At 43.2% G+C, this 72089-nt stretch overlaps 2 protein-coding genes across 7 annotated transcripts; one reads left to right on the forward strand and one right to left on the reverse strand.

Annotated features, from left to right (window-relative positions):
• Positions 1 to 418: 418 nt before the first annotated feature.
• On the reverse strand, positions 419 to 38456 carry WASHC2C (WASH complex subunit 2C). 3 transcript variants are annotated; one of them, XM_069980499.1, is made up of 30 exons: positions 38177 to 38456; positions 31769 to 31933; positions 31552 to 31617; positions 31303 to 31476; positions 29555 to 29648; positions 28779 to 28849; positions 28334 to 28381; positions 27599 to 27691; positions 27393 to 27480; positions 27243 to 27314; positions 27009 to 27145; positions 26600 to 26669; positions 26453 to 26512; positions 25711 to 25863; positions 25148 to 25284; positions 23871 to 23954; positions 22348 to 22452; positions 21933 to 22052; positions 20670 to 20824; positions 19650 to 19740; positions 18250 to 18390; positions 15758 to 15931; positions 15351 to 15482; positions 12938 to 13039; positions 11347 to 11454; positions 8925 to 8987; positions 8441 to 8644; positions 6295 to 6891; positions 4717 to 4894; positions 419 to 1305 (listed from the first exon to the last, which is right to left on the reverse strand). In XM_069980499.1, the coding sequence occupies exons 1-30, from the start codon at positions 38270 to 38272 to the stop codon at positions 1166 to 1168; spliced, it is 3918 nt and encodes a 1305-aa protein (XP_069836600.1). In that variant the 5' UTR covers positions 38273 to 38456; the 3' UTR covers positions 419 to 1165. The 3 variants fall into 3 exon arrangements, with proteins under 3 accessions (XP_069836600.1, XP_069836602.1, XP_069836603.1); XM_069980501.1 differs by lacking the exon at positions 26453 to 26512; XM_069980502.1 differs by lacking the exon at positions 8925 to 8987.
• Positions 38457 to 49614: 11158 nt separating this feature from the next.
• LOC138798606 (izumo sperm-egg fusion protein 1-like) lies at positions 49615 to 62341 on the forward strand. Of its 4 annotated transcripts, none has more exons than XM_069979133.1 (12): positions 49615 to 49690; positions 53535 to 53609; positions 53720 to 53803; positions 55032 to 55052; positions 55981 to 55995; positions 56121 to 56204; positions 56402 to 56449; positions 59050 to 59124; positions 59254 to 59354; positions 61114 to 61255; positions 61545 to 61752; positions 62160 to 62341. In XM_069979133.1, exons 2-12 carry the CDS (start codon positions 53597 to 53599, stop codon positions 62221 to 62223), a joined length of 855 nt encoding a protein of 284 aa, XP_069835234.1. In that variant the 5' UTR covers positions 49615 to 49690; positions 53535 to 53596; the 3' UTR covers positions 62224 to 62341. The 4 variants fall into 4 exon arrangements, with proteins under 4 accessions (XP_069835234.1, XP_069835231.1, XP_069835233.1 ...); XM_069979130.1 differs by lacking the exon at positions 49615 to 49690 and adding an exon at positions 53129 to 53440; XM_069979132.1 differs by lacking the exons at positions 49615 to 49690; positions 59050 to 59124 and adding an exon at positions 53129 to 53440.
• The last annotated feature ends 9748 nt before the right edge of the window (positions 62342 to 72089 follow it).

The following is a 72089-nucleotide window of genomic DNA, read 5'->3' on the forward strand; positions in this document are numbered from 1 at the left end:
ATGAGCAGAATTCCTCACAGCTGTCTCAGTACAGTACTGTGAAGTTTTAAACAGTTTTGGAGCTCCCGTCATCATAATGATACATGTGGACCATGCAGGTAACATGTAAATACATGTATATACGGATCATACATGGAACGTGTAAATACATGTATATACGGACCATGCATGCAATGTTTAAATACGTGTATATACGGACTTTACATAGGCTGTGTAAATGAGGCCCTATTCTGCTACCAGAGGTGTGCACACATCGTGAGTGTGACCTAACATTTGCAATCTGGTTCCTTTTGCTTGCATAGCATCAGATATTATACATTAGATGATTGGTATTACAGCAATTCCATAATACCTTTTGTTATATTACACAATTTTTCATAAAGTAGATAGAAAAAAAAATTAACACATCTGTGACCCATTGGTATAGAATAGTATTTTATTTGTTAGACATCTGGATAGAATTATTGTATTCAGACAAAGATTTTACAGTATGTATTTAATAAAGTACTGCATTATGGATACAAGTTAGAACTGTGTACAATGTCAACACTGTGTGCACTCCATTTAATAAATATAATAAGACGGCTGGAACCTTGTGTTATTCTGGTGTACAAATGGTTTTAGACAATAGCATAGACAACTATGCCAATCATATGTAAGATAATGGAAATTGTGCATGGTATTTACTTGCTGGGATAATGGTCTGCTATTGACACTGTCCACTTTCCAGCTTGATCCACAATGGGTGTAAATAACCATATTTTTTACCTCCTATGCAATTTACAAACTAAGCTAGCTCAAGGATAGAGCCCCGATCTTCTGCTCGGAGAATACATTGGAAATATGTAAACGGCACCCGGCTCTGATACTTGTATAAGGAGAAACCAATGAAGAGCACAAGAGTAATGGAATGTCACCTGCAATGGGCAGGACAAGCCTATCCTGCTCAGCACACCCACCCTTGTTATATGTACACATACAACATCTGAGATGATTAGGTCCTTCCAGGTAAGAAAGTTTGGCACAGACATTTAAGTGCTTAAAAAAACTAAAACCCTTTCTTTTTTTGTCTACAATTTTTAAGTAAAATAATATGTCTAATAATATGCCTTGACATGAAACTGTGCAAATTGACTCTCTCTCTCTAAAGGCCGTCCGTTGCTTCTCATTTACCAAGAGCGTTTAAGGGATCATCAAATGCTGTGGAAACCTTGGGGTCGGGCTTGGTATCAGATCCCAGCTGAGCTGACTTGGATTTTGTTTTGGTCTTCTTTACACTGGACGCAGATGCTGAAAATATGTCATCTGTACAGAAAGAAAAAAAAAAGGGATTTCATATAAGCATGTTCACTATAAAAGCAGGAAGAAAAACAGACTTAAAGTTGTTATCCAGGCTTAGAAAAACATGGTCCTTTTCCTCAACAAACTGTACCTTTCTTCTCCTCCGTTTGAGTGTGTTTTTGCAACTCAGTTTTATTGTGAAGTGAATTGAGCTGAATTGTAATGCCACACACAACCAGAGGACAGGGGTGGTGCTGTTTCTGCAAGAAAGTAGCTGTGCTTTCTCTAATTCTGGATATCTTCTTTAAAGGAGAAGTCTGGTGAAAATTTTTATTAAAAGTAGTGTATTGCTCCCCTGTATCACCAATATACACTTATTACAGGAAATGCTTAGAAAGTGCTTTATTCCCTGCACTTACTACTGCATCAAGGCTTCACTTCCTGGATAACATGGTGATGTCACAACCCGACTCCCAGAGCTGTGCGGGCTGTGGCTGCTGGAGAGGATGATGGCATTCATTATAAATAATGAGGACTTTATTTTTAAAGTAATAAAATTAGAGGAGCATAAAATGGTTAGTACGGACCTGACAGGCAGGTGGGGCGACGGGGGGCATTTCTATTCTTGTGTTTTTTTTTTTTATAAATATAATTTAACTATCAAATTGGTATCGAGCATTGGAAAAAAAAAAAGTTGGTATTGGTATCGAACTCAAAATTCTGGTATCGTGAGATCACTAGCCTTGATGCAGTAGTAAGTACAGGGAAAAAAGCACTTTGTATAACTTTTGGGGGGCAATACAATACTTTGATAAAAATTTCCACCAGACCTCCTTTAAATGAAAGAATTATAAGTTAGGGATTAGACCCATAGTCTCTCCTACACTTCACACGACATTGACTGCAACTTAGCTGGCCTCTACTCTCTACTTTTCATCCTACATGCACCCCAAGACCAGCTTACAACATTACCAAAATTCTAACACACTTTCTCCATCATTAACCTCCACCTTTTTTGTTTCCCAACATACAATCTAAATTTACTCTCCCTTCCTCTGCCTTCTTCCCTTTTCTACAAGCCACCAGTTTTGCGAGGAAAATAATACAGATTGTTAACACGAAAAACAGGATCTCACAGTCAACTTCCTGGTAAAAACTAAAACCCTCCCCTCCCACCTTATCACTCACTACTACACATTTCTGCGTTCCAACCTTGGATACTCCATTTCTCAGCATGGCCTCTCTAAGTGGCTCCAACATATGCCACATCTCACTCACTCTGATCTGATCAATGCACTATACCCTGCCATGTCTTATTGGGATATGGCGATCAGAATCACGCATAGGGTGTATAATTCCATACAGCGTAATTATATAATGGGATGCATCTTGTCGCCCATGTGACACCACAAGCGTCGATTTATACCATCGCTTCTGGGACTGTTCTGAGATCCATGTCTTAAAGACTTGGATTGCACCCATCTACTCAATTACATACCTTTAACCCCTGAATGGACCCATCTTTGGCCCTATTGACTACATTGCCCACTCCTCCTCAAAAGAGGCCAAAAAGCTTCTCTTCGGGTACAAACACACACACCGTATACGCAGCAGATCTGCAGCAGATTTGATGCTGTGTTCAGTTATTTAGATCTAATCTGCTGCGTATTTGCTGCGTATCGCAGCAGTAAATACACTGCGTATACAGTGTGTGTGTTTATACCCTTAATCATATCTGAAGCAGCCAGGAAATCTATATTGCAGAAGTTGCTCTCCACAATGCCTGTCTCTCTCCTAACACTGTTTAAGGATTGTTCATTTGAAACTTGAATTGATACCATTTGCTGATGCACCTATGACTTGTCGGTGTTCACCATGCCCATCTGTCCGCTCTTCCCCTCCCCCCCATCCCTTTTCCATCCCCTCTCCCTACCCATTCCATCCCCCTTTGACTACTGTCTTGTTGTTTTGTTGTTGGAAAAAATCTAATCAAAAACATGAAAAAAATGAGAGTATCATACAGGCAGTACCTAGAGGCCGCAGCTCGCCTTAACTAATAATGTTTGATGATCATATTGTGCCACTGAAATTAGTAGCAAGCGTGTATGGGCACCTTAACTGATTCTGCCTCCCAAACCCTTTCCATCAGAAAAGGAGGATCATATAAAGCCCTTAAAAGGGTATTCCCCCCTAAATCTTTTTGACACTATGTAAAAGCCCACCACAGCTTCACATATTGGCTAATACAAGTTATTTTGTGTTCTGTGTCCTTTTGCTGCTTTTCCTGTTTCCTCACCCCACGTGTATGCAGAGAATGAGCTCAGTCCAGTCCACCCCGACATGCTCCCTCTCCTGGCCCCCACCCTCGGAGTCGGCTGTCACATGTCCTCCCTCCCGTCAATAGGCTGAAGTGAGGACACCTGACAGCCCCTGCTGCCGAACTCTAGCTCCACCTCCCTCAGCCTCCTCACTGTGTGTCTCTATCTGTCAGCATACACAGCCCGTGCTGATCAGTTTCCTTCTCCCTCCTCCTCAGCAGCTCTCCCCCCTCCCCCCCCCCCTGCTGATAACTTTCTCCCTCAGGGTGTGTGTAGCCTGGTCTGGGCAGCTCTCCCCCCTCCCCCCATGCTTTTATCGCTCTCATTCTCTCTGTGTGAAGCCCCGGACTCTGTCATTTGCATATAGCTGTGAGTGTTAGCTGTCAGGGTCCGGACTGCAGGAGACCAGAATGACACAGTGAGAAGCATGGGTCAGGGGAGGAGGTGGCTGCTGTCATGGACGGGGCTACACAGCCCAAACAGTGATGCTGCAGCAGGGCTGGGAAGGGTGTCAGCTGTCAGAGAGACCTGACCAGGAGCTGCTGCACATCAGTCTCCCTCTTCGACTGCTCTATGGCAATGACACCTAGCCCCACTTCACTCATCCAATGTAGTAATGAGGAGCAGTTGGCAGGAAAGAAAGCTAAGGGAGAAGAACTGCATGATGGGAAATGTAGTTTCCTGGCCGGCGCCATCTTGGGCATAAACAGGCCTTTTAGAAAAACTTTTGAACCAGGAACGTCAGCAGCTAGAAAGATGGGAGACGGCTCAAAATACTCAGGGAGACTTGGTAAGTGAGACCAGCTAGGTTTGGGAGCATTTCATTTTTTAGCGCTTGGGGGGAATACCCCTTTAAGACCCACCCAAGTGCCATTAAAAGTTTAATTTCATCTACCCGCTGTATAACATACTGGGGTGACACACATGTGCTGACAGGTTCTCTTGACCTGCTATCGGTCAGAAAATATAGTTTTATTATTTAATTTTGAAACCTTGAATGTCCTGATCCCAATGGTGGCCTTCCTTTCTTGCTACACCCCCCTGACATAGGGATTTCACTGAATTGTCAGATAAGCTAAAAGGGTGTCATTACAGGTTAGATTTTATCCATACATACCCATGTCATCATCAAATATGGATTTAGGCTCTGTCTTCTTTTTGGACTTCTCTTTAGATTTTTGTGTGAAATCAGCAAAAATATCATTATTATCATCAAAAAGATTATCTTCTGATGTCCCTTTTTTCTCTTTTGGTTTCTTTACTGGTTTAATAGCTTCTGCTGCAAATATATCATCCTTAAAAGAGAAAAGGCCACATATTAGCAATACTGCCATTAGGACAATTCAATGTAAATGTCACTACATCAATGCTGAAAGTGTTTGGTTAGATTTAAAGGAGTTGATCGCTCTTGATAATTCTTTTATTGTTACGTGATCATAAGGTTATCTGCAGCTGAAACCCCCAGTGATCAGCTTAGGTACAGCTAGGTACACCCTCTGTTTAACATACACGTTTTATAGGGGAAAAAAACAACATGCCATTGTGTGCAATCCGTTTGGGTCCGTTTTTCTATGGACTTCCATTATTAAAAAAACAAACACACACAGATCAAAACTTTTTTCAGCGATGCCAACCCTGAGTCCCTTCTTATTAGCAGCAGAGCACTGAACCCTGATTGGCTGCTACACGCTAGCCAGCCAATCAGGGTTTAGTGCTCTGCATCCCCACCACGCTCCATAGTAGGGGTCCGCTGGGCCTTCTGTAAATTACTAGGGGTTGTGGGGGCTCAGTGTGGAGTTACATGGGCAGGGCCCCTCCCGGGGTGTCAGCGATGCCGACCCTGAGTCCAGTGAGGGGCGGGTGCCATTACTTCATTCATAGCCACCCCACACCCGGAGCAATGTCGCCCGCCGCATCTCTTTCCCTCCCAGGACTCGGGGTCAGCATCGCTGACACCCGGGGAGGGAGTCCTGCAGAGTGATGTCGGATGCCACACAACAGCACAAAATGGCCGGCGTCAGAACCCGGCTAACTGCAGTGGGTCACTGTGAGGGGTCCCAGCGGGGTGCTGTTGTGTGGCATCTGACATCACTCTGCAGGACTCTCCCCCCTCCGGGTGTGTGGTGGCTATGAATGAAGTAATGCCGCCCGCCCCTCATGGGAATGGGACTCAGGGTCGGCATCGTTGACACTCCGGGGGGGGGGCCCTGCCCATATAACTCCACACAGAGCCCCCACAACCCCTGGTAATTTACAGAAGGCCCAGGGGAACCCCACTATGGAGCGTGGTGGGGATGCAGAGCACTAAACCCTGATTGGCTGCTACACGGAAGTAGAGGGAGTCCAGGACGTCGCAGGAAACAAGATGTTTGACGGCTGGACGATCATGTGACCGGACCGGAGATCTCCTTGGGGGGCCAATATAGGACAGGACCTTGTCTAACCCTTTCCATTGCTAATTTATTGATTTTCCCTGAAATACCCCTTTAAGTAATACGCAGTTAATATTGAAATCACAGGGCTGTCCATATAATGTACTGATGTGCTGCAAGAAGCTGTCAATACAGAAATCCAAGAAAACCCTTTTTACCTTACATTTCTCTAAGATGGTCTATGTCATCAATAACTTTGACATGTCTGATGTCAGAAGTTATTTCAAATGACAGTAATGCCTTAAAATGCATAAGCAACTTACATCAAACATGTCGCTGGCTGTGGAGCTTTCCTTTGGAACAACAGGTTGAGCGTCTACTTTCTTCTGAGGTTTCTGAAACCCAAAAAGATCATCTTCAGGCTCCTTATCTATTAGAGAACTTGATTGGGGCGTCTTTTTGGGTTTGTCTTTTAAGGACTTAAATAAGTCATCATCACTGCCGTCACCATCGAACAACACAGCCGGGGATTTCTTCCCCTGATCCAATGAAGGCTTTTTGGAGAAATCACCCCCTGAAGCCTCTTCTTTCTGTTGTCGGGATGCAACTGGGCTAGGCAGTAAGTTATCTGCAAAGAGGTCCGACCCAAATAAGTCATTGACATCAGGAGTCAGAGGATTTGCAGCTACTTTTGGATGTGTTATGGGCTGTATATCATTTTCAGAAAAGGATAACTTCATAGTAGATATTTCTTCTCGATCTGTTCTCCAGCTTGACTCAGGATGTCCAGATTCAGACTTTGCAGCTGATGTAGATGATATTGGTGATGACAGATCTTCATTCTCTCCTGAATCCTGGGATGCGAGCTTCCTGCCCATTCGTGTAGGAGGTCTTCTTTTACCACCAACTTTCGCACGGGTCTGATGAACACAAGGCAAGTCACACAGCATAAAGTACTTAAATTGTTCCAAAAAAGAAAACAGAGGAGCGGCAGCTCTCCCCACCTATGTGATGTGAGCAGTACACAGGGCAAATATTAAGTTTTTGCACAACACGAGTGGTGTAAATATTTGCCCGTTGCACTGCTTAAACCCCATGATAAATCCCCCCCCCCCCCCCCCCCACGTGAGGTTTTGGAGGCCAATAAAGGTGATACACTGACTAAAATTTAATATGCCTCCAATCTGATAAGACTATCCCCTTCCCCCCAAAAAGACACAGCAGAGACACCAACGCGTCTCTCTACGTCAGTGTATTCTAGGACATTGGCCCCTGGGTAAACAATTATGCAAAAAACACTGCAGACACCATCATCCTAAAATCCTACTCCACACTGATGAGGAGCAAATACCCTGAAACAGCTGTCTGTGGATGGATACCATGCTGGGGTGGTTTCCTTGACTGGAGACATTCCTTGGCTTGGTTGTTCCTTCCAGGAGGAAGGTCTGGCTAGCTCACTGACATTGAGACACGTGATGGTATCTCTGCAGTGTTTTTTGCATATTCGATATCCCCTTCCCCCAACCATATATTCTGGGCCTTAATGCCCATGTAATTTTTTTTTCCTTGGTCACCTTGTGTCCCCCTTTTTTTTTTCTATTGACAGCCATATGAGGCCTAATTTTCGGAAGGAGAAGTGGTACACCTATTTGTTCATTATTATTAATTTTTTTGCTGGGTAACTGAAAATAATGCAATTTTGTATTTGTTCGCAGACAGGATGAATCTGGTTTGTTATGGACTTAGCAATACCAAATATGTGTATTTTTATGTTTCATGTAGAAAAAGGGAATGTAAAAGGGAAAAGGAGTGATTTTTTTTACATTTTATTTTTACAACTGTTTACTTATCTCACAAGGAGCCTGACAGCAAGATAGTAGATGGCTACTATAATACAATGCACTAGTACTCTAGTGCCGTGTGCTCTGCCTTTTAGTAGAACACTGACAGGCAATGTATTCGCCCATGCTGCAGCCATGGACAGGTGCTTAGAAACCCATTGCAGACCTAAGGACTTTCACATGGTCCCCAGGGCCATGGAACCCCATTGGCAAAAGCGATCGTGTCTCCGCAAGGAGATGGGTAGAATGCTGCCCACATGTTGTGGTCACTATCTGACCGTGGCACAGAGGGGGTTAAATCTACCAGGAAGTGAGGTGTCTCTTTTGCTGGTAGTTACAGCAGGAGGCCAGGTGTTAAGGTGATCCCTGCATGAGAGACCCACGCTGTCTTATTCTAGCTCTGCCGTGGAAATGTGTGTGTGTGTGTGTGTGTGTGTGGGGGGGGGGGGGGGGTAGAATAGGTATCCTTATTCACTGCTGTAAAAAAGCGTATTGGCAGTCATTAAGACGTTAAAGGTGCATACACTTCAAAGTATTTCTAACATATAATTTAGATAGTGGTCTATTTTACAAGTCTACCTACACAATAGTGCCAGAGTCTATGGTTAAAAAACGGATTCTGAAATACCTTATTGGCATTGTGAAGAGTATCAACTTGTGCTGGGCTTTCAAAGCTGGCACCCTCCAAGTTTTTGCTGGCAGATTTTGCAGCTAAATGATGCTCTGTGACCGGTGATGTCTCAGCTTCTGCCTCCGAGACGACAACTCTTGGTCCGGACAGTTTGGGAGCAGCACCCGGTAACAATGCAGCAGGGTTAATGAGCAAATTTGCCTACAAAGAAATTGTTAACAGAGATGTTAGGTGGTTCTTACCAGGTCTTAGTCATGTTGTGTCTAGGCGGTAAGCTCCTGTGGTAGCAGCAGTAATAGAAAGAAGAAAGAGGGCTGGTAAGAGAGAAAGCTGCATGCACTATGCAAAGTAAAGGCCAGCCCAGTTCCAAGCACTGCTGGTGGGAAAGAAGACAAGCATCATCTTAGTTTTTAAAGACAGAATCAAATGATTGGAAAAATCTGAAAGGAAGAACAGGAGAATGGTAATGTTCAATAGTTACTTGGAGTTTTCCAATCCGTGAGGAAGGACTTTTTGTTTTAAGTGCTGCGGGCTCAGTGGGTTTCTGTACAAAATCAATTTAAAATCAAAAGGGAAAAAAACAACAATCAATAATAAGTTACTACAAACTGGGGGAAAACACGAATGCATGTTTGTTCATACAGAGGTCTTTTTAAAAGGTACAGATTCATCTTGCATCAATCCGGTGAAAGCTAGGGGAGTTTGTAAGGCAATGCTCCCTGGGAAAATTAGGTAAAATAACTTTTCTACAAGGAAGACAATCCACTTTACAGCGCAAGCTACAGGTAAAAGGATGGACTCCTCCAGTGCCCAAAAGACGACTTACAATGGGGTCCTTGGTTTCCATCATGGTAGGAGTCATTTGGTAAAATCATTTTTTTGCTTTCCTCTGGATCTGGTGCTGCAGGGTAATAGTCTAAACTCCCAAAGCTTTGTTACTTAGATGTTTACTATAACTATATATTCTTGCAGGTGTGAAGAGTAACTGTGTTTAGTTTTTACATTTCCAGTTTTCTGAAATTTATATTAGAGTTAGACTGAAAGAATATCACTGTTTACAATAATATTATCAATAAACCTAATAAGGTCAAAGCCAATTCATCTCATCTTGGGGAGAAGAATCCCTCCAAATCTGACAACCAGAATAAAACCCTGGATCAATGACCCTTTTCCAGAATATAGCAATTATGACCAGTAATACTATTACACTCCAGGCCTTTTAGTAAGTTCACCATGACCACTTCCTTTGGCAGAGTGTTCCATTATCTCACTGCATTTACAGTAAAGAACCCTTCCTTTCTGTAAGCATAGATGATTTCTTGCAAAGAGATCATGGAGAGACACACATCTGCAACATAATGCACTGAAGATGTTTTCGACTGTATGAGAATGGAGTTTAAGTAAATCTATCTGTCACATTCTAAACCACTGACACTGTTAGATAACTGTTTGGTCAAGGAGACACATGGTATCTTTAACATATCGGCCTGTGCTTTCAGAACATAGTAACAGGGCCGTGGAGTAGGTAAGCCGCAGCTTCGACTCCTGAATTTTATCAGGACCGACTCAGACTCCTGACTCAGACTACTGCTCCTTCATAAATGGCCAGTCATATACCAGGGGAGTTATTTATCACACTGGCTCAGCAGCTTCTCCCTAATGTATTACATGATCCTGGGGCGATTTCTGAAACATACAAAGGAAGCTTCTCCTGTGTGTGCAGTGGATGCAGCCAGTCTCCATGTCCTGAACAACTCAGAACTAGACTAGATGGAGCAGGTAGTCTTTTCCCGCTGACAGTCTTCTATGTTTCTAACTAAATATTCACCATACTTAAAAAAAACAAAAAAAACACTGCTAACAATGCCAGATACCTGTAATATAGAGGTCAGCCATAGTGATATAGAGGGGGGGGGGGTCACACATAGTGATATAGAGAGGGGTCACACATAGTGATATAGAAGGTCACTGTGGGGGCACGCAATAGCACGCGCACACACACACACAGCCTGCTGCAGCCATAGCATAAACACAAAGCTTGCTGCAGCCATAGCGCACACCAAACACACACAGCCTGCTGTGGCCATAGCACACATACACACAGCTTGCTGCAGCCATAGTGTGCGCACACACACACACACACACAGCTTGCTGCAGCCATAGCACACACACACAGCCTGCTGTAGTCATAGCACACACACACACAGCCTGCTGCAGCCATAGAACACTGAAGAAAAACACACAATCTTCTCCCAGAGAGAAAACACCACACTGAGGACAGAAGTTACACCTACACTACTTATGTCTTCTCCTCCTCCTCTATATTACACAGGATATCTTCATTTTACACTGCTGCTCATATAGTCATCCAGCATTCAGGAAGAGAACAGCACAAATCTCCCCACACACACACAATGGACTCTTCCAGCTCAGAAACAAACTGCCAAATAGTGACCGACAACTTTTCCATGACCACCGTTATGTAATAGGGCCAGTGTCCTATTATAATGTTGCTCATAATATATATTCATGAGCAAAACTTGTAAAATTCATATCAAAATTCAATTCTACATTTTTTAAATATTTTTTTAAAGCTGGAGTCGGAACATTTTTTTCCGACTTCAACTCCGACTCCAGCCAATGCTAGCTCCGACTCCAGCCAAAACTAGCTCCAACTCCTACTCCACAGCGCTGCATAGTGAAGTGTTTATTTTTACACTGCATCAGAGAATAGATGCATTTTTCCATGCTCTGGAAGGACAGCTGGATATAAGAAAGGTAACATGTCCCCTGGACCTACCTTAGGATTTAAAATCTTATTCCCTTACATTGTTTTATATTTTGTAGTGGAAATCCATTAAGGATAATATATATACAAATTATTTCCATATAGTGATACAAACCTGTGCCTCTTCAGTTTTTGATAGAGTTGCCTCGTTGGCTTCCAGCCTGTTGGATTCTTTAGAACTCTCCAAGCCCTTGCTTTTGATAATGGTTTTCTTCTCTGCAACCTTATATAGTAGAAAAATAAATGTCAAGCCCATCAATGACATATCCTATATCCAATGACAAATGTAGCCACACAGATACCCTATCTGGATCAGGAGAATAAATTGTCCTTGAGTGAATTAATTGGTAATGCACATGCTCAGCCACCCCTCCATTTACTGTCTATAAGACTTCTGAACAGCACTTGGCAATGTTCAGAAGACTAATAAAAAAAGGAATGAATCTGTGCTGTTGCTCTATTTACCCAGGGACAACTGAGTGTCAGTCTCTAACCCATCTCAATCAGTATGTTATCCCCTATCCTGGCCATAGCCATAATCTTGGGCAATGCAAGTACTTACTAAAGGGCTAGTCAGGAGCGCTGCCAAGTTTAATTTTGTTACTTTCTATCAATCGGAGTGTGAAAGATTGGTTTATGGCAGCAGCTGACAACTGTGGGATTCAGTAAGATTAATACAAGTGTATTACTGTGTGTGTACATCACATCTCTCTCAGTTTTTTATACTTTGCTGATCCTTTTTTACTACTGTCCAACATAAACCTTGCAGTTAGAAATCTAATCATATATGGTTTTATGTCACTGGTAAAAAGAAGCCCACAAAGGTAAGACAACTGGCATTCTACATACAGATCGCGCTGATTCTGCTATTAATATGCCTCTTTAGCTGCGTGTGTGTGGCGGCCCACTGTACTGTAGATAAGAGGGGTGGCATCAGTTATGCTGGGAGAGAATACAGGGCTGAAATGTCAGAAACGTTAGCCGCTACTTTAGCCATACATTAACATAGGATGCCCTGCACAGCATGTGATTTTCATGTCAAGGACACCAATATATTATGTGGCATTATTAACACAGCTGTGATTCAGATATCTTTATAATAACAAGGTTGTGGCAGCTCGTAATAGCATTAAAACATTAGTTAGTTGTCCCTTGCTTCATATACATTTAAGAAGAGTTGCTCATAGTGAATTCCCACTTACACATACTGTATATTAGTATTCGATCTAAACATGTTTGTATAAAGTGTCAATCATATGACGTCACAGTTGTGTTATACTTGTTTTTAATTTTGTAACGCCCACTCACACAGGCTAGCCAGAGAGTATTTAGTCTGGAACCTGTGAGAGAGGCAAACGTCAGTCGAAGCACGTGATCTACGTGCGAAACAGCTGTCACGTGTCATCGGGGGAGGGGTTGGCGTCCTCACTACAGCGGGCAGACCATGTCTTTGTCTGCATGCACGATATGAATTGAAATAAAAGAAGTCAAGCATACGGGTGAGCCCTCATTTTTTCCTACTTTCTTTGTATGGATTGGTTTCTATTTGGACGACACTGTCCTTCATCTTGAGTGAGCACCACCCGTATTGACATAACACTAGTCCTTTCATTAAACGCCGGTATTATACCTCCTATAGACATAATAGCCTACAGCAGTGCCGACCACTCTATCTTCCAGAGAAAGTTAGTTTTATACATACTTACTGGGGGCTTTTTTGGCTTAGCTGAACTGAAGAGGTCATCATTGTCATCATCACAGAATAATCCTGCTCCTGTTGAGAGTTTAGCGTTTTTGGGTTTCTCAGACTGAAAAAAAAAAATTCTTCTTCAGTATACAAACATGTCAAAAGTTTTCATTAGGCGAGTGTTTAGACCCCAACCAGTCATAAGATACAGCTGAAAGAAGCAAATAGCTGAGCTCTTTACTCCCTGGGTCGCTGCTTTTTGCATCTCAGTATATGAGATGGGCTCCATTTTTATGTATAATATGTTTATTTTTCTACATATATAAAAAAAAACTAACAATTATTCTGAGGATATGTTACAGTATTAATATACAGTGCAAAGAATAAAGGCAACAAAAGTATGAAGGAGCACCTCTCATCAGAGAGATGGGCTCCATTTTTAATTTCATGAAGCCCATCTCCTGTAGTGAGACAGGGAAGGCCATGCTGAGGCATGCTCTTCTCCCAGTTCTATCAAACAATTGGTGTAGGGTCTGAACACCCAGAGATCGACTGATCAAAATAATGACATGACAGTTTGACATATCAAAAGTTTTTGTGAAGCAACAGGGACACTTTAAGCATATAACGCTGCTTCCTTCTTCCTGTGTTATATTGGCCACACAGGAACTGCTGAGCTCAGTCAGTCTGTCAATCACTGGTCAAGGTGAGACACACACACTTTTTTGTTTTATTGGCGACAAATTTATTTTTTCAGTGTGGTTTGGGAGTACATACAAATTTACTGCAATATAATATATATTATATTATATATATATACACTCACCGGCCACTTTATTAGGTACACCATGCTAGTAACGGGTTGGACCCCCTTCTGCCTTCAGAACTGCCTCAATTCTTTGTGGCATAGATACAACAAGGTGCTGGAAGCATTCCTCAGAGATTTTGGTCCATATTGACATGATGGCATCACACAGTTGCCCGCAGATTTGTCGGCTGCACATCCATGATGCGAATCTCCCGTTCCACCACATCCCAAAGATGCTCTATTGGATTGAGATCTGATGACTGTGGAGGCCATTTGAGTACAGTGAACTCATTGTCATGTTCAAGAAACCAGTCTGAGATGATTCTAGCTTTATGACATGGCGCATTATCCTGCTGAAAGTAGCCATCAGATGTTGGGTACATTGTGGTCATAAAGGGATGGACATGGTCAGCAACAATACTCAGGTAGGCTGTGGCGTTGCAACGATGCTCAATTGGTACCAAGGGGCCCAAAGAGTGCCAAGAAAATATTCCCCACACCATGACACCACCACCACCAGCCTGAACCGTTGATACAAGGCAGGATGGATCCATGCTTCCATGTTGTTGACGCCAAATTCTGACCCTACCATCCGAATGTCGCAGCAGAAATCGAGACTCATCAGACCAGGCAACGTTTTTCCAATCTTCTACTGTCCAATTTCGATGAGCTTGTGCAAATTGTAGCCTCAGTTTCCTGTTCTTAGCTGAAAGGAGTGGCACCCGGTGTGGTCTTCTGCTGCTGTAGCCCATCTGCCTCAAAGTTTGACATACTGTGCGTTCAGAGATGCTCTTCTGCCTACCTTGGTTGTAACGGTTGGCTATTTGAGTCACTGTTGCCTTTCTATCAGCTGGAACCAGTCTGCCCATTCTCCTCTGACCTCTGGCATCAACAAGGCATTTCCGCCCACAGAACTGCCGCTCACTGGATGTTTTTTCTTTTTCGGACCATTCTCTGTAAAACCCTAGAGATGGTTGTGCGTGAAAATCCCAGTAGATCAGCAGTTTCTGAAATACTCAGACCAGCCCTTCTGGCACCAACAACCATGCCATGTTCAAAGGCACTCAAATCACCTTTCTTCCCCATACTGATGCTCGGTTTGAACTGCAGGAGATTGTCTTGACCATGTCTACACGCCTAAATGCACTGAGTTGCCGCCATGTGATTGGCTGATTAGAAATTAAGTGGTAACGTGCAGTTGGACAGGTGTACCTAATAAAGTGGCCGGTGAGTGTGTGTATGTATGTATGTATAATAGATAGATAGATAGATAAAGTGATTTTTAGCACCATTTTGTTATACAGGATTCACAAGAAAGAACAACTTAAGGTTCAAGGTTTATTCTATGATACCATAAAGACATGGCGCTGTACAATAAAACCCCTGCCTCTTTTTCCCTTGTGAGTAGAGGATCAGGTAAGTTGAAGGCCAATAAGTCTGATCCTCTTTAGCCCAACATGTGCCCTCAGGGGAATTGCAGGGGAGGCTACCATCAGTGGGTTCAGCTGACTTCCTTCTAATGTGTACAGGCACCCCAACACCTCGTGTTTTTTCACTTAATGTGCCCACATAGCGTCAGAACCTGAATGACGATTTCCTTACTGTTCTTTAAGCAACTACTTACAGGTTTTTTATTGGTGCTGGCAAAGAGATCTACATCTGGATCATTATCTTTCTGGAGCTCTTGACTGAAGAGAAGTTCCTCATCCTGAAACACTCTAGTGCTCTTCCCCTGAGCGCTTTTCTCCACAGAGTCCTAAAAGGGTTAAGAATCAAGGTAGTAGTTGTGAGTTTCCAGTCTACACTGTACAGCCTATTCTACATACAGCACATTATCAGAATCTGGTATAACGCTAACAATTTTAGTGCAAACCACTCAATGAAGTTTGTATAGTCTCCTTATGTATTAGTACTATGCAACTTCACTGTAACATATAGAACGGTTATGTTTCTACAAGACATCACGCATTCATCAAAGTAGCTTTCCAAAAGAGTCACGCTCACATACAGTAACACAATACCCGTGCTTACCTTCCCAGGACCCTGCGGTATAATATTGGTTGCAAACTGGTCTTCCATATCATCCTCTTCATCCCCAAAGAGACTTAGTAGATTCTTACTTTTCACATCGCTTGTTTGCTTGGCAGGTTGTGGTGACGCAAACAGATCTTCACCATCTGAGTCTTCAAGAGAAACTGGTTTTACCTGATAAAAGTGAACAAAAAGACCATAAAAACAAAAGTTTAAAATAAGCCATAAATAGAAACTTATAATAACACATATTTTACAAAGAAGATGTTAAATGGTGAAATGTGATAAAAGAAATGCTTACAATGTAACTACTGTTGGTTTTTTTTTATATTTATTACAGGCTATTTTACAAGGTCAAAGCTCCAATACTGTCACCACAAAGCTAGAAAGTTAGATTATATAATGCTGGCTGCCACTAGGGGAGATGAGCAGCTTACTGATGGTGGATTTATGATAATTTATGTGGAAGCTGCTTTGGGCTATGTAATTAGTGAGCCCTAGTGTACACATTTATCAAAAATGCACCCTTGGCGTACACCACATAAAGGCACAGATTTGTCTATAGGCCCTACCTGATGGGCGGACAGGGGGTGTGGCAAGGCAGGAGGAGGTGTGGCCTTCTACCATCCTTAATTTATCGTGGTTTATGTCTGTCTTGGTCAATCTGGCTGGGGCCGGGCTTTAGTTAAGGGTCTTAATAAATGTCCCCCTCCCTCCCCCCCCCCCAGGGTATTTCGACCTTTAGCTGTCAGCTAAACATATGCTCAACTGAAAGCCAGCATGAATGCTTGACTCAGCCTAGTGTTAGTGTGTTCTAAATAGGAGTGGAAAAGGTGGGTGGATGCTACCAGACTCTTTTGTGGGTGCCTTATCTCCCAGAGAACAAAAGGAATAGGCAGCATATATATATATATATATATATAACACACCCAACTCTTCATTCCCCCAATTTGATCTTTCGAGTTGAAAAGTCCCTATACACAAACATCTGGCCGGAATAGCCTAAATACAGCCTATGGCTACGTTCACACACACACACACACTATTTTGCAACCAAAACCAGGAGTGGATTGAAAACACAGAAAGGCTATGTTCCCACACTGTTGAAATTTAGTGGATGGCTGTCATTTAACAGCAAATAATGGCCCTTGTTTTAACATAACGACAATTATTTGCCATTAAATGGCGGCCATCCACTAAATGTGAACATAGCCTTTCTGTGTTTTTAATCCACTCCTGGTTTTGGTTGCAAAATACTGAGCAAAAATACTGTGTGGGAACATAGCCTTAAGCTGTATCCATGTTTTTCAGGCAGCCTTAGGAGTGTATCCAACTTCAGCCACCGGTCATCAAATGGTTGAGTTAGTCTGAAACCAAGCGTGTGGCATTTGATTACTAGTGGCTGAAATTGGATGCAGCTCTAAGGCTGCCAGAAAAACATGGATACAGCCATAGGCTATGTTCACACGACGTAAGTTGTGTATTAATCACGGCCGCTGTGGCCAATTTGCTACAACGGCCGTGATTAATACAAAAGTTACGTTGCATAGTAGTCTGCTGGGATCCCTAGTGGCCGCACGAAAAACGGACATGTCAGTTTTCTACGTCCGCTATTCATTGAATAGTGGCCGCACAAGCCTGACAGGTCATACAAAGGAGAGTGTGGCTACGGCCACATTCTCCATTGTTGGCTATGGTGAATTGGGATGCAGGTGCACACAGGTGGGCCTTCATCTAAATTCAGAACAGATGAAGATTATCTGGCTGGTACTGCAGTATGGGCCAGGATGATCTTTACTGACACCAGCCGTTCTATGACCCGGCCGAGTCACAGAACGGCCGGTGTTTCACATAGTGTATACCCAGCCACAGGCTATATCCATGTTTTTCAGGGCTGCATGCAACATCTTCAGCCAGCGGTAATAAAAGGCTGCATGGTCAGTTTTGGACGAACTTAACCATCTGGTTACCAGTATGTTTGAGCATGTGCAGTTTCTCTGCACTGTTGCCTCTCTGAACTCACAGTTTAGAGAGAAAACCAGGAAGAAATCATATACATAGGGAAGAAAAATGGTACAGGGATGTAAGCCACTTTAATAAAAACAGTACACAGGCCGATTATACCTTCTTTGCTTTGTGACAACACCCTTTTAATTTTAGTTTTGCACCAGTAATCATATATATACCCCCTTTGTGCACAGCCACATAGGAGCTGCCTGGCATCTATGTTCCCTGACTTCTGCACGAAGATTCATGTTCATCTATACTCAACTTCTATTTTCTCTACAGACATTGTGAAATAAGCAGATGATAAACTTTTAACATTGTTTGCATTCTGGGGAAACAATTGGACAGTGACATCTAACACGTTTCCTCAGATTTCAGTCCCTGGGTAAGACTGACTGACACCACATTACATCCTTTCACCCACTTACACTTTATTATGTTAGATTATAAAGAATAGGGTAGCCATATGTTTGTTGGGAACTTACCTTATTATTTTCTGGTAATGGAGGCAATTTTTCCTCCACAGCTTGAACTTTTACTTTGGGTTCAGCTTTCTTAGCTGTATCATCATCTAAAGATACCTTATCAAGTTCTTCTCTTACAGGAACAGATGCCTTTGGCTGTTCCTGTCATAAGAAATGCTTTGAGTGCAAAATACCCAACATGCTTTCATTCACTGGCGACATTTATCAAAAAAAGAATACCGCAGACACAATTTCTTGAGATCTCTTGCAAGACTTCTAGATCTGTTGTGGTTATCAGCTATTTATTCACAATTCTCACAATTTTTCTATCTTTCCCCATTTTTCTATATGTATCTGTATGTCTGTTTTCTGCTCTCTCTCTATTTTGTGTATATCTGTTTCTACACGCTGGTGAGAATATTTTGCCTGTCAAACAGGGTTCACACCATGATTCTGCCATCCAAGGATGCAAGGATACATCGGCATCTTGTCAGAACCGGTTGCCGACTAGCATGGACTAGCGAAGACCCCATTTACTCCAATGGCTGAACCTAGTCAGCTAGTAACTATGTTAAAGTAATTTCCTGCACTTACATGGCTTTTCACTGAGATTCAAAAGTGTGGTCTACAGCACTTTTGAGTCCCAGTGAAAACTTGTATATGTGCTGGAAATTACCCAAACATTGTCATTAGCTGACTATGTTCAGCCATCGCAGTACATGACGTCTGTGCACAGATAAGCGTGACAGGGTGACCACATGTCCAAGCAGGAGATGACAGAATCATGCTGTGAATACACCCTTAGATGTGCCGCAGGGGAACCTTTTGTATCACACAGAGGCAGCACATCTAGGTAAAAAAATTATAAGTACACGTTTAAAATCTATTCAAAAGAGATATAAACATGCATAATATGTATATACGTTTTCTACACAATTTTACACATACGTTTCACATATACCATGTAATCTCTGTGTAGTATAAATGTGAACTCACCCTTAGAATATGTTCACACTACAGGAACGGGCCATCATTTAATGGCAAAAGGTGTCCGCCTATTGATAATGACGGCTGTCATTTCGTGCTAAAATCATGTTGTGGGAACATAGCCTTAGAGTGATTACAGGATAACAGATCTGGATAAACCCCACTCATAGCAACTTGAACACGGTCCTTGCCCTCTATATTTCTTACAGGACAAGATGAAGCCTCGCACAATATTTTACTCCTCCTTACTGGCCCCTTTGCCAACATTGTGGCCTATTATCCAATTCTCTGTGGTACATCTGTGTTTATTTGCTATGCAGCATATGCCATATTCCTCCATGTTACACATACTCTACAATATCTGAGCTATAGCAGCTTTTACCGAGTGGTAAGTGGCGGTATTTCATCATATCATGTCATCTTACACAACTTACCACAGATTTGGTAACTCCAGATGAAAACAAAGGCTCTTCACTGCTGACATCATCTTCAAACAACAGGGAAACACGGTGAGATTTCTTCTGACTATAAATAGAGAAAATGGCACTAAATTATGTGGTTCTTTAACTTCCATATACATTAGCGTGCATCTATTCTCCATTAGATTTCCTTTATTAGCATTTATTTGAGAAAAGTGAATCTGCCAGCCAGCATCATTTTACATGTCTAGTCTAGTCTAGTCTAGTCTAGTCTAGTCTAGTATGAGCAAAGCATTTGGACAATGTGCCCATAAGTCTCCAGTGGTGTGGCATTTTCAAAATAATCAACTTTAATCCCTGCACCCAATGCACAGTAAGTGGTCATGGGGGCGGAGCTGGAGCGGCATGTAGTCACACTGCCTGTGTCGTCCTCCCTGCCATTCAGGCTTGACTGACACCCGGTGTGCTGGGCTTTGCATGAAGTTGCTGGGAGAAGGACGCAGGCAGCAGGACTACATGTGCTCCAGCTCGGCCCCAGTGTCCACTTACTGTGCATTGGGTGCAGCGATTGAAGTTGATTATTTTGAAAACGCCACATCACTGGAGACTTATAGGCACATTGTCCAAATTGTGTATCGGCCCTTTCATTTTTGTTTGCTTGAATTCAAATCTAGATGTGCAATTTTCTCAAATACTACTCTGATTCAAATGTCGGAGGAAAATTACTGAAACCATCTATGTTTTCACCAGCTTTGTAAAGTTGGCTCAAACACTTAGCCACGCACTTTTTCTAAAGTTAAAATGGCAAGTGTCAAGTGTGGCCCATTTAACTGGTCTTTCTTGGACATAGAGATGATGTGTGTTGGCCCGTCACTGTGCCACAATTTTGGCACGCATGAAGCCATAATTTGAGAGAAGCAGGCACAGTGAATGTGGGCCATTTTGTCTAAAATTCCAAAAGCTAAACAAGGTCAACAGATTCCCAAGACAGGTCTGTGGGACAGACTTTTTATTAACTATATTGGACAAACAAACCTCTCTTTTGTAATTGCAAAAAGATCCTCATCATCCTCCCCATCATCAAACAGGCTAGATTTCTTCTCCTTCTTCTCTTCCTTCTTTAGCTTTGGTGAAATGTCAGGTATGGTTTTCTGGATAGTTTTTATGTTGGCTGACTGAGTGACTGGATCCTATATGAAACAAAGGTGGAATGAAAGTCTGAAACATATTGACATAGCTCAGGGTGCAGTACTCAAACTTTGTTAAATTACAGTACTTTTTTAATAAGTTTTATTTTTTTTTAATACGTAAAATTATATTACTTTGCAATTTAACTTTATTGAAGTAGATGTATAATTTTTAATGTATACTGTACATAATTTTACATTGGAGTGATAGCAGTAAGGGGTGACACAGGCCTCTCTGATGACACCAACGTTTGTGTCCCCCACTCTGATGCAGCCCTGCTGCACATGTGTTATTGATACAGATCTTGTAGATTGGTTAAAACAGCCTATAAGGCAAAATACACCGAACGATTTGCGAACGATTAACACCAATTTTATAGTCGGCTGAAAGGATGGGATTAAAGATAAATAAACAAATTTTTGCTTGTTGTTTAATCATTGCCTGCATACACACGGAAAGATTATCATGTGAAGAGGGCCATGTGAATGAGCATTTGACTATTTGGGTGGCCCTTTGCTTCACTTGTGAGTGACACATTGCCTATTACATGAGAGATGGGTGGTTTTTGAAAAAGGATTTTTTTTTTTTTGGCAAGTTGAAACAAAACGAGTGATCAGCTAAGAAATAAATGTTTGCTTATTCCTCAACTGATTGCTGGCACTATCACACAGGGCGATGGCAGCATATTCCTATCACACAGGGCGATGGAAGCATATTCCTATCACACAGGACAATGCCAGCCTATTCCTATCACACAGGGCGATGGCAGCATATTCCTATCACACAGGGCGATGGCAGCATATTCCTATCACACAGGGCGATAGCAGCATTTTCAGTGATAATTGCTTCATTTAATAGGGCAGTTAGCCCCTTGGTTACGAAACAAAGACTAATCTATGGGTTCGAGCTTTCACAATGCAGACAGGGGTCTACCACACAAATATATAAAAGGTATGTAAACAGGTTAGAAAAATAATATAAATAAATAAATATAATATAAATAAAACTGGACACCTATTTAATTCTTCATATTGTGGTCATGTAATTAATGTGCATATCTCCATAGATTAATGCTAGAGAAGCTGAACACACAAAATTAAGTAGTTTTACCTCTTCATCACTACTGAACAGGCCTAACTTCTGAGTCTTCACTTCTGCAAGTACGGCAGATTTTGGCGCTGGCTTTGGGGCAGCAGTTACCTTTTTTTCTGGTACTGAGCCAAAAAAATCCTGGAAAAAAAAACTGAACTAAATACAGAAGGAAGGTTGCGGTCAACAAAAGCAAATTTAAGATATTTTATGTTAAGAAAACCTTAGAATGACAGTACTGACAGAGCATTATGGACTTCCATTACATAAACAGGAGCCACATATGACCAGGCCTCCTAAACATACTGGATGGACAAAACTAAGCAGTAATAATATTTTTTGTAAAAACAAAAAAATAAAAAAAATAAATAGTATTTGTTCTTCTTAATTAGATATAAATATAGTTCTTATTAAAAAAAACAAAAACAAAACTTACATCATCTTCATCATCAAACAGCGATAAAGATTTACTAGTCTTGGTCGGTGGTACACTCGCTGTTTTAGGCTTGCCAGCAGCTTGGCTTGGGGAAAACAAATCTGACTATAAAAAGGAGAAAAGTGTTATAATCTTATCACAACTTACACTCAGAGATGCAAGCATACAAAAAATAATACATTAAGGCCCCTTCTACATATCTGTTTATTCTGTCCACATGCTGACCTGCAAATGTGGACCCATTGACTTCTATGGCCCCATACACATATCCGTAGTTGTTATGAATCAGTGTTGGGTCCTTGATTCATGCCACAAAACGGAAAAACAAAAACAGGCGAGCCATTGTGCAGTCCATAGTTGCGACACAGATCACCCATTTCAATGTATGGGTCATTGCAAATGCGGATGATTATGAATATATATGTGGAAATACAGAGAGCATTACAGATGGGTTAATTGGCCTTAGGGTATAGTCACACAATGTCTGCAAAAAATCTGCCATATGTGAATTTAACCAACGGATGAAGTCAAAATACCATTTGTTTGACTTCTGCAGTTCTGTAGATAGCATTGCTTCTTTTTGACACGAAATGTAGGATGGAGTTGCCTACAGTCAAAAGTCTTTACAGTGAGAGAAACAAGAGGGCTCTAAGGGTCTTTTTACAGCAAGATTGGCCCTCACTTGCAGTGCCTTTGAGAGGCATGATTATTCACACAGCCTCACCAACTATGGCTGCATCATTCGTCTGGCCATTAAAATACACTGTTATTGGCCGTACATCCTTTGTTTAGATAGAGAGATGTGCGGCCGATAACAATGCTTTTTACAGGGGCACAAAAGATTGAATCAGTCCATGAGCATGCTTTTGCTCAGTCATCGGCTGATTGCTGACCCTTTTACACTGGCAGATTATAGAAATGCCAATTAACGTAAATTGACCTGTGTAAAAGGCCTTTAATGCCTGCCAGGCGGGAGTGAAGAGAAACAGCATTTTTCATTTTTTGACAGAATGACTGGCAGACAGACCAAGACCAACCCAGGTTCACACCACTTTGAGCAGCAAAAAATTATTTTTACTGCTGCAAAGCAAAAGTGTCAGGAAATGAACATAACTGCAGTACCCCATGGTATATGCCAGCATATATTTTAGCCGAATATAACTAAAAATAAAAACTAATGAAAAGGTTGAAGGGGATTTTCCTAGCATAAGAAATGTTTCATAATTCAGTGGGGGCACTTTAAAAAGAAAAAAAAAAGAAATATTTCAATGTTTTCCGATCCCCTCTGCTGACTGCTTCATCCTGCTTTCGATTAGGTTTCGTTCTGCTCACTTAGCTCAGTGACTTGCTGAGCGGGGATGATTTCTCATAAACAGGAAAAAGTGGACAGCAGTGGGGACCGGCAGAGGTCTCAATGGAAGCAGCAGAGCAGACATCCACATCTTTTCTACTCCCTTGGTTAAACTAGATGGGCATGTGTCCTATTTCAAACATACCAACATGTAGCTATGTAGTAAGCATACCTCAGAATCTTCCTCATCAGAAAAGAGACCCTTGGTTGGCTTTTTGATGGACGGTTCAGATGGCGGAGGTTTTTCTGTAGGTACCTGTATGTTGTGGATGCAAATCATAAAAATTATATATGACATGATGTCAGAGACCCACTTAACCATTCAGTGACTGAGGAGGGACACTGCTGCAGCTGCTGCTTGGCAGGCCTGGGATTTCACTTCCTCAAAATTATATATATACATATATATATATATATTATATACACACACACACACACACACACACACACACACACAGTGGTGCCTTGGATTACGAGCACAATTAGTTCTGGGACCATGCTTGTAATCCAAATCCACTCTTAAACCAAAGGGAATTTTCCCATAAGGAATAACTGAAATGCAGACAATTGGTTCCACACCCCCAAAATGATATTTTTTTTATTCTGAAAAACATGCAGAACTAATGAAACAAACATTTAGAAGCAGCTGAATATGTGATATTATAAGTTACTGTACAGTATAGCAATCAGCATGTGGAGTATAATGTATAGTAAGTTCGTCAACCTGAAAAACAGCAGCAGTTTGTAGATACAGAATGGAGTTGCAGATCCCCGGAAAACAGTAGTGTAATACAACAGGCTATAATAGACCTTGGGCTGCTTGAGCTGTGTGGACAGCGTGACGGGTACAGCAGTGTGAATGGCTGATTGTGAGTGCAGACACATTATAGCAGCCGTGTGTATAGCTGAGCGTAAGTGTAGACACATTATAGCAGTGTGTATAGCTGAGTGTGCAGCTAAAGTGCAGGCACATTATAGCAGGAATTGAGTATGGGAAACACAAGGGCTGACAGACTGCAGGGAGCATGAAGTAGGAAGGAAATGGATCTGCCATGATATGGAAGGTGAGGGAGACTTCATGGGTCAGAGTACAGAGCTGTATGCAGTCCATGCCCCTCCCCCGCCCCCCCTCCCACCCAGTACAGGGAGCTCTTAAACCAAAACAATGCTCTTAAACCAAGTTACAATTTTGAAAAACTGTGAGCTCTTAAACCAAAATGCTCTTAAACCAAGTTACTCTTAAACCGAGGTACCACTGTATGTAAACACACACACACACACACACACACACACGACAACCCTTTTAACAGCAAAACTTACAAAACTATGTAGCAATCTGATTGATAAGATGCTGCCTATTCAACAAAGTAGCTTTAAACAAAGGGGACTTAACACCTATATAAAAGAGCATTTACTGTCAATGTTTGCACATCATAATCATATAAACACCTTTTTCTCCAGTGGTTTTTGTGCCGCTGCCTCAGTTTGTTTCAATTTACTAGTTGTAGAAGTGATAGAACTGTGCTCATTGAATAAGTCGTCTTCATCAGCAAACAGATCTGAGGCTGGCTTGGCTTTTCCAGTAACTAAGAAATTAAAGGTCACAGTTTAATATTTTTTTAATTCTAATAGATAGATTTTAAAAAAAATTGCATGAATTGCATCAGAAGAAATAGAAGACATAGTTGAAATCAGTTCACAACTCACGTTAACGTATTATACTTTACAGGCAAAAAGAAACAACTAAGCCAACTATACCTGCTCAACATATGCCAAAGACACTCTTTCAACATATGCTGGAAAGATCAACAGCAAATACTTATATATTCATATACCTAACATGTGTACAAAAGTAAGATTGGAACAAAGCCCAAATCTGATAAGAAACACATGAATTGGAAGTAAAAAATATTACTGTGCATATTAAAGTGCTGCATATAGTCCTGAAAAAAACATCTTTATCTGTCCATATATCCTAGATTAAACCAGCAATACATTGAAATGCTGCATACCTGAAGGTTGCGTTGAAGCTGCTCCAAAAATAGCGTCATCATCGTCAAACAGACCCGCGCTGGCTGAAGGTTTCGGGGTAATATTTGTTGGTGTGGGTTGTTTTCTTTTATCCTTCTCTGTCAACACTGATGGGTTGATCACATTCTCCCCACCTAAAGCACAGGCAATAGTCACATCAGGTAACATTGCATATTATTTTTATATATGATCAGGTAGCAACAAGAAGCCTGCAAATCAAGATGCTGAAAATGTCAAGTGCCAAGATTTTGTTGCCTTGCAGAAGTATTCCAAATGGTAATCTAAATGTAACTTTCAGGGTATTCTGGAAGTAATGGCAAACATAAAATGTGTCCTTAATATATAATGTGTGAAAAAAAAAATGTCTGTCTCATTGGGTGTCACTCTACCCTGACAAAAGCTTCTCTCGTTCAAGCAATGCATTATGACAAGATATACTATAAATATCTGGGCCCCATCACTAGGATTTGCATCTAACCCAAGATCTACGGTTCCTCTATCCCTGTCGGACTTACTTGCAGATGCCTGGGGTGAAAGTTAGCTGAATAAGCTATTTTACATAACTTCCTTAGTGAGTAAAGGAAGTTACATAAACAGCAAAGTACTACTAGTTGTTTGAACAGTTTAGCTGCAATGTCTATGGGAGTTACCCAAATTGTGTGGCCTCTGAGTGAACTATAAGCATAGCTCTAGTTACACTACAGTCTTCTACATGACTTATACCTGGGAAGAGGGAAACGCCTCCATAGGGTGGCTTCTTTTTCACATCTGATGGTAAGGTCTCTGCAATGTAGACAGATTTATTACCTACCGTATATATTTTGAAACTTACAATGAGTCTATAAATACATTCACACATTAACCTTGTACCTGGCTTTGCGGCAGGTGTTGGTTCTTTTATTCTGTGTTCCTTTTTCTGGACATCAGAGAATAGGTCGCCCTGCAGCCAAAAAGGAATAAAAAAAATGTTTTACACATCAGTCAGAAGACTACAGCATACCAAACCAATCCAATGGACAACACAAAAACAAGAAAATAGCAGTAGCAGTATAGACCAGTCTACCACCCGTCACATTCATCTATGTTTGGCCAATTATTAATAGATTCAATAAAATCACCAGGAATACCCAGGTGACACAAGTGATTTATTTCACTCCCACATTGAGCACAATGGTCCTTCTAGATGTCTATACACATATCATAGGATTACTCAGCTGAATGCAAATCTATAAGTATATCTTAAGCAGCTTTACAATAAGTGTCAGTGCAATTCACCAACCTCTCCTCCATCCTCATCGTAATCATCTTCATCATCATCATCAAAAATCCCCTTTCCTCCGCTGAACAGCCCTCCTTTATTGCCAAAGAAATCTTCATCTGTGAGCTTGGGAGGTTTAAAAATGTCGTCCTCTTCATCTTAAATAGGTAAAATAGGCACAATTAATTGGAAATGAAAGACTACATAATAAGATATACTGTATAATGAATATGTTGTACTCGGAGACCATCCTACCATCAGAGGGAAGTTTTCGGGTTTCTTTTTTTGTCTTGTCCTTTGTGTTTCTTACTTCCACAGATCTTATAGCTGAAGTTTAAAACCACACGTTAGAAAACAACCTCTACACCGGGTAACTAGTATAAAGAAGACTTTTTTTAAACATACATGACTGATCTGATTCCTGCCGTTTGGGGACTTCAGACTGTATTCGTGCTGCCAATTCATCAGCAAAGGATTTTGTTCTCGTCTTCATCTGAAAGCAAACATTAAAAGCATTCATTCATCTGACTAGTCTGTTATATGTGTAAAAAAAACACACATATACATATATACAAACACACTTTTACAGTGCTAGACATGACGGATCTTACAGATTTATCATTGTCTTCATCCTCCTCCTTGTCTGAATCACCAAAGAGGTCTGAACCGTTATCCTCATCCTCATCACTCAGAGCTGGATGATGCTGTACAGGGTAGAAATAGAAGCTTTTACAGATTTACACTGGCTTCAATCTATGGGACGACATATTGCTGCTATACATGAAATTAAAATGAAATCACAAATAGCCGTGTGTTGCTGGATCCTGTTCACACATTATTCTATATGGTATTCAGTTCTGCTGTACTTACAGAACATAGACATGTTACTACTGGGGATTTATCTAAAAGGGGGATTCCCATCTCAACTAATAGTTATATGTATAGAGATCGTCAAGTTATATAGCTTTGTTATTACATTCATTATGCAAGCGTATTTCCAACAGGGATAGAAAGTTCAGCATATCAGGAAGAGGAGGAAAGTTTGCTGGTTTGCTTGGTATTATATTAAATTTAACTATGTTGCTTCAGATAAGAATAAACCTTTAATGGGATGGCATCAGTTATCCTTGGTTCCATGAAGAAACTATACCGGTAAGGTAACTAAACTATACTGGTAAGCAGGCACGAAACATTTTCTCATTTTCAACAATCAAGTTAAAGATGATTAGAATGACTATAAAAGCTCATGTTTCAATCTGCTAAAATGGAAGCATAATGCTAATGTGAATAAAGCCCTGCATTGCCTTCATGTTCAAACAGTACAGTACAGAAATCGGGTTTCTTACTGGTTTCTTTTCTTCCTCGGAGAGGTTACCAAAATCCTCCTCTGACTCCTGTTGTTGGGAAGAATGAATAAACGTTTGGTCCATACTATTGCAAGGAACAACATAACGTATAATGCATACAAGTAACCAAATGTGATGACAGAAAACACTACAAAAGAAAAGTGAAGAAACCACCTAAACAGAACACTCCTCCCTCATTGCCTAAAACAGAAAAATCTGTTGAGGAAATACCAGCGAATTATTAGTGAAGAGCACAACAGTCTAGGTTGCAGCACGGTAAGATTGCATTACACGTGTATAGTCAGGTACAGTGCAGTGAAAAATATATATTACATTTATGACTCTATGCAGTCAATAAACATGTGAATGAAGCCTAACAATTGTAAGTTTCCTGCAAATATCAGTAAAGGAGACAGCAATGTAAGATCTAAATAAAAATCCCTACCTCATCGTTATCTTTGTCATCTTCCTCCTCGCTGTCAATCACACTCCCCCGATCATTATCCACAGACCCTTCTGTAGAAACATACCGAAAAGCTGAGCACTCAATTACTGTGCCATGACACATATGCAGAATAAATGAGACATATCCATCAAAGGAATATAGTATATGCTAAAAAGAAGTGAAGTTTAGACCAATTCTTACTTTAAAAAAAAGCTCTCCAAGTCAAAATTTTTGAACTTTAGATCTAAATTTTAACACATATCATTAATGCAACATTCTGCTACTGGAAATTGCACTAGTAAGCAGCTACACAGTGACCAGCACCCCCTACCCAAGGAGGCCAAGTGACCCTTATACTAGCGCCCAAGTATCAAATACAGATCTTTTACAGAATAAGGCTATGTTCACACTACGTATATTTGAGGCTGTATGTTTGAGGCTGTATAGCAACCAAAACAAGGAGTGGATTGAAAACACAGAAAGGCTCTGTTCACATAATGTTGTAATTGAGTGGATGGCCGTCATATAACAGTAAATAACGGCCATTATTTCAATACAACGGCCGTTGTTTTAAGATAACAGCAAATATTTGCCATTAAAAGACGGCCATCCACTCAATTACAACATTATGTGAACAGAGCCTTTCTGTGCTTTCAATCCACTCCTGGTTTTGGTTGCTATGAGGATCTGACATGAGGACCAAATACTGCCTGAAATATACTGTGTGTGAACTCAGCCTAAACCTGCATCTTTATAGACACACACACAAATATTACCTTCACTCGATAGGTCTCCAAGCCCCACATCCTCCTGCTGCATGAAGAGCTGGGAGCCTATTAAATAGGGTAATGGCCGATCTATATAGAGATCCTTAAAAAAAAAAAAAAAAAGACATTATTTTGATACATTAGTTTCAATAGTCAAAGAAACCCCAAATTTCAATCTGTATCAAACTCAATAGTAATCAAGTAAATGGCACAAGGCTGCAATACCCTGTACAGCTACTAGGAAATGTGCAGCATGCAGGTACAGGCAACCAGAAACAAACCACTTAAACTCCACTGACCATTGTTTTAAAATCAATTGGGGGGGTGTCTCAACACCCAGACCGCAGGTTCCCTTTGAAGAGTCACTGTCGTGGGAAAAACACACACATACAGACAAGTCAAACATTTTAATTGTTCCGTGTCTAAAGTGTTAAACCTGTACTGATCGCGAGAAGACCTCGCTAAATGAGATCCTCTCCCGACTCTGTGTCACGTTATCAGTTGGGCACCAACTGATTTTCTATGTAAAACTATGCAACCCGACTGATATCACTGACAAAGAGCAGGAAGTGGCCCACGCTGCAGCGCAGTCCTCTCCCCACCTGTTCTCACAATCAGACCCAGACCGATCAAAACGTCTGACATATCTCTATGGCATGTCAAAAGATTTTACAAACGACAGCGATATTTTAGGTTAAATAATATATGTGGCTTGCCAAATATACATTGTCTTTGCTTAGTTTAAAGGAGAAGTCGGTTGAAAAATTTTATCAACGTATTGTATTGCCCCCCCAAAAGTTATACAAATCCCCAATATACACTTATTACGGAAAATGCTTATAAAGTGCTATTTCCCTGCACTTACTACTGCATCAAGGCTTCACTTCCTGGGTAACATGGTGATGTCACGGCCCGACTCCCAGAGCTGTGCGGGCTGTGGCTGCTGGAGAGGATGATGGCAGAGGGATGCTCAGTGTCCCTCCAGTGCCCTATGTCCCTCAGTGTCCCCCTGCCATCATCCTCTCCAGCAGCCACAGCCCGCACAGCTCTGGGAGTCGGGTTGTGACATCACCATGTTATCCAGGAATTGAAGTCTTGATGCAGTAGTAAGTGCAGAGAAAAAACACTTTATAAGCATTTCCCGTAATAAGTGTATATTGGTGATTTGCATAACTTTTTTTTTTGGGGGGGGGGGGGGGGGGGGGGAAAACGATACTTTATTAAAAGTTTTTGCCGAACTTCTCCTTTAACTAGTTTAACAGAATGACCCCTGGATTAGTACAATGTTAGAGAGTACTGTGTTGCTCTATGAGTTAGGGTGGTATTACACGAAGCGATTTTTTTCAATTAACGATTAACGATAAACGATCTCCAACGATCGCAATAGCGGTTGCCTAATAATCGTTCGTTTTACTACACGGAAAGATTATCGGTTATATTGGAGCAACAAAATTCAAGAACACTCCCCTTTCAATTTGCGAATGAACAGGGAACGGCTAACGACATCTTATTCAAACGAACGATGTGCGAACGATGTGTAAAAGACAAACGATAAAAATAGATTCAAAACCTATTAAACGACCAACGACCAATCGTTCGTCGTTTAATCGTTGTCTACTATTACACTTAAAGATAATCGTTCAAATGCGACCGATTGAACGATTATTCGAACGATAATCGCTTCGTGTAATACCACCCTTACTCCCTGTAAGAAAGACTCTGTATACTTATTTTTGTCTGGTGGAATGATACTTTACCTTTGGCTCTAGAATAAGTTCTACTCTTTCATTGACTTCCTCATCTTCAGAATCAGAATTTCCAGCCTTGATATCAAGTTGCTCGAATGCGGTTTCTAGAACCTGTAATCCATAATTGACAGCTTCCTGTATTTTGGGGATTAGTTCTAGTTCCTTCTGCTCTCTGGTTTTCTCCTATAATATAATAATGAAGGTTATCAATGTGCCCGCTGCATACAGACCACTCTGGTCACCATCCATCTGACCTACCTGTTCCTGTTTCTCTCCTATGTCAGATTTGACAACATGCTCCTCAACTTCTTCGTCATATACCCTCTAAAAAAGAATGTACACCTTACTATTCCTGTTACATGTAAGTATAGTAAGATAGGCAGTCCTGGATACAGAATAAAAGTGCAATGAACTACAATGTTCAGTCAATTCAGTTTCACACTTGTTCATTAGTAGAAAAAAAGCCGTCACTTACATTCTCTATAAACTGAGTATTAGATAACATAAGGAAATCGTTGAAGATGTTATGTAGCCGGCATTCTGTGGTCTTTGCTTCCCGAACAAGTCCATCCAGCTGCTTCTCAATATCATGTGTTCTAGCAATGGTCTGGTGGGAGAATTCTTGAAGAAAATTCAGGAGCTAAAGCAATAAAGCACAAATAATAGGAAATGAATGTGAGATACATTTATAGCGTAGCAATAAATCAGATAGAGGTGTCTGTGAATTACACAGAGCCAACAAACATGGTACTCGAAGGGGAGATTAAAGGAGAAGTCCGTCGAAAATTAAAATTAAATTTTTGTTAAAGTATTGTATTGCCCCCCAAAAGTTATACAAATCACCAATACACACTTATTACGGGAAGTGCTTTTTTCCCTGCACTCACCACTGCATCAAGGCTTTACTTCCTGGATAACATGGTGACGTCACGACCCGACTCCCAGAGCTGTGCGGGCTGTGGCTGCTGGAGAGGATGATGGCAGGGGGACACTGAGGGACACAGGGCACTGGGGGAGCCATCATCCTCTCCAGCAGCCACAGCCCGCACAGCTCTGGAAGTCGGACCGTGACATCACCATTTTATCCAGGAAGTGAAGCCTTGATGCAGTAGTAAGTGCGGGGAAAAAAGGACTTTATAAGCATTTCCCGTAATAAGTGTATATTGGTGATTTGTATAACTTTTGGTGGGCAATACAATACTTTAAAATTTTTGCCGGACTTCTCCTTTAACTTACATATAAGAAGCCAACCACTGCAGTCATTCTCTAATATATACCCATAGTACTATACAGCACCCATTATAAAATGGTGTAGGAGGACAGTGATGTGCAGGGGCCTTCACCCTTTCCAGATATTATTTGTGTGTGCTGTATATATGATACCCTAATACATAAGCACACACTTATCTAAGGTAAGCCTGAATGTTAGTACAATGATGGAAATAAGTGATTATCTATTGGCTCTAAACTATGTCCTAACCTCATAACTACTGTACATAAACATGGTTCCAACATCAAGTCATAAATTAAAGCAAATCTTTAAAGGGAACCTGTCACCCCCCGTGCCGGGGTGACAGGCTCCCGACCCCCCGTTAGAGCCCCATATACTTACCTAATCCCGCCGGGTCCCGCTTCTGGAGGTGGTCGGGTGACGGAGATCTCAGCCGCTGCAGCCCGGCGCGCGCGCTGAGAGATGAATCCAACACCCATAGAGAATGATGGGAGAGTCCAGCGCTCCGTCATTCTCTATGAGCGTTGGACTCATCTCTCAGCGCGCGCGCCGGGCTGCAGCGGCTGAGATCTCCGTCACCCGACCACCTCCAGAAGCGGGACCCGGCGGGATTAGGTAAGTATATGGGGCTCTAACGGGGGGTCGGGAGCCTGTCACCCCGGCACGGGGGGTGACAGGTTCCCTTTAATGGCCTCTATCTATGCCAAAACCGCCTGTACCGTTTTGTATACTCCATCATGCCATGCCTGGTCCCGGGGTCGGCCTCTCCCCTGGGGCTTATATTTTGGCTTTAGGAGTCAATGAGGAGGGGCCTAGAGCATCCGTGCCCTAGGCCTACAACACTTCTATCCTTACTTCCATCCTGCCCAGGGGTGTGATGAAAAAGAAGAGAAGTGGGAAGAGGCGCAGCAGGCCTAGGGCTTAGATGCTCTAGGCCCTGCCATTATTTACTCCCTGCGCTACCGGAATAAAACTAGTTTTTAGCTAGAATACCAGCCCCAGGAGAAAGGCCGACTCCCAGACTAGACATGGTCTGATGGAGCATACTAAACAGTACCTGGGGTTTAGAGGAGAGTAGCGACTGGTACATATTCAATTTAAAAGGTTTTCTGGGCATTGTACATCCACAGGACAGGGCATCAATGTCTGATTGTTAGGGTGCTGACACCTGGCACCTCCACCAATCAGCTGTTTGGCACATGTTGCAGCCCTGGCACATACACAATGAACACCCAGATCTTTTGGGTCTTTCAAAATTCTAATGGTTTGCAAAAGTATCATGACTTCCTAACAAGGGGAAGTCTTATATTTTCTACCATGTATAAAAGCTTTAAGGTTCTGTGTTAGGTTATGTTCACATGACCAAAAAAAATAGTGGAAACCATGCTGGGTCACTATAAAAGCCACTGCTCCTACTGACTTCAATGGGAGACTGGGAACCAAGCAAAAAAGAAGTGGCATGTCATCACCAGAGGAGGGAAAGAAAACAGAAGTATATATACTTGTCACTATCCTTTCAGAATTGGTGTAGTGTTTTCATCAGTGAGGGTCTGGGTGCTAAGACTGCCACTAGTCATAAAAACCAGTAAGGAAAGGTGCACAGCTTAGTGTTGTTTCTCCCTGCAATGGCGCGCTCATTGATGATGGGTATAGCCACGCACCTCTCCCTAACAGGAGATCCCCGATGAAAGCTTTGCTATGAACTGCGGTTTAGTCCCATTCACTTAGGTTTACACGCAAATAAAGAAAATGAGCAAAAGTGGTATAACAGAATCTAATTTCACGCTGCAGACGTCCTCAGCACCCCTCCCATCACTTCTCTGTAATAATATTACAGGCATTGAGGAATGTTAACCCCTGAATAAGCCATGACACATATATCCTGCCATAGGAGAATTAAAGGGGCTGGGCAGGGAGCTAAAGAATGCTCATGCCTTCTCATTCCCAGCACTAACTTTCTCCCTTTCCACCCCTGGACAGGTGTAAGTCCTGATCATTGGGTATGAACACGGTTTTGCCTGCACACAACGATTGGGACTTCCAAGATGGCTTGAGCCATCTTGTGCCCCCCCCCCCCCCGCCCCTTTAAGTGAGCCGAGAATGTGAGCCCTCTACATATCATGTGGATGCTGCCAGCTGTGGTCAGTGATGGGCAATGATGATGGTCATTTAACCGCCTAGATACCTCCTGTTAATGGTGATCGTGCCAACCAAGTAGGGCTGGGCAATATGGGCAAAAAATAAAATCTCGATTTTTTTTTTTTAAATCTGGACGATTCTCGATTTAAATCTCGATTTTTTTTTATTTTGCTAAATAAACTAAATTTTTCTCACAGCGTCAGATACTATTTTAATGATGTTTGAGCCAACAACTGTATTGCTTCCCAGTGTAACAGTGCTCCCCTGTGACTGAGGGGGACTGACAGGGACTGGGGCAGCTGGGGATGACTAACGGGGACTGGGGATGACTGACAGGGACTGGGGCAGCTGGGGATGACTGACGGAGACTGGGGATGACTGACAGGGACTGGGGCAGCTGGGGATGACTGACGGAGACTGGGGATGACTGACAGGGACTGGGGCAGCTGGGGATGACTGACGGGGACTGGGGCAGCTGGGGAAGACTGACGGGGACTGGAGATGACTGAGGGGGACTGGGGCAGCTGGGGGTGACTGTGGGGTACTGGAAATGACTGAGGGAGAGCTGGGGGTGACAGAGGGTGGACTGGAGATGACTGGGGCAGCTGGGGGTGACTGGAGATGGCTGGGTGGACTGGAGATGACTGGGGGGGGACTGGGGAAGCTGGGGATGACTGGGGGGGACTGGTGCAGCTGGGGTTGACTGGAAGGGGACCGAGGGGGGGGGGGGGGGTGGTGGAGGTGACTGAGGGAGGGCTGGGGGTGACTGGAGCAGGAGTGCACATAGCCCTCCTTCTCTTAGGGTGGTATTACACGGGCCGATGGGGGCCCGATAATACCTGTAAACGAGCAGCGATCTGCTAGATCATTGCTCGTTTACTTGGCCTATTACACGGCCCGATAATCATTAAACAAGGGCTGCAGGGACATCGTTACCAATGTCCTTGCAGCCTTTGTTTAAACTGTATACATACCTTATCCATGGTCCCTCTTCTTCTTAACTTCTCCCCGTGTCCGTGCACTTCAGCTTCACAGCGGCTTGTCTCTGCTGACAGGCCGCTCGGTCAATCACTGGCTGCGGCGGTTCCAGCCTGTGATTGGCCGAGGGGCCTGTCAGCTGACAAAGGCCGCTGAGAAGCTGGAGCGCACGGGACCCGGTAAGAAGCTCTGAGGAAGAGGAACCCTGGACCATGGATTAGGTATGTATTCTTCTTTGCTAATCGTCAGCGTCGTCCGCTCACCGCTATTACACGTAGCGGTGCACGGTCGGCGCTCCAACGATTATAGGTCTGAACTTATATTAACGATCAGCCGATGACAACGATCATCGGCTGATCGTTGTCTTTAGTACACGGAACGATAATCGGACGAATCGGTCCCGCTCCCCTGTCAGCCACAGTTGGAGCTCCCCGGTCTCTGGAGGAGGCCGCAGGGACTGCAGCATAGTGTGATTCCTGAAGCTGTACAGCGGGATCTGACCCCGCTGTACAGCTCCAGGACCCGCAGCGACACTATCACCCTGCAGTCCCTGCTGTCTCCTCCAGAGACCGGGGAGCTCTAACTGTGGCTGACAGGGGAGCGGGACGCTGTGCTGGAGGCCGCCCGCGCTGCATAACTCCGGACTGCCCACCCCTCGCCAGCCCCATACTGCCCCTCTCCAGACTGCCGGCCCAATCCGCCCCTCTCGGCCCAGCAGTGCCCCTCTCCGGACTATCCGCCCTGCACCTCACAGCAGCGGTCGCCTGCCCCATGCTGCCCCTCTCCGGACTGTCCGCCCGCCCGCGTACCGCACCGTCCGGCCCGCAATGATTCACAAAAAATCTAATTGATTCAAACACTCTGGGCGAATTTATCGAATTAATTCGATTAATCGCCCAGCCCTACAACCAAGCCTCTAGAAACCAAGCTCCAATCACCCCCCAGCTGCTATAATGCAATTAAAGGGGGCCTATCAACTGTAATAGCAGCTAGGGGTCTTCTACTCTAGAGAGCAGTCTATTACAGCCTGCCTATATCCAACCTGAGTAGTCTGACAGTTCACATAGTTAAGTCCCAATAAACAATCAGTGATACCAAGTGCAGAGATGTCTGAACTATTAGGACACAATGTTATATATCCTGCATGCTGAATGCCAGAATCGCAGATTTTAGGTTACTTCACCTGCCACAAAACATGGAGGAAAAGTAATAAAACCTAACAAACACTGTATAAAATTGGGTAAAGCCCAACAGTTCTTTCTGAACACCATAAAAACAAAGGGGGAAATTTATCATGGCTGTATGTCTGTGGTTAGGTGCTGCTAGTTTTTCTACAACTGCTGCATGTGCAACTTTTTCCATAAGGATAACCGATCCAGCTTTTTCAGTAAAACTCCTACTTTCACTTTATTCAGTTCGTGCAACACACTCCTTAGTCTCCGATGATGCGTTTCAGAGTCTGTGAGCAAGAGCGCATGCACCCGAAACGCGTCATCAGAGACTAAGAAGTGTGTTGCAGGATGGTGTGAATTGTCCTGTCTTTTATTGAACTTTAATAAAGCGAAAGCAGAAGTTTTACTGAAAAAGCTGGATCGGTTATCCTTTCTTATGGATGTTGAAGCACATGACCGAAGGCGGATCTGTGCGAGCCAGTAAAGCAGTGGCTGAGCTGCTGACACTTTTGAACTTTGTTATGTGCAACTTTTTACAGTTTGCTCCTCCTCACATTTTTAGTTCATCCAGTCTAGAGGCCACAGCAGCCTGAATGAAGCACACTGATGGCTCCGTCTGTCTGTGTGACACCAACATTCACAAGCTTCACAGCGCACTCTGGATTTATGAAGGTCTGTGCGCCATTTAGCTAAACTGGGCACATAGGACACACATTCAGAAACGCAAAGACCAAGTATAGACACAGACACACTTACACCTCTACCATGATACATCCCCCCTCATAGTTTCCCAAAAAGTTGCAGAATTGTTTTGTTTTTTTGCTTTTATCCCACACATTTTTTTCCTAATTTGTTTATGGTATCATGTAGGACGACATTAAACAGTACAATTGGTCCTGCAAAAAATCAACCTTCCTTCAGCTCCAATAGCTAACAGACCAGTGTGGTTGACTTTGACAGCAGGGGGCGTGTCTGTGACTACCAGGCACACTGCACAGGGTACTACAGGCTGATCACCATCTTACAGAAATACACAAAGGACCAGGAATGGCAGCTCGGCAGGGAGGGCACCAGATACACCCCCAATGTTATCCTGCCAGACAACCAGGAGGCTGCAGGGCCGGGGCTGGTGAGGACACACATGTAACCTCACTACTGGGGTCCAGCAGTGCTACAGTTGCCCATAGCAACCGACTACAGCTGATAATATGCCCTCTTAGGGCAGTGCCAGCTGATCGGGTCGGTGACCACTGACAGCTCTGCTGATGCTTCCAGGCCCTAAGTGTAATATAAAGTCACAGAGGGTGACAGGAGCCAGTGCACACGCCCCGGTACCGCAGACACCATGGCACATCTCCCTCACCCCGGCATCGGCCGCTAGAGACCAGTTCTGGCTGCTCCTTCCGATCTCCTCCAGGCTCCACGGTCTCTCCCACACCGGCTCATCGGGGCCGTTCATGACTCCCGCTGCCCTCTCGCTGCTCCCCTCAGCCGGCTACAGCCACAGATCCCCCAGCAATGATGCCGCCCGGGCTGTGCAGGAGAAGCAGGAGGCGCTATTACATGAGTTATCCGAGTCTCTTCTCAGCCTAGGGCGCCATACTGGATGCGAGCTCAGGTGACTGGCATCATGTGACATGAGAGCACGTGACCCGGCTGACAGCCGCTGCTGGGGGCTGGCTTCTGCTAATGCCTAGACTTTGTACTATTTGTGAGACTAGAGCGCAACCTACAGGCGTACAGCGTGAACTGCAACCTACCGGAATACTTACGTCCACTATCAGCTACATCAGCGTACTGTTACTAAACTACAACTCCCAGCATATCCGTGCGACAGCTGGTGAGCCACAGGTTGGGGAACAATGCCCTATATCAGGGATTGGAAACCTTTGACCCTCCAGCTGCTGAAAAACTACAATTCCCATCATGCCTGGAGACACCTTATACACAGCTACATTGATAGGACGTGTCTGCATTTTGTTAATTGTCTATGACCAGGGCTGGCCTTAGGGTAGACAGCGCCCTGTGCGAAACCTTTTTCGGCGCCCCCCCCCCCCCCCAACCACTAAAAGCTACTGCCAAACCCTACTCTCAGCTGCAGTGCTGCATGACCACAACCCCATCATACCCTATCAGGGTACAAAAATCCACTAATAGTAGCAACTCCTGGCACTACTTATCCTCGCCGGTCATCCAGCCAATCGTACAGACGCTGGGGCACAGGAAGCTCATGCAGGTAAATGGTGGTATTACAGTGACACACAGCGGTGCTCAGTCCATGAGAGGTACTTACAAGAATACGATGTAGAAAATAATAGCGAGACGGCACTCACTGGATTCAGCTGGATGCTTCCCTGTATGCCATTACATTTGTATTCAGTGATTTTTGCAACTAAACAGCATCCAGCTGAATCCAGTGAGTGCCGTCTCGCTATTATTTTCTACATCATACCCTATCAGGGGATGATGTGGGTTGTGTTCATGTAACACTGCAGCTTTTAGGGAATCATGGGGGTTGTAGTCATATAACACTGCAGCTATGAGGGTATGATGGGGATTGTGGTCATGTAACACTGCAGCTATGAGGGGGGTTGTAGTCATGTTACACACACCAGCTACCAGGGTATGATGGGGGTTGTAGTCGTGTTACACACACCAGCTACCAGGGTGTGATGGGGGTTTTAGTCATGTAACACACACCAGCTACCAGAGGATAATGGGGGTTGTAGTCATGTAACACACACCAGCTACCAGGGTATGATGGGGGTTGTAATCATGTAACACACACCAGCTACCAGGGGATAATGGGGGTTGTAATCATGTAACACACACCAGCTACCAGGGGATAATGGGGGTTGTAGTCATGTAACACATACCAGCTACCAGGGTATGATGGCGGTTGTAATCATGTAACACACACCAGCTACCAGAGTATGATGGGGGTTGTAATCATGTAACACACACCAGCTACCAGGGGATAATAGGAGTTGCAGTCATGTAACACACACCAGCTCCCAGGGTATAATGGGGGTTGTAGTCATGTAACACACACCAGCTACCAGGGTATGATGGGGGTTGTAGTCATGTAACACACGCCAGCTACCAGGGTATAATGGGGGTTGTAGTCATGTAACACACACCAGCTACCAGGGTATGATGGGGGTTGTAGTCATGTAACACACGCCAGCTACCAGGGTATAATGGGGGTTGTAGTCATGTAACACACACCAGCTACCAGGGTATGATGGGGGTTGTAGTCATGTAACACACGCCAGCTACCAGGGTATAATGGGGGTTGTAGTCATTTAACACACCACAAGCTACCAGGGTATTATGGGAGTTGTAGTCATGTAACACACACCAGCTACCAGGGTATAATGGGGGTTGTAGTCATGTAACACACACCAGCTACCAGGGTATGATGGGGGTTGTAGTCATGTAACACACGCCAGCTACCAGGGTATAATGGGGGTTGTAGTCATTTAACACACCACAAGCTACCAGGGTATTATGGGAGTTGTAGTCATGTAACACACACCAGCTACCAGGGTATAATGGGGGTTTGGGAAATACTAGCAGCACTCAGCAGCCTGACAGACAATACATTGATGATGACACTCACTGTCAGTGCTGCTGCTCCTTTTCATAAAAGAACAAATACTGATTTCACGTAGCAAAATAATCTTTATTAAATACACATTTAAAACAATTCATATATATTTATAAAAAAGAGAGATGACCAAACATTAAAAAAGAGAATGACGGCTGTCCTGGAGGTGCTTCTATTATAACCACATCACATATGCTGGGATCCTTTGACCTACAACTTGCATCACAAACCAGGGGGATAAATTCTGAAATCTCCTACAGTAGGGTATTATGTTACTTGTATTGCAAAATAAAGTGCTAGTGCATTTAATTCAGAAACAGACCTACAGCTAGTTAGTTAGTCTCTTATCCACCCTTCACCTAAATATTACCACCCCATCATATCCAGGGATCCAGCCAGTCAATTACCTTCCACAGTGTATTATTGTATATATCCTCCAGGACGCCACCACCCCGACGCGCGTTTCGTTGCCTTCGTCCGGGGGTAATGATGTCCCATCTAATAAGGGTATATATAGTATCATCCCACCAATCACCCTTCATTACTACTTACTTAACACCTGTGGCTAATGCGGCGCATGCTCCGTCCTCCATCTCCTCACTGCAAGTGCGACGCTGCCAAACCGGAAGCAGCGTCACGGCGCCGACCACGTGACCCGGTATTGCCGGTCACATGATCATTTGGCGTCATGACGTCGCCGTCAGTCACATGGGCCGCCGCGCACCGCAGGCAGAGTAGTCCTTCGGGCATGCGCACTTGCCACGGATCATCTATTGGAGCAAAACGTGCAGATAGGATGTACAATACCCCTCATGAAGCATATATAAAATATAATGCAGTCAAAAAAAGAAAAAACTGGGTAGTGATCATAAAGTGCATTATGTGCTGATGTGAACAAAAAAAATATATATTAATTGTTAAAAAATATGTAATAAATGGTGAATTGATTAATAAATATGTAAACTAAATATCAGATTATGTGTATATATATAAAAATATGAATTCATATCACTATATGGATACGTTCTCTTATGGTGTGCCTGAGTGTGTGATAAAAGTACATATAACTATAAATACAGTTTCAAGTGTAAACACTAAATATAATGAGGAGTAATGTGAAGGGCTTCATGTGACAGGTATAAAAAGTGCGTGTGAGCAAAAATAGATGTGATAAAGTGCAAAGTGTGGAAAAATATTTCATCATATTATGTACAAAGATAAAGTGCAATTCAAACGTTACAAAAAAGTAAAAAACGCATCAAGTGCAAAAAAACGCATGGTGTGAATGGGAGAGAAAAAAAAAAAAAAAGGGAGGGGGGGGGGGAAGAGAAGGTGGGAAAGAAAAATGAGGGGAATTCTTTAATTCGTGTTCAGCTCCATACATGTGATCACGACATCCATGCTGTAAGTTTTTGAAGGTGGGAGAAAGACAGATTCAACACTAAAAAGTAAAAACAAGAGAAAATAGTTTAGTTAAAGATAATCACAACATTAAAAAAAATTTTAAAAACAAAAAAATGGGACTTGGAGAAGAAAAACTTAGGATCTAGCACCTTAATTCAGAAACGAAGCGAAGCTCAGAACCTCATTCATACCCAGAGGATATACTGTTTTTAACTTCCAAATCCACTTGGCTTCACATTGCGCCAGGCGAGTGTTCCAATCTCCCCCCCTGGCTCCTATGTTCATCTTGTCAATGCCTCTAACTTTTAGAAGGCGAGCATCACAATCGTGGTATTTCTTAAAGTGACGTGCCACCGGTTTCAAATTGGCATATATATGTTCACCGCGTGCAGCTTCAATGTCTCTCATGTGCTCTCGGACACGTACCTTCAGGGCCCGGCTTGTAAGTCCAACGTAAATTTTTGTACAGGGGCATGTGGCGTAATAAATCACGTACCTTGTGTCACATGTGATTGTTTGTCGAATTTCGTACGTCCGTTCCCCAGATGAGTCAGTGAAGTCCATTGCTCTTTCGATATTTGGACATGCCACGCACTTCCCGCATGGGGTACAGCCCCATTTAGGGCCTTTAGTGTTGAAAAAGTTTTTTTGCTGTCCAGGGTAGTGACTTTTCGTCAATATGTCTTTCAGGTTTGCAGATCTTCTGGCAGTTATTGATGGTGTTTTGGGTAAGTATTTCTGTAGGATGTTATCCGAAAGTAACACAGGCCAATATTTTTGCATTATATCCCTCATTCTTTGCCACTGGCCGTGGTAGTTGGTAATATATCTCACCTGGTTTTCTGCCTTCCTGGAGATGGATGTATGGATTAATTGTTGTCTATCTGATCCTTTTGCCCTCTTATATGCTCTCTTCAATATTCGTTTGCTATATCCTCTGTCCAAAAAACGTTGTCGCAATTCCTGTGCCTGTCTCTCGAAGTCTGCATCGGAGGAACAGATGCAACGGACTCTCAGATATTGTCCAATTGGCACTGCTTTTATTGTAGAGGATGGGTGAGAGGATGTTGCATGCAAAATTGCATTCACCGATGTAGATTTCCTAAGGACATCTGTCTGTAAATAACCAGAAGGATCTTTCTTAATCAATATGTCCAGAAAATCTATGCTTTTAACATCCCATTTATAAGTCAAATGGATATTGCGGTTATTGTTATTCAGTTGGTCCATGAAAGTCCGTAAATCCTCTTCTGTCCCCTGCCAGATCAGGAAAACATCGTCAATGTACCGTGCCCATAAAAGGACACGGTCCATTGAGAAGGGCTGATCTGACATGAGGAGGTCCCTCTCCCACAGCCCCAGGAATAAATTGGCATACGAGGGCGCACAAGGCGCCCCCATAGCCGTTCCCTGGAGCTGTAGGTAGAAGGACCCATTGAAAGTAAAGAAGTTATGGGTCAGTGTGAAGGATAACAGCTCAACCAGACATTCGATCATGTCATTCCCCACATCTCCATTTTGCATGAAATACGACACTGCCTCCAAACCATCTTGATGTTTAATATTAGTGTACAATGACTCTACGTCGCAGGTTACCAGAAGCATGTCTTCCTCCAAATGTATCCCATCTATCCTTTTTATTAGGTCGGCAGTGTCTCTCACATAAGAGGGTAAGCACTCCACTAATGGCTTCAATTTATGATCTATGTATCTTCCTATCTTTTCAGTGAGTGACCCGCAGCCAGATATTATTGGCCTACCTGTTGGCGTCTTGATGTCTTTATGCACCTTCGGCAGAAGATAAAGTGTCGGGACTGTTGGTTCGGTGACGGTAAGAGCTTTTACTAGTTGTGGTGTCAGGTCTCCTTTCTCTTGGTATTTTTCCAGGATGTCCTTTAGCTGGTCTCTGTAAGAAGAGAGTGGGTTATATGTCAATTTCTTGTAACAAGTCGAATTATTGAGCTGTCGTCGTGCTTCTGCCTCATACATCCCATTGGGCCAGACCACCACATTCCCTCCCTTGTCTGCAGGCTTAAATTGTATGTCCTTCATCTGTTGTAATTTCCTGAGGCTTACCCTTTCGTCTTTAGTTAGATTATCATTATACATGTGAGAAGGCATTTTCTCAAACTCCGAGGTAACCAATTTTACAAACAAGTCTATGGCTGGACACGTCGATAGCAGAGGAAATTTTTTTGATTACATGCGTATACATTCTGGAATTTTACTCACCTCATCAATCGTTGTTTCTTGTTCTGTTAATAGATACTCCAGTGATCTCACCGCCTCATGCTCAGTCAGTGTAGAAAATTCTTCATCTAAATCATTGCGATGATGCCACTTCTTGAAGATCAATGTACGAGCAAACATATGGAGGTCCTTCACCGCTGTAAAAGGATCGAATAAATTACAGGGTGAGAAAGTGAAACCCTTCATTAATACGTCAATGTCCGTAGTGGTGAAATTATGAGTAGATAAATTTATTACCTTCAATTCACCATCACCTCCTCTTTTCTGTTTCCTCTTATCCTGATTGTGATTGTAATTATATTTCCTCTTCGTGTTTCCATGATTGCGTGAATAGAAGCCATGGTTAGATGACATGCCGATGCTACTCTGTGAAGCCAGTGAAGTCATGGATGATGCTCTACTTAGGTTAGATGTACTTTCCTGATTACGTCTCCATCTGTACACTTGTTTCTGTTGGAAGTCCTCTTGATCTCTCACAAATTTCTTGGCCTTTGTTTCCTGAATACCCTTTTCCCAATTAATAAACAACTTCTCCATATTTTTATTAAACAATTCCTTCTCTTCCACAGTTGATTCTGTCTGTAATTGGGTTTGTACTCGAAGTATCTCTACTTCCAGTTGTTCAAGTGATTTGGTGTTTAAATTCACCAGTAGGTTCATAAACTGGAGTGATGATTTTGTACACACCTCTTCCCATTTGTTGGTAAAATCCTCATCATCAATAGGGAACGATGGATATACCTGGATTCTCAGGCCCCTTGGGATGAGATCCCTCTGTACATAATTTTCAAGAAATGCTTTATTCCACCAGATTTTAGTACGTTTCTGATAGAGGGTCTTGAGATTATTCTGCATTTCGCTTACATTTCCCTGCTGTGCCCTCCATATAGTAATAATGCCTCCTGCTGTGCCTCCATATAGTAATAATGCCTCCTGCTGTGCTTCCATATAGTAATAATGTCTCCTGCTGTGGCCCCATATAGTAATAATGTCCCTGCTGTGCCCTCCATATAGTAATAATGACCCCTGCTGTGCCCCCATATAGTAACAATGCCTCCTCCTGTGCCCTTATATAGTAATAATGCCCCTGCTGTGCCCTCCATATAGTAATAATGTCCCCTGCTGTGCCCTCCATATTGTAATAATGTCCCCTGCTGTGCCCTCATATAGTAATAATGTTCCCTGCTGTGCCCCCATATAGTAGTGTCCCCTGCTGTGCCCTCCATATAGTAATAATTACCCCTGCTGTGCCCCCATATAGTAATAATACCTCCTGCTGTGCCTCCATATAGTAATAATGTCCCCTGCTGTGCCCCCATATAGTAATGTCTCCTGCTGTGCCCCCATATAGTAATAATGACCCCTGCTGTGCCCCCATATAGTAATAATGCCCCTGCTGTGCCCTCCATATTGTAATAATGTCCCCTGCTGTGCCCTTATATAGTAATAATGTCCCCTGCTGTGCCCTTATATAGTAATAATGCCTCATAGTGTGCCTCCATATAGTAATAATGTTCACTGCTGTGCCCTCATATAGTAATAATGCCTCCTGCTGTGCCTCCATATAGTAATAATGTTCCCTGCTGTGCCCCCATATAGTAGTAATGTCCCCTGCTGTGCCCTCCATATAGTAATAATGTCTCCTGCTGTGCCCCATATAGTAATACCTCCTGCTGTGCCCCCACATATTAATAATACCTCCTTCTGTACCCTCATATAGTAATAATGTCCCCTGCTGTGCCCCTATATAGTAATAATGTTCCCTGCTGTGCCCCATATAGTAATAATACCCCCGTCTGTGCCTCCATATAGTAATAATGCCCCCATATAGTAACAATGTCTCCTGCTGTGCCTCCATTTAGTAATAATGTCCCTGCTGTGCCACCATATAATAATGCTCCCTGCTGTGCCTCCATATAGTAATAATGTCCCCTGTTGTGCCTCCATATAGTAATAATGACCCCTGCTGTGCTCCCATATAGTAATAATGCCCCCCATATAGTAATAATATATATCCCCCGCTGGTAGTCCACGTGTATACATCATATACAACATATACACCCCTATACACACTGCACATACATCATATACATTCCTGCATACATATAGATACATCATATACACATACTGCCATGTATCATATACACATACTGTACATGTACACATCCACATACATCATATGCACACACTACATGCATAGATTTACTGCACATAAATAATAAACTGTACATGCATTCATACATCCTTACACATACACACACTTTGCACCTTACATACATAAACACACTTTACACACATACACTTGCACACTACATATAGCATAGCTCCCAACTGTCCCGGATTCCGCAGGACAGTCTCATTTTCGGGGTGCTGTCCCGAGGTCCCGGAACGGCACCCAGTGTCCCGCATTATATGTGGCCCTACCGGAAAAAATAATAGAACAGTAACTCACCTGTCTGCCGGTCCCAGCAGCTCCTCTCCCGGCAGAGCGCGCACTCCTGTCAACCTCCGGGGCGGGCAGCGGGGTATACAGACACTGACTGTGCCAGAAGTGACCTGCAGCCTCTATCATGAATTACTTCCGGCACAGTCAGTGTCTGTATACCCCGCTGCCCGCCCCGGAGGATGACGGGAGTGCGCGCTCTACCGGGAGAGGAGCTGCTGGGACCGGCGGACAGGTGAGTTACTGGTTTATTGTTTTTCTGGTCGGGCCACACAAATGGGAGGATTGGCTACTATGTGGGGTGCTATATGGGGGATTGGTTACTATATGGGGGGATTGGCTACTATATGGGGGATTGGCTACTATGTGGGCACTATATGGGGGCATTGGCTACTATGTGTGCACTAAATGGGGGATTGGATAATATGTGGGGCACTATATGGGGGCATTGGCTACTATGTGGGGCACTATATGAGGGATTGGCTACTATGTGGGGCACTATATGGGGGCATTGGCTACTATGTGGGGCATATATGGGGGCATTGGCTACTATGTGGCCACTATATGGGGCATTGGCTACTATGTGGGGCACTATAGGGGGGCATTGGCTACTATGTGGGGCATATATGGGAATTAGCTACTATGTGGGGCACTATATGGGGGCATTGGATACTATGTGGGGCACTATATGGGGGGATTGGCTACTATGTGGAGCACTATATGGGGCATTGGCTACTATGTGGGACATATATGGGGGCATTGGCTACTATGTGGGCACTATATGGGGCATTGGCTACTATGTGGGGCACTATATGGGGGCATTGGCTACTATGTGGGGCAGTATATGGGGGGATTGGCTACTATGTGGGGCACTATATGGGGGGATTGGCTACTATGTGGGGCACTATATGGGGGATTGGATACTATGTGGGGCATATAGGGGCATTGGCTACTATGTAGGGCACTCTATGGGGGATTGGCTACTATGTGGGGCACTATATGGAGGGACTGGCTACTATGTGGGGCACTATATGGGGTTTGGCTACTATGTGGGGCACTATATGGGGGGATTGGCTACTATGTGGGGCACTATATGGGGTTTGGCTACTATGTGGGGCACTATATGGGATGATTGGCTACTATGTGGGGCACTATATGGGGATTGGCTACTATGTGGGGCACTATATGGGGGCATTGGCTACTATGTGGGGCACTATATGGGGGCATAGGCTACTATGTGGGGCACTATATGGGGGCATTGGCTACTATGTGGGGCACTATATGGGGCATTGGATACTATGTGGGGCACTATATGGGGGCATTGGATACTATGTGGGGCACTATGTGGGGGATTGGATGCTATGTGTGGCACTATTGGGGGGATTGGATACTATGTGGGGCATATATGGGGGCATTGGCTACTATGTGGGCACTATATGGGGCATTGGCAACTATGTGGGGCACTATAGGGGGGCATTGGCTACTATGTGGGGCACTATATGGGAGCATTGGATACTATGTGGGGCACTATATGGGGGGATTGGCTACTATGTGGAGCACTATATGGGGCATTGGCTACTATGTGGGACATATATGGGGGCATTGGCTACTATGTGGGCACTATATGGGGCATTGGCTACTATGTGGGGCACTATATGGGGGCATTGGCTACTATGTGGGGCACTATATGGGGGATTGGCTACTATGTGGGGCACTATATGGGGGGATTGGCTACTATGTGGAGCACTATATGGGGGATTGGCTACTATGTGAGACACTATATGGGGTTTGGCTACTATGTGGGGCACTATATGGGGGGATTGGCTACTATGTGGGGCACTATATGGGGGGATTGGCTACTATGTGGGGCACTATATGGGGATTGGCTACTATGTGGGGCACTATATGGGATGATTGGCTACTATGTGTGGCACTATATGGGGATTGGCTACTATGTGGGGCACTATATGAGGGCATAGGCTACTATGTGGGGCACTATATGGGGCATTGGCTACTATGTGGGGCACTATATGGGGGCATAGGCTACTATGTGGGGCACTATATGGGGGCATTGGCTACTATGTGGGGCACTATATGGGGCATTGGATACTATGTGGGGCACTATATGGGGGCATTGGATACTATGTGGGGCACTATGTGGGGGATTGGATGCTATGTGTGGCACTATTGGGGGGATTGGATACTATGTGGGGCACTATAATGGGGGATTGGATACTATATAGGGCATTTTTGGGGGGATTGGATACTGTATAGGGCACTATTCAGTCAGCAGCATGTGGTGACTGTAGGGGAGTGGCTATGGAGGGTTGCTATGGGGGTGTGGCTATGGAGGGTTGCTATGGGGGCGTGGCTATGGAGGGTCGCTATGGGGGCGTGGCTATAGGGACCGCAGCGCACATGTTCCTCTTTGCAAAAGTTGGGAGGTATGCATATAGACATCCACAGTTCTCATACATGGACAGACAGGCAGGCACACATACACAGCACACACTTACTTTTTTATAAGGAAACTCCAGCTTGACATTAGCTCCTGAAAGTCCAGCCTCCCTCTTCCTCAATGTGCCGGCTCTCCTGTGTTCTCCCGCCCCTCCCCCTCCTCCCGATAGCAGGGGAGAGCAGGGAGCTGGACCCCAGACTGCAGCATGAGGCAGCTTATTCTTATTGGGCCTCCCCAAGAGCAGGGGGCCCTGCACTGACTGTCATCTGACTGGGTAAGTGCCTGAACCAGGGCCCAGTCAGATAACAGCTTGCACTGGCACACACTGCACGGGAGAGTCAGTGTGAGTGCACTCACTGCCAGCCTTTAGTAGATGCAGGGGTACAAAACATTCGGGGCAGCAGGCATTTTATCCGTTTTTTTTCTTTTAAATGTTTGTGCAAAAAACGAATGCATTTTTTGTGCATCCGTTTTGATCCATTTCTCCATTGACTTCCATTATAAAAAAAAAAAAAAAAGGATCAAAATGCATTGGTTTTTTTTAGTGTACACGAACACATAGTCAACCACATTTTTGTGTATGTTAAAACAACAGATACATTTTTTTTTTTTCTTTTTTACAATAGAAATCAATGGAAAAACGGAGGCACACAATGCAAAAACGTATGAAAAAAAAACAGTTTGCAATAACAGTGTGAACCCAGCCTTAGTGGTAAGTCAGTTACACCCATGAATTGGTCCTAACTGTACATGGGATATGACTGGATTCTGGGGAGATCATCAGGAGTTGTTATTTGATGTTATTTTGATATTTTGCTAAAGTTGCTTTTCTTAGAAATCTGCCTTCTAGGATGAGAGAGGGGAGGTACCATATCACCATCAACAGATGCACATAAAACTCAATATTGCCACATGATGTTATTATCACCACATGGGACCATTCTCCTACCATCTTGCAAGATAGACATGGAATTGAAGTGCCAGTAAGCAAGAAAGGGTATAATAAATGTTCTTTTCCCACCCCCCATCATTATTTTAGCCATCAGTCAAGGTGCATTCATAACTGTGGCATCTGAGGCACACATATGTCAGCAGTCTGTAAAAACCAGGTGCTGCCACATCTGTGTACATACAGGCAAGGACTCATTTACTTCATTGCCCAAGCATAGCTACAGTGGTTTGCAATAAATTAGAATATCAACAAAAAGTGTTTTTTTATTCAGTAATTCAATTCAAAAAGTGACCTCATATATTCTATAGAGTCATTACATACAGAGTGAACTTTTTCAAGCGTTTATTTCTGTTAAAGTTAATGATTATGGATTACAGCCAAGAAAAACCCAAAAGTCAGTATTTCAGAAAATTAGAATATTATATAAAACCAACTGAAAAATTTTTTTTTTAAACACAGAAATGTCGACCAAATAAAAAGTATGTACAGTAAATGCCCTCAATACTTGGTCGGGGCACCTTTTGCATGAATGACGGCATCAATGCGGCAATGTGGCATGGAGGCGTACATGTCATTACCTTTTCAGCCTCCTTCCCCCAGATCCGAGCCTGCTGCCTTCTGCTGAAGACACAGAAACTGTGTGAGCTGCGCACAGGGAGCTCTATGATGCATGTGCTGCCGGGGATAGGACGGGACACCCCCGGCAGCTGCGCATCAGCCGGGGGCAGCAAGACAAGAGAGGCTCGACAGGGGAGCGGGTTGGATGAGTTGTGTGTCTTTTTTATTTTTTTATTTGCTTGCACGGAGGAAAGAGGGGGCCATCTATAAGAGTGGCCATCTATAAGGAGTGGAGGGAGAGGGGGGCATCTATAAGGAGGGGGGAGATGGGGCCATCTATAAGGAGGGAGGAGAAGGGGCCATCTATAAGGAGGGGGGAGAGGGGGCCATCTATAAGGGGGGAGAGGGGGGCCATCTATAAGGGGGGAGAGGGGGCCAATTATAGGAGGGGGGGAGAGAGGGCCATCTATAAGGGGGGAGAGGGGGGCAATTATAGGAGGGGGAGAGGGGGCTATCTATAAGGAGGGGGGAAAGGGGGCTATCTATAAGGGGGGAGAGGGGGCCATCTATAAGGGGGGGAGAGGGGGGAATCTATGAGGGGGGGAGAGGGGGCCAATTACAGGAGGGGGGGGGTGAGGGGGCTATCTATAAGGGGGGGCCATCTATAAGGGGAGGAGAGGGGGCCATCTATAGGAGGGGGGAAAGGGGGCTATCTATAGGGGGAGAGGGGGCTATCTATAGGGGGAGGGGCTATCTATAAGGGGGGAGGGGGCTATCTATAAGGGGGGCATTTATAAGAGGGGATACACAGAGGGGGCATCTATATGGAGGCTACACAGAGTGAGGTATATACTATAAGGGGGTCACATACAGTCAGCCTAACCACTAAATGAGATCACAAAGGGGCCAATACAGATGTGCAGTTAGTATAGAGATGAGGATGGTGCCAAAGTGAGGAGCCTAATATGTCTGTCTGGCAGATTCTGTGGATTCGTGGCTCAGAGAAGTTCTCATAATGGCCTAGGGCAGATGGAGAAGCAGATGAAAATGGAAGAACTCCGATCAGAGAAGACTCCCCCTGTGAGACACATGATGTAACTGCACTGTAATGGATATGGAGTACAGAACCTGTGTAGAGCTGCGTCTACCTCTATATGAATGTATGAGGTGATAGCAATCTGTGTACAGTGGATGTTATTCAGTAGCAGCGGTGGTGTTAGTCAGTATGTGGTGGTATTAGTCAGTATGTGGTAGTATTATTCAGTAGCAGAAGTGGTGTTAGTCAGTATATAGTGGTATTATTCAGTAGCAGCGGTGGTGTTAGTCAGTATGTGGTGGTATTAGTAGCAGCGGTGGTGTGAGTATGTAGTGGCGTTAGTCAGTATGTGGTGGTGTTAGTAGCAGGGTTGGTGTTAGTCAGTATGTGGCAGTGTTAGGCTGGGTTCACACTTTGTATATTTGAGGCTGTATTTGGTCCTCATGTCAGGTCCTCATAGCAACCAAAACCAGGAGTGGATTGAAAACACAGAAAGGCTCTGTACACACAATGTTTAAATTGAGTGGATGGCCGCCATATAAAGGTAAATAACTTCCATTATTTCAATACAACAGCCGTTGTTTTAAGATAACAGCACATATTTGCCATTAAATGACGGCCATCCACTCAATTACAACATTATGTGAACAGAGCCTTTCTGTGTTTTCAATCCACTCCCTGTTTTGGTTGCTATACAGCCTCAAACATACAGCCTCAAATATACGTAGTGTGAACCCAGCCTTAGTCAGTATGTGGCGGTGTTATTCAGTAGCAGCGGTGGTGTTAGTCAGTATGTGGTGGAATTATTTGTTACTTGTTATCTGGTACTGTTTTATTGGTCTTAGTATACTGGATTTGGTAAGTAACAATATGGTGGTGGTGGTAGTGGTCGTGGTGTGGCGGTAATATTTCCTTCCTGCATACTGTTAATATTGGTCTCAGTATACAGGATTTGGTCAGTAACAGTATGGCGGTAATTTGTATGGTGATAATATTTTCTCTTCCTACATGTTGGTGATATATATATATATATACCAATAGCATCACTTGGTCATGAAAGGAGGGGGGGGCCCAAGTTGACCTCTCACACCAGGGCCCAGGAGACATTAGCTACGCCCCTGTATACAGTACAGACGCATGACACAGATACACACATATGCACATATGCAGTACAACTACATGAATGATACTCACATGCACATATACACTAAAGACAAATGACACATATACATCAATCTAATACGGTCTGATACTAAGAACACTGACCGGACAATATCCGGGTGGTAACATAATCAATTAATCAATATATTGACATGTTATTAATGTTTCCAGTAGCAATAAGAAAGTAATTGCATAAAGCAGAGAATTAAAAACAAAAAACCCCTAAATTGTCAAACTATAAAATATTCCCAACTCCTATTTTACAACCTCTCAGACAGCCCCTTTAATTCTATGTGTGAACTTTACAATAATGTTTATGAGTGACCGCCATAATGTCCTGCCGTGATGTTATAGTAAAGTTTTCTTTACATTATGATGATGTCACGACGACATATACCATAAGACAGTGCGTAAGGCTGTAGAACGTGTCAGTTCTAGTCTCCTCTTTGTAGGGTATAGTTCTGACACTATAGCGTCCAGTGGCTACTGGAAGCTACTTATCAGATTTTAATCGATTGATCACTTTTATACAAAGATGATGTGGCACTTGGCAATACTATCCATGCTAGTAGCCCATTGTCTGTGTTGCATCCCATGCGACCAACGTGGGAAGGAGGCAATGGATAAATACACCATCCTTATCCAGGACCAAATCCTAGAGGAAACCCTGCAGGGTTATATGTCCATAAAGCAGATGGCTTACGCTGCTCAAAACCAGTTCCTGGATTACCTGAAAGAGGAAGTCCAGATAATGGGTACATGATTTTCTTACTTTTGTTATAATATCCGTATGAAGATTCAATAAAGAGATTCATGAAAAGAACTAACTCTATTTTTTGTGTTTTCCAGATAAATTTGCCATAGCCGACATCGTGTCTGAATACAGTAAAGCAGTGAACATCATTGTGCAAATGGACTTTAAAGGTAAAAATAGAATTTTCAATGTAGATTAACGGAATGTGATGTAAATAAGCAGTAATGAAATGGAGAAGAGTCTTATATCGGCCATTATTATCTGTCTTCATGTATTCCAGGCGTCCAGTTGCTTCACACCATCCAGTTCCAATTTCAAATTCTTCAGGAACGGATTAAGAATATTGTTGAGGAGGCGGAGAGAAGTAAGTGAACTATTTCTTTATGTCTATAGAGAATCAGCATTGTTATTAGATACACAGCATTCACCTGGATGTTATATCTAATATCTATACTTATTCTGGCTTTTATTGATGGAAACCTGTTGTAGCAGAGCCCCTTATTCCTTATTATGGCTCTTATCTATCAGAACTGTCCATTCCTCAACCAACCATTCCTGCCGCTCGGAATGTAGAATGTTGGCAGCTGGACAGTATATGGTTGCTATGGCAACAAGGCCAGGGGTTCTGTTGGGCAGCTAAGATCAATGCTAATGATAAGATAATGCATTACATGTACCTGCAATGCTATGAAGAACCATGGGGAACACTGAGATTATTCAGCTCCTTGCTATATGGTTTTCTGCTACCAGATGTATTGCAGCGTTGACTTCTTTTACAGATAGTAAAAAAAACAAAAAAACAAAACAAAAGATGCCTTCATTGTCTATATCATACTAACAGACATATATGGGCAAATAACATATCTACTGTGTGTTGGGAGCTTTGCAGACATATAAAGGACATAGAGGACCCCAAAACTGGTATGACCCAAAAAACTGCATGAACCCATACAGTATTTTGAGGTGATCTAAACTTTAAAAAATTTCAATATTTCAAAAAACAACAACAACATTTTTTGCCCCTTTCTTGTTTAGCGCTGGCTTTTACTATAGCCCAAAAATCATTTATAAAAAATGTAAGCTAGCACTAAACAAGTTTTCCGTTGGAAGGTTTATTGGCATGGATTCTGTGCCAAATTCCACACCAAATTGCAGCTTTACTTTGCCACAGAAACTACAGAAAATAAGACCCCAACACTTATTTTTATTGCTGTAAGAAATAGTACAATGACATATGACACGTGACAAGCTATATGTGAATAACAGAATCCACTGGGGAAAGTATGGCTAGTTTCTGGGCTTTATGGGGGACTGTAAAACATCTGTCACCCAAGTACTGTATGGGAATATAGATGTAGGGTTATATACACGTATACATGTATTACATATTTAGACTATTTTTCCACTTTAATAACATATCAGGCAAAGGCTGCCGGGATGTTATATAGACGGCTTAGAATAGAGATCATGATCATTATTAGCGGCCAATCTATAAAATGAACCGGCTGCTCTTGCCTGATATGTTCCCAGAGTGTCACTCATATGCTGTTTTTTTTTACTGACAATTTGCATTTTTATATTTCACCTTTTAGGGAGGTGCCCAAACAAGCAAGGTGAGTTCTTATATCTTTCTACTAGAACATTAAGCATTACACATTTACATTACATAGTAACCAATACATAGTGACCTTGTGTAGAAACACAAGAAATAGAAGCTTACACAGCAACAATTCTGATTAGAGATGAGCGAATCAGCTTCGTGTAAAGCAAAACTGACCTGCGCTCATCTCTCTCAGGCTGCCTGCTATGGTTATATCCAAGTTTTCCAGGTGGTCCCTGGGTGGTATCCTCCCTCTGCACAGAGGCGGCAGCCTGAGGGAGATGAGCGCAGATCAGTTTTGCTTTATACTCATCTCTTATTCTCATATTTGGAAGTAGAAATATCCTCCTTTTCTGAGACTGGGGAATTACTAGGCACCTCACATTTCTCAAAACCCAGACAAAATGGTCAATTCTAGACTTTGAGCACTGGCGTTATATTTCCCACTCGTTAGCCTGTAAACCAATGTCATGTGCTAAGTACAATGTAGTCCAGACTTAGATTTCTCCTCCAGACACATTGACGGCTAGAAATGTTGATTCTTATACACAACATTAGTGATAAGTGAATACTGTTCGATCAAATAGATATTCGATCGAATAGTAAGGTATTTGATAGTATCGAATATTATCAAATAGTACGCCGAATATTCGATTAATATTCGATATGCGTTCAAATCCCCCTTCCCTTTTCCTGAGGTGTCATTGTGGACTTGGTGACCTCCAAGTGGTCGAATAGAGGTTTTTCAATAATCGAATACTTGTTCCCATAGACTTTAATGGGATTGAATATTTGTTTGAATAGTCGAATATCAGGGAGATAGTCGTACGAATATCAAATATTCAAATATTTCACTATTCGCTCACCACTACACAACATGTAAAGAAAAAAATTTTTGGTTTATGAAATCCTAATATTTCTATTTTTCTGTTATTTTTCAGATTTTGACAACTGTGGTAAGTAGAAAATTTAATTTTCATATAAATGTTATAATATAATATTCAGTTATTTTTACATGGGCAGTAACTGTGGCCTACATGTCTTACCATTGTAAATGTGTAAAACAATTGCTTTTCCCCAGGCTTACTTGTGCAGACCTACACCCACTGCGAGACCTGTGAGGAGGAGAAGATCATATGTGCCGGGGGCCCTCCAAGTAACCAAGGTATGGTTAATAGGGAGATTTCATCAGTAGTTGATAGTAAAATTCATCATGGTCGCCAGAATGACTGGTATCCTCATCTGGCTGGCATGGTATGGGGGCCTGTAGTCAGGACATCTGTGCATGGCACTTTATAGAGGGCGCTGTATAGAGAATAGACCGAACAATATATGATGTAAGATGTTTCTCTCTCTTCACAGAATACTTTGACAAGTGCAGCTGTGTGTGCACCCAACACTCATGTTTCGGTAAAGTATCCGCTTATATTCTTATATATAAATTCATATATTTTATGCAGTACAAAACACATGACTAGCTATTGGTGAGTCCCTCCCGTTCCCCAAAATAAGACACGACACCAGCATGGAGTGCATCGCCACAGCAGCCATTTTATTAACAAAAATATAAAGTTACAAACATTTTAACCTGACCTCAACCCTATGAGGTCCCCCCCAATTACTGGAACAACCCTTACAGACATGAAGGAGGTCCTCGAAGTCCCAAACCAGGCGGTCCCCAACATAAACACTCCCGACTCACACACACAGGTTCTACCTAAAAACCGAATCACACTTGACTCGGAGGCATCCAAATCAAACACCTGTGTGCCCTCAAAATCACTTGATGACTCCTGTGCCGAAGCCCCCTACCAGCCAGACCTGGATATTAATAAAGGTAGGTAGGGAGTCCAGAACCACCCTTTGGTTCCCCCCATCATCACCAATGCCAGTGTACTACTCCAACAACTGCTGCAACAAAATAGACTACCAGACTACTCCAGACTACCCCATAGCGTCTAACTACCGAGACAACTGTGTCCCATGTTCCACCTGAAAAAACACACCTATCGCTTCAAACCAGGGAGGCTGGGAGGGAGTTTTGCTCTTCTATCTCTGGTAGAAAAACTGGCTATGCCCCCCTACCCCCAGCTGCCTTAAATACCGCATCCCCCCTCAATTACCTACTTCCCACCAATCACCTACCTGCCATACCCCCTAGCCCCCCTAATCCCCTGCCACCTACCTCCCACTACATATCCTTTATCCTTCCCCCTTTCATTACCCCCTCACCCCCTCCCACCTCCTATCCCACTTATAACCCCCTAATACATTATTTTTCTGGCACCTTCCAGTACTCCCAGTCCCACCAAAGCCCAGTCATGTAGGCCTCCCCTAAGCCTGCGCCTCAGTCCGGCCTGTACTGGACCTAAAATACCCTTATACACTTTATTAGTAGTATTCTAAGAGAAACTTCACATGTATCGTATTGCAGCGGATTTCACGCTGCGAATTCCACATCAAAATCCACTGCGACCTGGTACTGTTATTTTTTATGTCTTTACATCCTGTCTTTTTCATTCTGCTGCGAGAATGTAAAGCACTTTCCCACTTAACCCACCTCTGCCCGGCTAATACGTCACCTGGTCGTGCTCCCACTTGCTTCTCTGGCTCCTGGATCGTTAACATATCGCTCAGCCAATCAGAGGCTGCAGTGGGACAACAAACTGATTGGCTGATTGGGACACCAGGGAGCCTGAGAAGCAAGCGGGAGTGCAGACAGGTATCGTATCAGCCAGCAGTGGGAAGTTAAGTGGGAAGGGGCTACATTCTTGCAGTGGAATGAAAAGTCTGCAAAGAGGATGTAAAGACATACAATATGACAGTACCAGGTATCACAGTGGATTTTGCCACGGAACTCGCAGCCTTAGGCTAGGTTCACACTACGTATATTTGAGGCTGTATGTTTGAGGCTGTATAGCAACCAAAACAAGGAGTGGATTGAAAACACAGAAAGGCTCTGTTCACATAATGTTGTAATTGAGTTGATGGCCATCATTTAATGGCAAATATTTGCTGTTATTTTAAAACAACGGCTGTGGTATTGAAATAATGGAAGTTATTTACCGCTATATGGCGGCCATCCACTCAATTTCAACATTATGTGAACAGAGCCTTTCTGTGTTTTCAATCCACTCCTGGTTTTGGTTGCTATGAGGACCTGACATGAGGACCAAATACAGCCTCAAATATACATAGTGTGAACCCAGCCTTAAAGTGTCACTGTCGTGAATTTTTTTTTTTTGCAGAAATCAATAGTCCAGGCGATTTTAAGAAACTTTGTAATTGGGTTTATTATCCGAAAAATGCATTTTTATCATGAAAAAGCAGTTTGAAGCTCTCCCCCCTGTCTTCATTGTTCTCCTATGGAGAGAGCTAAAGAAAAGACCAAAACAGGACAACAAAGAGTTAATCTACAAATTCCTCACGGGATATCTCCTGTGACAGTCACCAGTGACCTGTCTGAGCTCAGATTACAGCTGTCACCCAGCTCCATGCCTGTAATCCTCTGTTATCTGCTTTCTGCTGCCGGCTAACTCCCTCCTTCCTCCTCCCCCCTCCCCTCTCCCTAGAGCAGACAGGGTACGACTCCTGCAACAAGTCACAATTTTCAGATTTTTCAGAGTGGATGAAAAAGAGGAAGGAGGGGGGGACCTGGGAAAAGGCTTTTTACATGCAGATAATGGCAGATTTGGCTAATAAACCCAATTACAAAGTTTCTTAAAATCGCCTGGACTATTGATTTCTGCAAAAAAAAAAAAATACGACAGTGACTCTTTAAATGCGCTGCAGAACTTGCCTAATAGTCCAGAGATCATGGAAGAAACTCTTCCTGGACGAGAAGGATATTTCCAATAATATAACTTTCCACTAAGAATCCTTCAGGTGCCATAAACAGAATAGACGGCTCATTTTTGGGAAGCCTGGGTTTTGACCATGTGACTTTGAGATTTATTCTAAAGAAATATTATAAAACTTTACTCATAATTGACTTTTTCTCCTTATATCAGATCTAAAGACTGGGCACCAGTGCACACCGTGTAGTGATTACAAATCTTATCTTGAAAATGTTATAAACTGTGGAGGTAAGTAGGTAGTAACTGGATTATTCTGTACTATCACATATAATGTACAGACATCTCCCTACACTGACAAACACAGACTTGTGAAAAAATAATGAATCCAGTACTTCATGTCACCCTTTTTTTGTCTAGATGGAAGCTTAGGAATTGCCGAGGGAGAAGACCTTATCCTAAAGTGCAATATTGATTGGTACTCCAGGCTCGAGGATGGATACAAAAACCTATTCTATAAGGTAAATACAGCGACAATTTCACAATGTATTTTTATAAATGTTATTAATAATTTTTTTTTTTACTTCGTGCACCGGGCGGTATATATAGTAGTATAGTTTTGGTTGTTACGGATGTGGCGATATCAAACCTGTATAATTTTCTGTGTTTTACGTAACAATAATGTTATGTTATGAATGAACCTGGAAATAATTTCATTATTATTTCATTGCTCACACATAGTATTTCTGTCAGTCTTTTCTCAACCTAAAAACAGAAGTGAAACTGACAGGGCAAAATTATAATGGAAAGGTATGCCAAGTTTTTTTTAACCCACTCCTGGTTTTGGTTAAAAAAAAAAAAAAAAAAGATCAAATGACTGACAGAAATACTATGTGTGAACATAACCTTAAAGTGAACTTGTTTGTTTCCTTCAATAGTCATCACTGTGATCTTGGTTAAAATCCACTGACACTTAACCCTTTAAAGACATGGCCCATTTTCGTTTTTACGTTTTCGGTTTTTCCTCCTTGTGTTTAAAAGGTCATAGCACTTGCATTTTTCCACCTAGAAACCCATATGAGCCCTTATTTTTTGCTTCACTAATTGTACTTTGCAATTACAGGCTGAATTTTTGCATAAAGTACACTGCGAAACCAGAAAAAAATTCAAAGTGTGGTGAAATTGAAAAAAAAACTGCATTTCTTTTATTTGGGGGAAATGTGTTTTTACGCCATTCACCCTGGGGTAAAACTGACTTGTTATGCATGTTCCTCAAGTCGTTACGATTAAAACGATATATAACATGTATAACTTATATTGTATCTGATGGCCTGTAAAAAATTCAAACCGTTGTTAACCAATATACGTGCCTTAAAATCGCTCCATTCCCAGGCTTATAGCACTTTTATCCTTTGGTCTATGGGTCTGTGCGAGGTGTCATTTTTTGCGCCATGATGTGATCTTTCTATCGGTACCTTGATTGCGCATATACGACTTTTTGATCGCTTTATATTACATTTTTTCTGGATTTGATGCGACCAAAAATGCGCAATTTTGCACTTTGGGATTTTTTGGCGCTGACGCCGTTTACCGTACGAGATCAGGAATGTGATTAATTAATAGTTCGGGCGATTACGCACGCGGCGATAGCAAACATGTTTATTTATTTATTTATTTGTTTACTTTTATTTAAAACCTGGGAAAAGGGGGGTGATTCAGACTTTTATTAGGGGAGGGGGCTTTTTACTATTAACAACACTTTTTTTTTTTTTTTTTACACATATACTAGAAGCCCCCCTGGGAGACTTCTAGTATATACACTTGGATCTCTCATTGAGATCTCTGCAGCATAGATATGCTGCAGAGATCCATGAGATCGGCACTCGTTTGCTTTCGGCTGCTGCAGCCGAAAACGAACGAGTGCCGAGCCGAGGACGGCGCCATCTTGGACGCGTCCCCGGCCGGCATCAGTAACGGAGATCGCTCCTCCGGGACAAGGTCCCGGAGGAGCGATCTCCCCCACTAGACCCCAGGGAAACGTTGCCTCCGGTAATCGGAGGCAGCTGTCAACTTTGACAGCTGCCTCCGATTAGCTAATTAGCGGGCACGGCGATCAGACCGTGCCCGCTAATAGCAGCGGTCCCGGGCTACTCGCGGCACCCGGGATCGCGGCACTTCAAGCCCGCTTTGAAGTGCAAGTGAGGACATATGACGTACGCATACGTCCTATGTCCTTAAGAGGTTAAAGGATTCTAACAGTCTCTTTTCTTCTCCCTCCAGAACGCTGAACCAGAGCCTAAAATTACAGATGAAGCCAATATAGAGATCAGGGGAGTTCAAAGACCAGATTCCGGAAAATATACATGTATGACCATACTCAACTCCGGCGTGCCAGTGGCTAAATTTACCTACAATGTGGAAGGTAAGGGCACATTATCACTGACACTTTACTGAATGTTGGATTCAGATTTACTGTATTATTGTCTGACTAGTGTGCTGTAGAAGATTCTAGTTCCTAAATATAAAGATGACCCTGTTCACACACCACTTGTTGAGCTGTTTTTCTACCTATGTGACCTGTATATTCTTACTCACTCTGCAGGTCAATGCTTTTTTAATTATTGTGAAACTCCTTTATGACTTGAAATATTTTTTTTATATAGTTTTCTTGATGATTTCTACTACTCAAACAGTTTGTATTTTTTTTTTAGTTAAAGAAGGTGAATCAGAAAAGTTAAGTGAAGAAATAGAAAATGATCCACTGCCTACACTTCCAGATTATCTTGAGCTTCCTTTGCCTGTGTCTAATATGCCTACACCAGAAGTCACCCATCATTATCATCATGGAAATAATAAAAAATTTCTGGCGATATGTGGAGCAGTAGCCATCACCATGATTGTGATATCTGCTGTAATATGGTAAGTAACACTTAAATAACATGTAAGGCCCCCTTCACACATCATGGAAAACCATACCAGAAAACCCTGATAAGTTTCCAAACCCGATTTCTGTAAAATGACATTTTTGAAACTGATTCTATTTAGTGTCTGTTCACACTAGAGTTTTCCTCTATGTTTCAAAAAAACAAACAAACTGTGAAATTAGACCTATTGGTTCTCTCCAATTATCTTGAGTTCATTTACTGTATTACACTGCAAATGCTATAATTACATTGCAAATACTATCAATAGGATCAGTCATCATATGTAGCACATAACCTAAACCACATGGCGCGGAGGACATCTACTCACATGTTTAAGATTATAGAATTTCCATTTCATTTGTAGACAGCAAATAACAGGTCTTAATGTTTTTTCTTTTTCAGTTTCATCATGTGGTGGTGGAAAAATAAAAAATCCGCTCTGCCTCAGGGAGAAGACAAGGTATAAAGGCACAGACAATAAAAAAAGCAACAAAACAGAAAAAAAGTAAACCTTGAAAAAACGTCCTTCCCTTTACCCTATAACCTTAAAAAAATACTTCTTTCCCTTTACCCAACCCACCAAAAAATTAAATAACCCAAACTTGTCCCAATGTCATCGTCTTGTTTTCGTTTCTCATAATCCTATCTGTACACTTCGAAATTGGTGTCATTGGTATCTCTCAATTATCTATTATAGTGTCCAGGTGGAGTGGGGAGCAGATTGATATATTACTTTGTGGGAAAAGATTCTGGGGGCATGTATCAAAAGGTGGGGCGTAAAAATATTCGTAAAGGGTATTTTTGTGAATATTTTTTTCACACCTGCGCCACCTTGGCCAGTGGGGCGTAGAGGGGGCGTTACGGGGGGTGCGGCAGCACGCATTTATCATTTTTCCTGTGGAAAAATGACACTGAAACTTACGCCAGCTCTGAGCTGGCATCGGTTTCAAAATTTTCGCACAGACAGGCATCATGGATTTATGCACCTCTTCATAAATCCCCTGAGCTCCGGGGACATTTGTAAGCCCGGTGTAAAAAACGCCGGACTTCATAAATGTCCCTCTCTGTGTAGCTTTTATTTATTCAACCCCTTTACGTCAGCCAAACGGTTATATACGTTACTACTGTCGATGTCCTGTGCATATAAAAATGTGTATAAAATGTTTATAAAAATGTTTCTTGCATGAAAGGGGTTTTAATGTGTGCAGGGCTGCTTCGGTGTTTCTAACAATGCTCCCGGGCGACAATCGGACCGTGTAAAAGGCCCTTTCACTTCTGTGTCATTGGATCAGTAGTCAGGTCATACAGACAGCCTCAGGTAGACTTTATGAGCAGAGCGCTGATTATACTGATCAATGTATGCAAAATCATAGCAGTGATCAGTATATGCACCCTAATAATTGTATATAAGTCCTCTAAGGGCACTTAAATTGTGTAAAAAAAAAAAGTTTTAAAAAACATGACAAAACTTCTCCCTCAATAAAAGTTTAAATAACCCCCTTTCACATTTTACAAGAAAAACATGTAACATAAATAAATAAATAATCATAATAAAGAACATATCATAGCGGGCATGGTATCATAGCGGGCATAATTATCCGGTCTATTAAAATATAACAATATTGTTCCTGCAATGCGAACAGTGTAAAGAAGCGGGGGGGGGGGGGGGGGGAAACATCAGGTTCACAAAATTTTTAGAATTATTTATCAGAAAAAAAAGTGATTTTAAAAAATCCATTTGCATCAAGTATAATATCAATAAAAACTTAAGATCATGGTGCAGAATATGAGCCCCAAGCAGCCCTCTAGATGGAAATTTAAAAGCATTATGGCTCTTAGAAGGCGAGGAGGAGAAAACTGCTTCATTGTGACTTGGACATCTGTGCATCAATGACCCTTTGGTCATGAAGGGGTTAAACCTCTGTTAATTTGGGGATTAAAAGTCCAGTGAGTGGTCCTAATCAGTGACTGAGAGCTATCTCTGGGTGCACACTCATATAGGAAAGACTGCCAATTACGTATTAGTCTTTTTGGGTATAGTGCGGTGGTGTGTGTTGGCACCGGTGCACAAAGAGCAGGCCAGAGTGCAGTACTTTACCAAAGTAGAACAAGTTAGTCAAGAGAAACGTAGTGCAATAGAGTCCACTGGGGTCAGTTCCTATGACTCCTAAGGTAACTGCCTTGCACTTTGTAGAGAGGTTTCTGGCGTGGAACAGGTGCCCCGGCGGCGCACACTGAGCTCCATTGTGCATATGCTGCCCGGGAATGCCGGGGACACCACCAGGAAGCTGAGCATCACCGGGGGCCCGTCCGACACCTCAGAAGAATAGATGAGAAGGGAGCTGCGACGGGGGAGCGAGGTGTTAGGTGAGTTTTTTTTCTTTGTTTTTATCTGCTTTTCGGGGGACAAATATAAGAGGACAACACAGGGGCAATCTACAAGGGGGGGCAACATAAGGGGGGCATATATAGGGGAACAACACAGTGGGGGCATCTACATGGGGGCAACACAGAGGGGCCATCTATAAGGGGGGCATCAATATGGGGGACAACATAAGGGGGGCATGTATAAGGGGGCAACACAGAGGGGCCGTCTATAAGGGGGGGCATCAATATAGGGGACAACATAAGGGGGGCATGTATAAGGGGGCAACACAGAGGGGCCATCTATAAGGGGGGCAACATAAGGAGGACAACATAGAGGGGCCATCTGTAAGGGGGGCAACACAGGGGGCTATCAAAAAGGGAGGGGGCAACATAAGTGGGCCATCTACAAGGAGAGGCAACATAAGGGGATCAACACAGGGAGGCATCTATAAGGGAGGGGGGGAAACAAAAGGGGGCCATCTATAAGGGGAGGCCATCTATAAGGGGGACAACACAGAGGGCCATCTAAAAGGGGGGCAGAGGGGGACAACACAGGGGGCATCTGTAAGTGGGAATACACAGAAATGGGCAATGTATATGGGACACTACACAGAGGGGGGCATCTATAAGGGGGACTACACGAGGGGGGGGCGTATACTATAGGGGATACACAGAGGGGACCATCTATAAGGGGGACATCAAAGGAGCCATCATAAGGGGGACTACACGGGGGGAATCTACTATCTACTACTATCTACTATCTACTACTATCTACTATAGGGGGGACTACACAGAGAGGGGCTGTCAAGGAGATGCACATGGGGCCATCTTTATGGAAGACTGAGCTAGGGACCATCTACACAGAGGGGGGCATATACTATCATGGGGATCACATAGAGTCAGCCTACCCACGTTAAGTGACTGTACCACCAGGCCCAGGCTGAAGCACTGGAGGCGGGCCAACCCACCCCCAGTGGGAAAAAACCCTAGCCCCTCCATGATGTGTCTCCATTAGAATCAATGGAACCCTATCATAGAGGGGCTAGGGTTTCTTCCGACTAAGGGTGGGTTGGCCTGTCTCCAGTGCTTCAGCCTGGGCCTGGTGGTACAGTCACTTTAATGAGGGTGTAAAGGGGCCAATACAGATGTGCAGTTTGTAGAGAGATGAGGATGGTGTCAGTGTGAGGAGCCTAATATGTCTGTCTGGCAGATTCTGTGGATTCGTGGCTCGGAGAAGTTCTCATAATGGCCCAGGATGGATGGAGAAGAAGATGAAAAGGAAACAACTGCGATCAGAGAAGACATCCCCTGTGAGTCACTTGATATAACTGCACTGTAATGTATATGGTGTACAGGACCTGTGTAGGGCTGGGTCAGCGTCTATATGACTGGATGAGGTGAAAGCGATCTGTGCACAGTGGATGTCAGTCAGTAGCAGTGGTGGTATTAGTCAGTAGCAGTGGTGGTGTTAGTCAGTATGTGGTTGTGTTAGTATGTGGTGGTATTATTTGTTACTTGTAATCTAGTACTGTGTTTTATTGGTCTTAGTATACTAGATTTGGACAGTAACAATATGGTGGTGATGGTAGTGGTTGCGGTGACTGGTTGCGATGATGGTGACTTACCATGTTTCTAATTTTCCTGAAGCCAGTAACATGGGTTTGATTTCCTTTGGACAATCAGAAGCGAGTCTATATGTTTGGTCCTTCTAACCTCCTGGTCTTCTCATCACAACCCCTTTGATGACAGCAGTGTTCACCATACCCCAACTGACGATGATAATACCTTCGCCTCTGACGACAATAATGACCCAAATGGATATGCTCTGTTTTCCCGGTGTGTGCTCTCTTCCGTTGATGAAAAGTTGAACTTAAGTGCACCTAAGTGCTCTGTTTGGAAGCAGTGGTCTATGTCCCCAGTACTACGTATAACTTCTACTCACGCTGGTGACTTGACCTATTGGACGCTTGAGTAATAGTGCCCGTAAACCTATCTGTGTAATACTATACTCGTATGTGGACGCTTGAAGAATAGTGCCCTTGAACCTGTATCACTACGGTATACTGCATTTATACCAATTTTTGCTTTTGGTAGCTCTACCAACACTTTGCTTGGATGTGGACAGTTTACGTTTAGTGCCCATCACGAAGATTACATGTGGACCACGGACCTGTCACCATGTTCTATACTGTCTGCTTGTTTGTGTATACCTTTATCTTCTTTATTTTTCAACCAAGTATTACATTTTCATTAATAGTATAATCCTCACTCTTGCTCCCAGGGTGTGTGTGATATGGCATGGATACAATGGCGCCCGCGGCAATGTATAACTGTTGGCATTAGATGTACTATTCGTTCCTATTTGCATGCACATAATTCATCGACAGCACTAGTCCTATAGTATGCGTTACTCTATTGACATGGTCGATTTGAATGTATCTCGCCCATGTATGTGTCGCTGTCCACCTGGATGTATTTATCTTGCTGACTGCATTTACAGCAGAAATCATTATATTGATATCAGCGACACTAGATTTCTATGGTACTAGATATATAGTTATCGGCGTCTCTAAACTTGTATTTTATTTTTATTTTCATCTTTATTTTTGGGACTAAAATATGTAGTAATGGTATTAAATATAAAGTGATTAGTGTATCTAAACATCCGTATTTTCCATTTTTTTAGCGGCATCAGATTTATAATGATCGGCAACTGTGAACTGATATTTTATTCCCGCGACTGTAATACTTAGTAATGGTATTAGATATGTAGTTACTGGTGATTCAAATTCTGCTTTATATTTCTATTACTGCAATATTTAGTGATGGGGGCAAATACTGGCTTTATGTCATGCATTTCGGTTGTACATTGTCGCCTATAGTTGGCTGTTTTGCTAGTGGCTCCGGCGCATGCACACTGTGCGTATCAGTTTGTGCTGCCGGTGTCGATCCATATGTCACACAGGGGCTTAGTGTAAGCCACTATATGCCATTTGCCCACCAGCTATAATAATTTTTGCTTCATACAAAAGCTTATTGTAAGCTATTATGTGCTGTTTGCTCACCAGTTGTAACTTTTGCTTTTTATTTTTTTGCCATTACCGCATTCACACAGGCGCAGTTTGGTGATTCGAATGCGGCGGATGCCATCTTTAATCAGGGAATCACTATATTATACCATGCATTGCCCAAAAATGCCTGCTGGGAGTGATCATTGCCAGCAGCTTCATGCGCATGCGCCGGTGTGTATTAGTACGTGCTACTAATGTTGCCTTATATGTGGTATTGCAACTTATTGCGGCACACGGCTTGCCCTCTTAAGGCAACTTCTGGTTTCATTCTTTGCCAGTACTTTGTCTGCACATGCGCAGTTTGAAGACCATCACGCAGCGGGCGCCATCTTGCTCTGGTCGCACACACCCTGGGAGACGGATTATCGCTTACAGTTGGCTGTTTGAATAATTACAATTTTGTATATGCAACAGGTGCTCCCCTAGTTATTACTGTAGATAAATAGGATCCCTGCATGTCATTCTGTCTCCCTGACGAAGTTCTGGTGGAACGTAACGCGTAGGGGGAATTATGGGCCGCAACGAGTCGCTCCTCTCCCTCTGTGTTTGGTGATATGCATTATTGATTTACTGTTTATTATTTCATGTCCTAGTCACCTGTATAATACACATATACACTTTTGCTTTTGATTTAGACTCTTTCTATTCATTGCTTATGTTGTTTACTCATCTTAAATTTATCTGAGGGTTGATGGAGCTACATTAGATGAACGTGTGCTGGCCTGGGGGTCCCCTATATTGTGTGGGTCCCACCGTGTTTTTCCCTTTTGGGAATTTTAAATGTTTTTAATTTGCAGGGATCTGTTTTCCTTTGCTATTCTTTTGTGTTCTTTGTAATTGTCTGGTTTACATTAATAAACTTATCTTTGTATTTTTCTATATTTGCTGGTGTGCTCCTATATATGACATATCTCTGTTCTTTAGTGGTTCATGTCAGGGCCGTTTTAATACATTGGTGGGCCCAGTGCACAGCCCTCAAGAGTGCCCCCCCCCCCCCCCCCCAACCCAACGTTATCAGAATCGGCGCTCCACACACAGTATAATGCCCTGAAAATGACCCAACACTGTATTAAGAACTCCAGTACATACGGTAGTTGCCTTATAACTAGAGATGAGTGACCCTGGAGCAGCTCAAGTCGATCCAAACGTTCAGCATTTGATTAGCGGTGGCTGCTGAAGTTTGATAAAGCTCTAAGGCTATGTGGAAATCATGGATATAGTCATTGGCTGTATCCATGTTTTCCAGACAACCTTAGAGCTTTATCCAAGTTCAGCAGCTTCAGCTAATCAAATGCCGAAAGTTCGGGTTCGGAACGACTCGAACCCGTTTCGCTCATCTCTACTTATAACCTTATAAAGATATCATCAATGATACCATTACATAATACCGCCACACCATGACCACTATCACTACAAACCCTATAAGAGAGTGCAATTACATCCAGTGACTCACAGGAGGCGTCTTCTCTGATCAGAGTGTTTCACCTTTTCTTTCGCTCCATCCAGCATGGGCCACCATGATGTCTCCCCTCGGCTCCAAAACATACAGTAACAAGGTCCCCTGTACCCCTATACAGTAGTTACCCCCCTATGTACCCCTATATAGTAGTTACCCCCCTCTGTGCCCCTATTTAGTAGTTACACCACTCTGTGCTCCCACTTAATAATTAGGTATGCTTAGTGCCCCAATATAGTAGTAAGGTCCCTATATAATAAAGGCACCTCTGTGCAGCCCCAATGTTAGTATAGCCCCCTGTGTGCTGCCCCAGTAGTATAGACCCCCTGTGTGCTGCACCCAGTAGTATAGAAAGCTGTGTGCTGCCCCCAGTAGTATATAGACCCATGTGCTGCCCCCAGTACTATAGACCACTAGGTGCTGCCCCCAGTAGTATATAGACCCCCTGTGTGTTGCCCCAGTAGTATATAGACCCCATTGTGCTGCCCCAGTAGTATATAGACCCCCTGTGCGCTGCCCCCAGTAGTATAAAGACCACTAGGTGCTGCCCCCAGTAGTATATAGACCCCTTGTGTGCTGCCCCTAGTACTTTAGACCACTAGGTGCTGCCCACAGTAGTATATAGCCCCCTCTGTGCTCCTCCAGTTATATATATCCCCCAGTAGTATATATACCCCCTGTGCACCCCCCAGTAGTATATACATATCCCCTGTGCTCCCCCGAGTAGTATATATATCCCCCGTGCGCCCCCAGTATGCTTTCCCAGTTATATATACCCCCTGTGCACCCCCCAGTTATATATATATATATATATATATATATATAGATATATATATCCCCTGTGCACCCCCCAATTATATATATATCCCTTGTGTGCCCCCAAGTAGTTTATAGCCCCCCATGTGTGCTCCCCGTTATATATACCTCCCTGTGCACCCCCAGTTATATATACCCCAGTGCACCCCCCAGTTGTATATATATCCCCTGTGCGCCCCCAGTAGTATATAGCCCCCCTCTGCGCTCTCCCAGTTATATATACCCCCTGTGCACCCCCCAGTTATATAAACCCCCCTGTGCACCCCCCAGTACTATATAGCCGCCCTCTGCACTCCCCCAGTTATATAAACCCCCCTGTGCACCCCCCAGTAGTATATAGCCCCCCCTGTGCACTCCCTGAGTTATAAATACCCCTGATGCACCCCCCCATAGTATATAGCCCCCGTTGTGCGCTTACCGAGTTATATATACCCGTGCCCCTCCCCAGTTATATATACCCCCTATGTGCTCCCTGTTATATATATATATATATACACCCTGTGTGCCCCCCCAATTATATATACCCCCTTAGCGTGCCATCCCCCCCCAGTAGTGTATAGGGCACCCCTAGTAGTATAGACCCCCTCTGTGTGCTGCCCCCATTATATAGCCCCCCTTTGTGCTCCCCCTTCCTGGTCTCCCATATAGCAAATAAAAAAAAAAAAAAAACTCGTATACTCACCTGGGTCTGCGCGTTCCTCTTCTCTTCACCTCATCCTGGTGGCCGAAGAAGCCGCCGTCCCCTCTCGCGATGCCGGCGCTGAGTGACGTTACTCAGTGCCGATACCACTACAGGAGAGCGGCTTCTTGTGACCGCAGGTAAAGCACTGCCTGCGGCCACCAGGATGACTGACAGGGAGGGAGCCAATGGCTCCCGACCTGTCAGTGACGCTGCTGCTGCCCGTACCTATGAGCGCTCGTTACGAGCGCTCATAGCTACAGTGCAGAGCGCAGGGGGGGAGGGCCTTCAGGGGGCGCCATGGATGGGTATCTTACCCATCCCGATGGCACCCCCCTGGCAGGCTGGTGGCCGGAGCCCTGTGCGACCGCAATGGTCGCACAGAGAAAAGGCCGGCCCTGCTCAGAGTGGGCCCGGTGCACGTGCACCATGTGCCCTCTGGTTAAAGCGGCCCTGGTTCATGTCTATTGGTTTGTCTTGGGAAGCACCCCATTCTCTCAATTTTTGGTAGTTCAGGCCCCCATTTCTTCTAAATATGGTTTCCTAGGTAGTGGTTGCGGTGTGGTGGTAATATTTCCCCCTTGTATACTGGTATTATTGGCAATATCTCACTATACAGGATTTGGTTAGTAACAGTATGGCGGTAATATGTATGGTGATAATATTTCCTATATACTTATATTATTGGTAATATCGGTCTCTAGCTATTATCTATGTATCGCATTGCTTGGTCGAGGAACGGGGGGGGGGCAGTGGGCAGCCTTCCCTATATGACTGTGCACCCAGAGAAAGCTCTCAGCCACTGATTAGGACCACTCACTGGACTTTTAATCCCCAAATTAAAAGGGGTTTAACCCCTTCATGACCAAAGGGTCATTGATGCACAGATGTCCAGGTCACAATGAAGCAGTGTCCTCCTCCTTGTCTTCTAAGAGCCATAATGCTTCTACTTTTCCATCTACAGGGCTGCTTGGGGCTTATATTCTGTACCATGATCTTTAGTTTTTATTGATATTATATTTGATGTAAATGGAATTTTTTAAAATCACTTTTTTTCTGATATATAATTCTGAAAATGTTGTGAACCTGGTGTCCCCCTCGCCCCACACTTTTTTTTCTTTACACTGTTTGCATTGCAGGAACAATATTGTTATATTTTAATGGACCGGACAATTATGCACACTATGATACTAAGTATGTTCATTATTATGATTATTAATTTATTTTACAATTTTTTTTTCTTGTAAAATGTGAAAGGGGCTGATTGCAACTTTTATTGAGGGAGGGGTTTATCATGTTTTTTAAAACTTTTTTTTTTTTTACACAATTTAAAGGGGTAGTGTGGCCGGGCGGACTGCTCCATAACTGTGCTCAGCCAACCGCGGCTGAGTAGCTGATGACGCGTAAGTATAATGCACCAACACTTCCGGGTCTAGCGTGGGTGGGGGGAAACACGGGGAAGGGGGCCATTCACATACATAACACACATTACAAAGTTGTATAACTTTGTAATGTGTGTTATTTTGGGAATAATTGTTTAGCGCCTCATTACCCATTTAAGTGCCCTTAGAGGACTTACATATACAATCATTAGAGTGCATATACTGATCACTGCTGTGCTATTGCATACATTGATTAGTATAATCAACGCTCTGCTCATAGAGTCTGCCTGAGGCTGTCTGTATGACCTGACTGCTGATCGGATGACACAGAAGTAAAAGGGCCTTTTACACGGCCCGATTGTCGGCTAGGAGCATTGAAACAGTGAAGCATCGGCTAGAAACAGTGAAGCAGCCCTGCGCACATTAAAACTCCTTTCATGCGAGAAACACATATATATATATATGTTCCTGCTGCACAGGGCATAGACAGTAGTAACATATATCACCGTATGGCTGATGTGAAGGGGTTGAATAAATAAAAGCTACACGGAGGGGGACATT

The sequence above is a fragment of the Dendropsophus ebraccatus genome, chromosome 8 (genome assembly GCF_027789765.1).
Source record: "Dendropsophus ebraccatus isolate aDenEbr1 chromosome 8, aDenEbr1.pat, whole genome shotgun sequence".
Taxonomy (NCBI): domain Eukaryota; kingdom Metazoa; phylum Chordata; class Amphibia; order Anura; family Hylidae; genus Dendropsophus; species Dendropsophus ebraccatus.

Coding starts and splice junctions, on each gene's coding strand:
- WASHC2C (XM_069980499.1), bottom strand. CDS start 38,272: ATGAACGGCCCCGATGAGCCGGTGTGGGAGAGACCGTGGAGCCTGGAG. Junction 11,455..12,937: donor CTAAGCCAAAAAAGCCCCCA/GTAAGTATGTAT, acceptor CTACTATATAAG/GTTGCAGAGAAGAAAACCAT. Junction 8,645..8,924: donor CACGGATTGGAAAACTCCAA/GTAACTATTGAA, acceptor ATTTCTTTGTAG/GCAAATTTGCTCATTAACCC.
- LOC138798606 (XM_069979130.1), top strand. CDS start 53,221: ATGATGTGGCACTTGGCAATACTATCCATGCTAGTAGCCCATTGTCTG. Junction 53,441..53,534: donor AGAGGAAGTCCAGATAATGG/GTACATGATTTT, acceptor TGTGTTTTCCAG/ATAAATTTGCCATAGCCGAC. Junction 61,753..62,159: donor GTGATATCTGCTGTAATATG/GTAAGTAACACT, acceptor TTTCTTTTTCAG/TTTCATCATGTGGTGGTGGA.